General features: G+C 35.2%; 4 protein-coding genes, 1 long non-coding RNA gene, 1 other non-coding gene and 1 pseudogene across 12 annotated transcripts; 2 read left to right on the top strand and 5 right to left on the bottom strand.

Moving 5' to 3' along the window:
• Positions 1–16764: 16764 nt before the first annotated feature.
• On the bottom strand, positions 16765–16836 carry TRNAT-UGU (transfer RNA threonine (anticodon UGU)). Its single transcript has one exon. It is a non-coding gene; the product is annotated as a tRNA-Thr (tRNA).
• A 6631-nt stretch (positions 16837–23467) lies between these two features.
• Positions 23468–27945, bottom strand: LOC132624771 (uncharacterized). Its single transcript, XM_060339498.1, has 3 exons — positions 27512–27945; positions 27140–27389; positions 23468–23871 (listed from the first exon to the last, which is right to left on the bottom strand). Exons 1-3 carry the CDS (start codon positions 27943–27945, stop codon positions 23551–23553), a joined length of 1005 nt encoding a protein of 334 aa, XP_060195481.1. The 3' UTR covers positions 23468–23550.
• Positions 24591–25180, top strand: LOC132623482 (uncharacterized). The gene is made up of 2 exons (XM_060338239.1): positions 24591–24815; positions 24944–25180. Exons 1-2 carry the CDS (start codon positions 24681–24683, stop codon positions 25070–25072), a joined length of 264 nt encoding a protein of 87 aa, XP_060194222.1. The 5' UTR covers positions 24591–24680; the 3' UTR covers positions 25073–25180.
• A 16549-nt stretch (positions 27946–44494) lies between the features above and the next one.
• Positions 44495–47163, bottom strand: LOC132623405 (feruloyl CoA ortho-hydroxylase F6H1-3-like). 2 transcript variants are annotated; one of them, XM_060338154.1, is made up of 3 exons: positions 47015–47163; positions 45810–46284; positions 44499–45296 (listed from the first exon to the last, which is right to left on the bottom strand). In XM_060338154.1, the coding sequence occupies exons 2-3, from the start codon at positions 46220–46222 to the stop codon at positions 44723–44725; spliced, it is 987 nt and encodes a 328-aa protein (XP_060194137.1). In that variant the 5' UTR covers positions 46223–46284; positions 47015–47163; the 3' UTR covers positions 44499–44722. The 2 variants fall into 2 exon arrangements, with proteins under 2 accessions (XP_060194136.1, XP_060194137.1); XM_060338153.1 differs by lacking the exon at positions 47015–47163 and having other exon boundaries at positions 44495–45296; positions 45810–46432.
• LOC132624770 (transcription factor ORG2-like) lies at positions 46988–48825 on the bottom strand (annotated as a pseudogene).
• A 686-nt stretch (positions 48826–49511) lies between these two features.
• On the bottom strand, positions 49512–57602 carry LOC132623406 (uncharacterized). 6 transcript variants are annotated; one of them, XR_009576230.1, is made up of 5 exons: positions 57286–57480; positions 54421–54832; positions 53333–53418; positions 50364–50406; positions 49512–49829 (listed from the first exon to the last, which is right to left on the bottom strand). It is a non-coding gene; the product is annotated as an uncharacterized LOC132623406 (long non-coding RNA). The 6 variants fall into 6 exon arrangements; XR_009576229.1 differs by lacking the exons at positions 49512–49829; positions 50364–50406 and adding exons at positions 52198–53022; positions 57487–57551 and having other exon boundaries at positions 57286–57359; XR_009576227.1 differs by lacking the exon at positions 49512–49829 and having other exon boundaries at positions 49840–50406.
• Positions 57603–57807: 205 nt separating this feature from the next.
• LOC132622498 (uncharacterized) lies at positions 57808–60422 on the top strand. The gene is made up of 2 exons (XM_060337112.1): positions 57808–59950; positions 60054–60422. The coding sequence occupies exon 1, from the start codon at positions 57877–57879 to the stop codon at positions 59509–59511; it is 1635 nt and encodes a 544-aa protein (XP_060193095.1). The 5' UTR covers positions 57808–57876; the 3' UTR covers positions 59512–59950; positions 60054–60422.
• The last annotated feature ends 11070 nt before the right edge of the window (positions 60423–71492 follow it).

The raw sequence follows: 71492 nt of genomic DNA, 5'->3' as shown, positions 1-71492 counted from the left end.
ACCATGTACTTAGCTTAAGGCAGACCAACTTTTAGTTGAGCTTTGGGCAGATCAAGATATATTGGTCGAGTTGAACAATCATGCTTTTATGGGTTAATTTTATCATCCTTATTTATTATTGGGAAATTTATTGGGCAAACTACATAAATGACAAACATTTGGGCTTTAATCAAGCCACATAGAAAATGTTTCAATATTTACATTTTATAGCAACAACCCAGCTGCCAACGATTGTATACGTTTTTTGCACTGTATTCGTTTTTTATTTTCGTTGTATTCATAAATACAACAAAAAAAATCCTGTTTTTTCACTGTATTCATGAAAATGACTATCTGTATTCATAAATTGGCTTGTTGTATTCATAAATACAGCGAGTAAAAAAAGAATACATAAAAACATATATACACCAAAAATTAACAAACACCATATTATTCGGTATGTATACAACATAGATACACCAAAAAAATTAACAAAAACAGGCAAAAAACACTGTATACAACATATGTACACCAAAAAAATAACGAATGCACTCAAATATTGAATATAAAAAGTAAAATTGATTATATTCATTTCTCTACAGGCGTAAATTCACTCTATTCACTTGTATACAAAAAGATTTCTTCGAAAAACGTGAAAAATATTGTATACAATGTATGTATACACAGATTTGAAAAAAGAACTTCCGAAAAATATGCATACAGTGTACGTATACAATGTATGTATACACAGATCTGGAAAAAAACTTTCGATCAGATCTGTGTACACCTTCTTCTCCTTCACCTTCTTTTCTCCGTCATCATCACCGTCACCTTCAAATCTGAAAAATTCTGATCAGATCTGAAAATTTCGAAGAAATAATGTATTTTCCGGTTAAAGGTGAAGAAGACGCCGGAGAAGGGAAAATGAGAAGAAGGTTGCTCCGCCGTGCCGGAGAAGAGGACATCGGAGAGGAGAAAAGGAGAAGAAGCAGAAGACGTCGAAATCTGGTTTAGATCTGTTTCGCCGGAGCTCTGGCGGTTTCGTGGTGGCCGGCGGCGGAGTAATGGAAGTGAACAATGTGATGATAGGGTATTCCACTTTGTGTATATATATATAAGTTGTATTTAACATATTATTATTAGCTATAGGATATAATTATTTTTAATTATAGCTACTAAATATAAATATGTAGTAGAGTTAGTTATGTCACGTAGTTATCCCAAATTTATTTGGGGCAGAGAACTTATGTTATACCCCATTTTAACCGGGTTAATTTAGAGTATAACATATTGGAGATTCCTAAATTGCTTTATTTTAAGGAGTCGCCACGTAATTAATTTTATGGTGAATTAGGACACCTAGATATTAACTAAGGTAAAGTTAAAACTAAACCTCTGTTAATGGTCTGTTTAATCAGTGTGATTCTAGGTAAGGGTTCTATGTCATCCTAAAGGGAAGGGGTTAGGCATCCTTTAGAATCCGTTAAATACGGTTATCCGGCCAAACTTAGGTTAATTGATTAATGCTAAATAAGATGCCTAAAATTTAAGAAAAAAAGGACTAAGTAACGTTGCTAAGGTTTTTTTGAGAAAAATAAAGAATGTTGCCTAAGATAAGATTTAGAGAAATTATAATAATTTGCATAAAAGAGGATTTTAGATGCCACTCAAAATAAAACTTATATAAATTGATAAGACTAAAAATAAAATGCTATTCAAAAAAATGAGATTTGTAAAAAATATGATAATTCGTGTGAAAGGAACCTTCAAATGATATTTAAAACAAGCTTATAAATGTTGCTAAGGCTTTAAATAAGAAGGTTATTAAAATAAGACTAATACTTTATATAAAAGGAAATCTTAGAATGCTATTTGAAGTAAAATTTATAATAATTACTAATAACTTTAAAAGGAAGTAGCATAATAAAATGAGATTTATAAAAATAGGATAATTTAACGTACAAGTAAAGAAGATGCGAATTTATTGTAGTGTTTAATAAATATTTAAACGAACCAAGCAATGAAGTGTTTAATTGACTTTAAGTTTTAGGAGTGTGAGTAAAAATACAAAAAAAAACAAGCTAATAGATTCCTTTTTTTTATTTTTTATTTTTATCTTTATCAACTATGCTTAATTAAGAGTATACATGATTCATTAAAACTTGAAAAATTATTTAAAATATGTCCGAATTTGTTGGTATATTAATGATGTTTTGAAACTAAGACAACGCGAAGGCGAATACTTTAATTAAAAATATGAATTTTATACCATCAATTATTCTATAAATGACTATTATGGATATTGTAAATAACTTTTAATATAAAAAGGAGAAACATGGAATTTATGGAATTAGTTATTAGTCCCTTTTAAATTAACTACCCATTACTAACAATCAAATCTACTAATTCATTAGGATTTGTCTAAGTTAATAAGACAGGGTTAGTTGCACAAGACAAAAATAAAAATACACAACGATAAAATGAAGAAAAGGGAGAAGGAAAGATAGAATGGATCTGGCCCATTCAGGCCACAGCTGCGATCTGTTCCTGCTATATGGGTCTTGGCCCAGATTTTTTTTTTTTTTTACACGGCTGATGGGGATGACTCGAGAAGAATGTTTCGTTGGGCTTTAGCCCAATACTGGATGCAGCAGAAGACGAGTCCATTGGACTCGTATGCGAAGGTCATGCATAAAACGAAAGAAAAGGGATTAGTACGCGATTCAGCGAATAATGTTAAACGTATGAAATATAGACTCGAAACAAATCAGCGGATTATGCGTATTCTAAGTATAATTTTAAAGGCAAACTAAAAAAGAATAAATATTTTTAGGAGATCATTTGGATTGATTAGATAACTTCGCAACAGTACTTTAGCCAAAAAATGACACATAGTAGATGAGGTAGAAATATGCTAACGCTAATGTGCAAACTTAAGACATAGAAGGTTTGAATGCATAGAAAGAGTTTTAATTACTTATTTTGCAACAAACTGATATTTTCAGATTAAAACTACATTAATGCTCATTCTTGATTTTGGTTAAAACAGTGAGAAAAAGGGAGGCCAAACAAACAGCTCTTTCGATAACAGCCCAAATCACTTTCGACGAATCCTTTATCTATACCAGATTTTCTTGTCAAAAATACAAAGTAAGAAGAATTTAAAGGAAACAAAATGCGACATGCTTTAAACGAATAAAATTTATACTCCAACACGACGAATCACAACAACATAGGAAACATACAACATTCTTAACCCACTGAGTTTGATCACTTTACATCACCTTAAACATATTCTAAAATAATTTCAAACAAGGAGCAACCATAAATCTTCTATAAGGAAATTAATAGTCCAGAATCTTACATGAGCAACTTTAATCAAACTAGGCCATCTAAACAGATAAGAATGCATGAAAGAGACACTGCAAATACCTATACTTTTCTTCCCCACTAGACTCAGAGCACAACTTATAAAACCAAACTAGTTCATCCTAATTCTAGATAAAATAAAGCTAGGAAGAAAAATCCGAAGAGGACAAACACTAATAGCTGAACATATTAGATATATCGGCAAGTGCAGATTTAAACCAATCCCACAATTCAAACAGACTAAGAAAAGCATTTAAAAGCCTCTATCACTTATATTTCCACTTGGATTCGATCACACTGTAGTAAAGGGAAGGGCAACATACAAAGGCAAAAACCAAGCTGCATACATGATATACCAGATCTCTGTTTACATGTTAATACTCAAAGGAGGTTCTAGGCAATTCAGTACCTAATTTAAAGCTCGACAAGACAAACAAAAGGGCCTAGGTGAGCTAAATACTCAATGCTTAGGCTTTATAGACTGAATTTTAGACCGCATATATGACTCGATATTTATCCCAGTCTCAAACTTAACAGACACATAGAGAGGGCAGTAGCATGTGGTGTTACAACCAGTAGACACAGCATTACGAACATGAGAATAATATGCAGACATTAGACATGGTGTTTGATCAGGTGAACATGCATATTTGGGCATTCCCATTCTAACATGCTAACCAAATGCAGTAGCCCCACTATTCATACAAGTTCAAACAAATATTATATAGGGACATGTAATTATATGATCCATGCAATGCTCTTAAGTAAGTTTAAATAGACTCAAACTTAGCAAGGAGTGATCATGTAACATACAGTTAGCATGTTTTGTCACTAGGGAACCTCAAATCTCTTCAGAACTCAGCAGAGCACTAGCATATATCTAAAGATACTGAAGCTGAATCTAGAATGCTGTACAGCCTTATTAACCATATTCTACAATCTATGATACTGAGACTAACATCAAGTTAATTGCACAGGCTTCATAGTTTGAGCAGAGTCATCAGGTGAGAACACAGATGGTCTTGCTCACTTAATGAATCAGATAAACGTCATTCCAATTCCAGTGGATGCAGTTTCAGCTTAGACCAACCCAAATGACCTTAATGCAAGTATAGACAAAACTAAACCAACTTTATGCAATAAACATCATGTTTGACAATAGAGACATACAGACAACATTTAATCCATCTCAAGTTGACATCATTTTTTTGATAGTTGAATCTATTATCATGAAATCAGTACTAACACACGCTTAAACCTATCCATCAATCATCATCTGAGGGTTAAACATGCTAACAGATATCGACAAGGGGTCTCACCTCTCGCATAGACTAGTCAATCAACAATCAGACTATTTAAAGAAAACATTTCAGTAAGAAACCAACTAAATTAACATACCAAAGACTTTTGTCCATTTCTTGTAACATTAATCACAGACCATATTAGCATATTTTCAGTCCAACCGTATCCACACCATCTCAGAATAAACCTAACGTGCTAGATATCCATAACTCAGCCATGCTTACTACTGTTAACAAGTAATCAATCTACAAAGACCATTAAACCATAGCTCTATCAAGGAATGACCACAGTAAATGTACAAAGCTCGCTAAACTATATTCGAACTACTACTAACAGTAACCATATGCTAAACTAAACATAAGTAAGCAAAATAGCAACGAAGCAAACAAACATAGATCAAATAGAGCTATACAGGAAAGGGAGAGGTGTTTACCTTCTTCAAGTGTAGCGAAGTGGGTACGGGTTCTCAGATCTATCCGCGAACACTTCGAATCTACGTTGAAATAGACCCGAATCCTTGCTTGAATATTCTCGGATCCACGCGAAACCAAGAGCAAAATAAAATGAAAAAAGGTGACTCGAATTTTGACTCGATATCAAACACTGATTTACCGTTGGACCCTCCTGTTTTTTAGGGAATTTAGGCTACTAAAATTTGTATATATTTTTTTGTAGATGGGGATTCTTGCGATTCAGAAGATCTCGGTCCAAAAGATTTCGTTCTTAGGAGGGTTTTCCCGATCAAGGAAAAATATTGGTTCTGTGGGTGGTTTTTCCCGATTCCAGCAGTTGCTTTTTTCCCCCATCTCTCCCCTTCTTTATAGTTGTTTTGAAGGAAGCGAGAGAGGGACGGGCGTGGGGGACAATATGAAGTGGGGGACAGCAGGGGACAGGGCGTAGTGGGGAGAGGAGAGGTATGGGCAAAAAATGGAGGGAGAAGAGAGGGAAGGAGAGGAGAGAGAACAGGGGCGGGGAGGGGAAGCGGCGGAGGTGAAGAGGAAAATGAAAGGGGAAACCCTTTTAGGGTTTCCTTATTTTGAACGGAAATGGGCTGGACCCAGTCCATTTGTGGACTGGGTCAAATTTTTTGGGCTGAGTATTGAAAGAATGGGCTAGAATTAAAACATGGACCGGTCTAAAAATTGAGATAAAAGATAGGGGCTAGTCCAAAAATATTAGGAGTTAATCGGACCTTGATTTGGGGTCCGATAAGTCAAAATATGGACTGAATGTAAGGAACAGTTTGGCTTCCAAATTAAATAAAAGACCCATTTTGATTAACGATGTACTGAGTGTGACAGAATATCACCTAATACGAAAATGTGTAATTATTAGGACTCGGGTAATAAAATTATATGAGGTTGCAATAGCCGTGCAATAATATTTTAACCATAAATAAACGCTGTCATTAAAATGCGCGAAATAAAATGCGATGTGTATGCGGAAGTGGGTGAAACATTAAAATGCAAATTTTAATAATACTAAATAATAGTAGCGAATGAATAGCGGTAATAATACTGCTAATAATAATAATAGTACTATTTGTTGTGATGACAATAGTAATAATAATAATAATAATAATAATAATAATAATAATAATGATAATGATAAATATAATTATAATAATAATAATAATAATAATAATAATAATAATAATAAATTAATAATACTGATAATAACGATAATAATGGATAATGATAATAACGGTAGTAGTGACGGCAGTAAAGATAAATGTCGGGATAATGAAATGTCGGTATTAATAAGAGCTAATAATTACAGTAAGAAAAAATATAAACGTATTTTTTTAATTTTCCAAAAATATTAGGAGCGTAAAGGGGCATTTGGGAGGAGAGGCGGGACAAAATTGGGTGTCAACAACTTATAAGTGATATTTACATTTAGTAACTATACTTTACTTTAATTACATCTGATAGCTAAATGTTGTATTTCAATTACACAAGGTAACTAATGAAGTAACTCTCCTCTCTTCTCTACTCTCTAGTGTTCTCTACTCTTTCCCTCACTTTCTCTCTCCTCTTTCGCCCATCTTCTCTTTTCCACCATTCTGTCTTCCTCTCCATCTTCTCTGGCGAGTTCTAACGGCCGCTGCCACATACCAATCGGAAAAGAAGTAGGTCGGTAAGGCCCACATCTGACCGGAACATCGATTTCCAGTAACTTTCAGCGGACTACGGCAATCTCTAGTGACTTCCAGTGGACCCCACCGATATCTGACATATTTTATTTCTTGTATCACAAATCAGAGCGTATTTTATTTCTTGTATCTCATATCTGAGTGTATCATATTTCTTGTATCTCAGATCTAAATGAATTTGAGTGTATTGAATATTTTTTTAGTGTAAAATTCAGTGTTTCTTTATGTATTTTTCTCCTATATTTCGATGGAGATTTTTTTATATACAAACAAATACAGTGAATTTGACTACGGCTGAATATCCTTATATATTTTTTTGGCACTCATGTTGTTTGAATACAACTGAATTTAAATACAATAAGTTGAATGCAGTGTAAAAGTAGCTACGAATGAATACAACGAAATACAACCGAATTGGAATGCAAACTTATTTGAATACACGTTGTTGTAGCTACGAAATGTAATTAACAAAAGTGATGCTATGCCTAAAAAAAAAAAAAAAACTAAGTATAGTCATTTGTGAAAATTCCCCTTAATTATTACTCCCGCCACCCCAAAAATTAGATGACATAGTCAAATTTTGATAGTCAAACAAAAAAATTTTTGACCACAATTTATTCATATGCCTTTTATTTTAAATTGTTAATTATTGTGATTTATATAGGGATTTTTTTTATGTAATTTCTAAATATGTAAATTATTTTTCAAAAATCTTAAATGTAGTATAACCAAATACACGATCAAAATTAAAAAAAATTCGACTCTCGAAATCCGAACTAAGAGAAGTTAGATTCAACTCGTGTCCTTTTCTAGAGTCATATTTGTTCAGTACTTTGTTGCAAACAATAAGCATAAGATTTACATGGGTTGCTTGATGCATTTATATTGTTGAACATTCTTCCAAACAACTTTCACCGCGAATCAATAAAGAATTTTTGAACAAGTTACATTGCATGCTTTTGGAGAAAGAGGAAGATGACAATATTGTTGGCTTAAGTCATAGACAGACCCTCAAACTTGTCCATAAAATCCATTTGGACCTTTCTACTGAGACCCCTGCCCTCCAACACCACTTTTACTGTGTCGCTTAGATTCCCCTCGCTTAAAGAATCAACAAAGTGCTATGCATGTAGTACACACGCGCTGACATGGCAAAGAATCCAATAAATAAAAGACAAGTGGCCTTTTTAATTCCAAACAATTAATTAAATAAGCTTTTGTATAATTAAAAAAAAATTATCGGCTCTTCACTGTAGCATCGCCGTTTTCCGATTTCTTTTGCCAATTCTTCTCTTCTTAATGATTCAAATCTCTCTTTAATTACCCAAAATACAATTTTTGCATTTTTCCATTGTATCTTCGCCGGCTCCACCACATTTATCAATGCTACCATTTGAAGTTTCCTCCATGACCAAACCTCAATTAAATCATGGTATATCATTACTTATGTTCCCTCAAATATTGATTATTGCTTCTTTCTATGAGAATTATCTGGTCCATGGTTTGTTTTGTTCTGGAAAAAAACATTTGGGTCCTAAAAAAATCGGCTATCTCCATTTTTCCATTTCCATTTTTTTCGGCAACAAACTCCAGGGGTTACCGACCCTTTTGGCCATGGCAACAAGAAGATTTGTTAGCAGTGAAGCAAATGTAGTGATGGTGGCGCAAAGAGCAGAAAAAGAGAAAGAAATCCGAAATCGCTATTTTTCATAAACCACCAACCCAGCTGCCTTCAAAATCATAGACTCACCAATTAAACTCCACAAATATATCAGAATACACATGAAATCAAGAAAGCTAAAAAAAATAAAGAGAATTAAAAAAAATCGGCTGCCAAAAATATACCCAAAAAGCTCTTTGAACCATCATCGTTAATCGTCGGAGGCACCGTGACATTAACATTCCTTAAGTATTCTATTGGGTAATTAGAGACCATTGATTTGATAGATTTATTAAGGTGCGGATAGTGGATTAAATGAAGAAGGTGTTGTTTTTGGGGGAGAAGGTGGTCTACGGGTGAAGGAGATGAAGTTGAGTAAAAATTGCCCCCTTTATTGACACCTGTCCTTAGAATCAAAATGTCACGCTCCTTTAGAGTGTGTAAAACACGTGTAGTGAAATGTGTCCAAGTGGCACGATAAAAATGGTTTTGAAGGGTTCAGATGGTAGAGGTCACAGTAGGAGGGTCTAAGTGGAATTTCTGGACAAGGTCGAGGGTCTGTCTATGACTTAAGTCTAATATTGTTTGATGCAATGATCAAGGCAATTTGGGCAGTTCATTGCTGAGAGGGAATGCTTTCTTTGGCACACAGCACAGAATAACAAACCAAAGGACTAAAAGTCTACAACATCAGAACCAAGAAATAAAGCCAGACAAACAGAATGGTGCCATGAGGACACACCTGCCACATTATATATACCGAAAGGTGGAAAACAAAACTAAATGTACATCTAGTTTTCAATCAAATCACTAATTTATGCATAAAGTACATACAACCAGATACACTTGGATGTCCATTGCCACTCCAGTTGGGAGATGATGGTAAGATATGTTTAGGTCCAATACTAAAGAACCTAAAACATATTAAAATGAAAGGAAAAAAGAAAAATGAATGAACGCCAACAAGGTAGAAAAAAAAGAAGGAAAGAGAACATCTTTCCAGCTACTTACTTTGCAGTAGTTTCCCAACCAAATATGTAATAGATGTAAACACACGAGAAGTTCCAAACTAATTTTCACAAAATGCAGTAAGCAGAGAAGTGAGAGGACGAGCAAAGCTGTGACGACCATATATACAAAATTCAAATCATCACTGGCCAAGCTCATTCCCAGTTATATAACGGCTTCCGTTGATGAGCTTGATAGGATAAATGTTTCCAATAACATAATCACGTTCCCTGCCTTTTCTCTACTATATTAGAAATGGGAGTTGGAGGACCAACAAGGACGAACACTGCAATTTACAATTGTACTGGGAGCAGTGTCAGTTGTACCATAAACTTGGCCAAATTTTATTGGACATTGAATTTCTGACAAACACGTGTAGTGTTTCGCCAAAGCACCTCTGCAAACACAATTTCCAGTTTCCACGCTCACAAATTTCCTTCATTTGCCACGTAGAGTCGTCTTCTTCCCTTGATTTGTAGGGTTTTTCTTCCCCTTTCACTACGTGTGTCACTAACAGTGGTCGGGTTTTTCTGACCTCAAATTTCACCCGAAGACAATGAAAATTGAAACAGATTCATATGGTTGTTGTGGCATCTGGACAGAAGAATGCAACAGGTAGCTCTGAATTTCTACGGTATTGCTGAATACTATTGTAATTTTGATTTTATAGATGAATAGTTTTGGTAATATATTTTGAGGTTTTTACTGAGACATGCTCAAATGTGTTCCCTCTTCTGTTTAATTTCGCTGAGACAGCGTAATGAAGATAAAATTTCGGTGTTCAATCTATTTATGTTGCTCAATTGCTCCAACGAATCCAAGAAATTAAACGGCACTATGAGGCCCTTTTATTCCTTAATATAATTGTCTCTTATTTGTTTCTAATTTTGATTCTGAGCATAAGCATTCTCACTGATACATATATGGAATTGTAACTGGCTTTGGAAGAATTTGTGGACGCTATAGGGATACTATGCCACAATGGATACTGTTGCCCAAAAGGTGCAGATTTTATTGAATTATTTGTATCATACTTCGTCAGAATATGACTACGTTTTGCAAATTTGCTTTAAACAATTGCTATTGACTATAATAAAGATGAAGTGAATAAACTTATAACTCAACCCCGCTTTTGAAGTGGTTGTATGGTGTGAAATGGCTAGGTTTTGATATTCCGTATATAAATTTATACTAGTACATTTTGAAACACTTCATGATGAATGGATATGTGAATCTTGAAACTTTTTACGTTTCAATAAGCTTGGTGTGATTAAAAGAGAAGACAAAGTTATTTTATATTATCTGTTAGTTATTAACAATCAAAAAGAATATATGTTGGTTATTCCAAAAAGGCTTATAATTGTCCTGATTCAATTAGTGCTTTTTTCTTCTTGGAAGGATAATGCAAAACATTATTTTTCCTTTTAGATGACTTTTCGCTTTTAATAGCTTATGTATATACCAATGAGCCATTTCATATGTGATTTCTATGGCATTAATTCGTATAGTAGATATTGTCGACTAAAAGGTACAAAAGAAAAGAGGCATAAGAAGAATGATTAACCCAAAATAGAATTAGACTGACTCAAAATTCTATCAGCACTGTGAGATGAGTGCTGTTGGAAGGAGTAGGTGGTTTTGTGGTTTCAGGGATATTTGTGGCTAGCATCCCGCAGTGAGTTAAGGCTTGATTTTTCGAACTGAGTATTTCCATGTTCAACTTAAAGTTTATCTGGAAGATAAGGTTGTGATGCTCATTAATATTTACTTCTACGCTTGATTTTTCTTTTTCTCATGCGAAATATATTATGTTGAGAATATATGCATAATTAGAAACCTGAAGCTTTGGTGGAATGGAGAAATGCCCAACTTTGATGGGATGGAAAAGGAATAAGCGGAGTGGAATTTCTAGCTTTCTGGAATGAGGCTTGGACTGCTCAGTTGTCAATTAAATTCCATGCTCTTTGTTGGTAAAAAGGCACATACCATTCAAGATCAACTGTATGCCATGAGAGGGAAATGATGTTTGTCCTACTATTACTGCTCTTGCTGCTTTTGGGCTATATTTCACACTGCCAATATGATAAAAGCTCCAAAACCTACAGTCGAGGTGAAAGCAAAGCAGTTACAAAAACGAGATACAGGGACCGAGTGGAAGAGTTAAAATCTATAGGCCTGTCCGACAACATCTATGTAGTTGAAGTGCAGGTACCACCAAGCTTAATTTTAGTTTTTCTTCAATATAGCTTTAAGTAGCTATGTGACTAGGAGGTCACGCATTCGAGCCGTGGAAATAGCCTCTTGCAGAAATGCAGGGTAAGACTTCGTACAATAGACCCTTGTGATCTGGCCCTTTTCCGGACCTTGCGCATAGCGCGAGCTTATCGCACCGGGCTGCCCTCCTTTTCTTCTTTAATAGCTTTAAGTAGCCGACATTTACTGTGTTTTAGAATATTATTATCACTTAATTTTATGTTTCATTCTGCCAAACGAGTGAGCTCTACGTAAACAACGATCCATGTACATTCTTATGATAACGCTTTATATGACATCTAATTGCAATAGGAATATATATGATCTGGGAGGAAAATTATTTAGAATCTCCAGATCATTATTAGTAGATGAATAAGGATGAGTAAGATGGAATAAGATTCATCAAACATTTCAACTAGAAATATAACTGTCAAAAAGAAGGTAAATGCCAATCAACTTTACAATGATGGAACCATCTACTCACATAAATGTGTCCTATAAAATATGGTGTAGACTAAAGAGAGGATCACGACTAAAAGAATCTGATCTCATAATTGGTATATGCTTATTAATTTATCCATGAAAAGCCCTGTGAAATTGAAATGAGGAATACTCTTTTTTTGTAAATTGTGGTACACTGTAGCAAAATGGCTTTCTCCATCAAGGAGTTATATACATGAAGGTGTTCTCAGGAGCCTTTAGAAACTAATTGGTCCTGTATGATACCATTGACAGACAGAATTTAAGTAAAGAGGATTCTAAACACTCAAACCATTTAAATATGACTTGTGTGGACTGAGTCAACAGTGGTAAATAAGCCTGCAATATTGAAAGTTCATGAAAGCAAAAGAAAGACATAATTACTCTGAGCTGGAAATGATTTACTTTTGGAACGATTTTGCTCGACATTAATTGGCAGTTGAAGTTTATTGATGGAAGTCGGATGTGCCGAAGACATTAGCATGGAGGATAACGCAATATGCACTGGACAATTCCAAGAGCACAGAGCATTACACGCTTTCTAGAGTGTTCACAGTGGTGGATAGTATGATCATATTACTGTCAATTGTAGCCAATATATTTGGCCTTTATAGTGCTGTGTTTTTTTATGTCAGATAACTTACTGCGAGAAATTAGAATTTAACAATTCTTAGTAGTTGTAAACAATGATCTTCATAGGTTAGATATTAGTTGAGAAACAAGCAAGAAATATGTATGTAATTTGATTCTTTATGTTTGGTCCTGTTTGATCATTCATTCATTATGAAGCTATATTGTTTTCCCTTTCTGTTCTTTTATCTTCAGTCGCTTCTGCTTTCTTGATTTGGCCAGTGTTTGGCCTTTGTAATGCCCTGCTTTTATTGTCTTTTCTGAAATCCATGAAGAAATTGACATGTACCAATTGTTGATAGTTGTGAAAAATTAGTTCTTTGGTTATAAAGTTTCTATGGTTACTGAAGGTTGCTTATGAAGATTTTGGAATGTCTACAGAAGTATAGACAATTGACATTAACAGCAACATAAATATGATGTCTACACAGTGTAATCAACATAACTGTGGAATTACGCTAGATATGTTGTTGTAGTAGTAGTATCAACATAAGTATATCTAACAGTGTTGTATCAACTGTATTGCACCACCCTGGCGTCTCTCTGTCATTTCTTGCTCAAAGATAATCTCCAAATTGAAAATGGCTAACTCCCTTGTATTGTTTGAGCTACACTGTAATCTAATACTATAATTGTTAACAAATTCTTTACTAAGATACTTTAACTAAACTAGAAAACCACGTTGTTGGGCACGTGCATCGCACGGGCTTGCCTTGCTAGTCTCAAATATCGAACACTCCAAGTGCAAAGGTAAAAGATTTGGAACCAAAGCCAACATCTTGTTTGCAATGATCACGTTAAGTTAACTGAAGCACAGATCTTCAATTTAGGGATGACCATGCAAGCATACAGGAAATCAAAGACGACAGAAAAGCTTCAACACGGCATTTCAGGAATCTATCCAATCCGAGAATCTAATAAATTCAGAAATCTAAGCAAGGAGGTACTTGATTTGTTCGAACTATGTTTTGTTAGATATTACTCCATACGAATAATTTTTCAATTGGCTAGAACAGATTTCTCCATTACTTCATACTACAGTGATGTTGATGTCATCAACCAAACTTCCAATTTTGACTCACAAGAGAATCACTCTGGGCAGGAGAGGAGGGTAAGAAAGAGAGGCTCCATTAAGTATCACAACCAGAATGAGTGATGTGCTAGATCGCACGAAGAAAATCAGCAATGACAAAAGGCTCGTATAATTTGATACTGTCGCATTAAGGGAAAAAACATAAGCGAGAAGGGTTGCATAAAAGTCTATTCATCTAGGGCTGTGGAATAGTCAAGGTGCACGCAAGCTGGCCCAGACACCACCTTTATAAAAAAAAAAAAAAAAAACTATGCGTCTTGGACATTATGTAATTGAGTTAGTTGAAAATTACGAAACATATAGTTGCGCTACACATGGCATAAAATGTTACTAGCACCTGGAAATGTTAGATGGGTAGATCATAAAGGTGGAATCTCGAGTAATGTTGTATCCTACGTGACAAAGTCAGCCAAGGCCTATGGCCGAGAACAAGCATTACAAGACCTTCAAGGAGGTTGAGGTCGTGGAGGAAACTTTTCACTTTTACAGTAAAAGTTTTTACAAAGAAGGACAATATCTTCCCCAGCCTAGACTGAACATAACAATAATTTATGTCAGGAAGATGGGGCTCTAAGCATGCTGAACCAAGTGTCCCAGACACCTCCGGGACACAGGTTATAAGCATCTCAAGCCCCAATGTGGTCAATAATCTCAATGCCCTCGGTTCTGAACCAGCTCCATGAAATGCATTTTATAAGTTGACATATGAGCCAAGCAAACCAGGGATGGGTCAAAAGAAACTAATCAACTTAAGGAAAAGAGAAGCCCTCTCACAAGTCCATAATATGGGTGACAGCTCAATCTGCCTACCTCCTTTGTGCACAATGCTTACAACAGGACTAGCTCAAGCAACCTAGGTCCAGATTAAGGTGAATAAGCTCCCTACAAAGTTGGACCTTAAACCATGAGAGAATCTCAGGAAACTTGTGTGACGAAAATTATAGCTATGCAAGGGAAAGCAGCTCTTCTCTCAAAGGAAGATTTCCTAGGATACAAGGGAGTCATAGGTTGAGGGTACAAGGATCTTATCAAGCAAACAGAGGACACAAATAAAGCATCAAGATCAAATCAGATAGTATCAAGAGTTCAAATGCCTTAATCTAAGCCACTCTTCTTCCTTCTTTCTTTTTTTCCTTCTGTTTTAGCTATACCTTTGCCCACCACCCAGGCACAGTTGGTCCCCACCTTTCAAGATTTCAATCCAGTTTAACATAGCAAAACCCAAGTGGCCACCTATATCTTTTGATCAAAAAACCCCTTTCACATAAATGGCACAGGAAATAAGTTCAAATGTAGAGACAGATAGATACCACATACTCGCAAATGAAAAGAAAACTAAACACATTTTCAAGTTATTTATAAAGTTAGAATGACGTCACCTCCAGCCTCCAGGTATCGTTTTCAAGGATCAAAACTGAGAGTTAGACCACAGATGGTGCCCAACGGTAGAGCACTTGCAATGAAAACAAAATTTTATTCCATTTTCTATCCTCCAATAGTGTCTGGGGTAGTTTGTGCACACATCAACTATACTACCGAGTACATATATCCTCCCCACCATACGGGTACCGGTAAGTTGGTAACTCTATCCACCAAGACAGCAAGATTTTATTCTAACTTCATTGACCTTAGATCACACTCTTTGGTATGCAAATTATTCTTTACTGGGCTACAGAAAAGTATATAGACTACACAGACATGTTCTGGGAGATTCAATTTGTGAATATTATTGGAAGTTGCGAGATGGAGAGGTGCACACACATAACAAGGCAAAATCTTGACACATTAGCACAATGAAGAAGAATGGAACAGTGAGGCATATAAAAGAACAGAAATTATAAAGCTGTAATCAGCCAAACGCAATTTAATTCCTTCAAAGTGAATGATATGAAGCTCTTCAACTCACCAACGAAAGGGGTGAGATGTGGAGATAACAGCGAAGGTGTCAAAGCAAAATACAAGCACCGCAAAATAAATTATTAAGAAAATCAAATGTAGCTTCTTTTTTACCCGATTACGGTCAACAGTTCATCAGAGTTGAAACCATGTAAATAATAACAACAACAACAACTAGCTAACGATCCGGAACAACAGGACTCTCAATAGTTCTTCAATATTGCACTAAAAGCTTTCAATAGTATGGCTAGCCTGACCAATAAAAGGTTCATTATTCCTAAAACAAGATTTAGGAGTCTAAGTTGAGCAATATTTTCAACCCAAAATGGGAAAAGGCATATCTTTCTGTCAGAAACAATTAACACTATGCCTGAAAGTGATTTCAAGATTGCTAAACATAGCAAAAATTCAACCTTTTAAGTAAAAAAAGTCCTCACCCCTATGCCTTTGTTTTCCTTCTCAAACGCTTGCTTAACTTCTTCAACTTGTGTTTATTCATCTTCTTCTTCCTCTTTTTCTTCACACTATCCGCCCATATCTTCAGTCCTTCATCATTATTATCAGATTTAATCATCCCAATTTGAGAAATGGGGTTTAGGAAAAACCCAAAAGAGAAACTTGGGTAAGCAAAATTCAGATTTAAATCCTCTTTTTGGGGTTGGGGTAAAAAGGGTATTTGAGAAAGATGTGCCAAGATTGGTGGTTGTGGTGGTGTAGCACTGAGGATTGAAGTTAGTGGTTCGGATTTATTAAGGTTAGTGATGATTCTTGATGTGGCAGATTGAAGTTGGTTGTTTCTCAGAGATTTTCGAAGAATTGAAGCCATTTGGTAGAGCAAAGAAGCACCAAAAAGAGAAAAATTATTTAACAGAGAATTGCATCAGCTAGGGTTTTGCCAAGAGGGAAGAGGATTACGCTTCATAAAAAAAAAAGGTTTGGTGCCCCCATGCAGGATCGAACTACAGACCTTCAGTTTACAAGACTGACGCTCTACCACTGAGCTATAGGGGCTCTGCGCCTTGCATCGAAATTGCCGATTATTTAATTATTAATAGGATAAGTCACTAAGTTTTGTAGAAGGTGAATTTTTTTTAATTTTTATAAAGGACGCGATCATACTGACACTAACTACCGGATCCCATCAGATCTCCGAAGTTGAACGTGCTTGGGCCATAAAAGTCCTCGTATTGCATCCCTCCATTTTTTTTCCGAACCCCACTTGTGGAATTACACTGGTATGTTGTTGTTGTTCCTTTTAAAAAAAAAAAATGATAATAATAATAATTATAGTATCATTTGGTGTGTACCTATAAATTGAAACAGCAATTAGGCACTTAGTTATTAAAATCCTCTAGGTCTATTTTTACTCTTAATCACATAAATTTAATCATAAATGATGACGAATACGGATTGTGGGTATTGGAGGTTTGGACTTCCCTTTATTAATCACTACTCCCTCTGTCACACCCCATTTTAACCGGGTTAAATTAGAGTGTAACATATTAGAGATTCCTATATTGCTTTATTTTAAGGAGTCGCCACCTAATTGATTTTAAGGTGAATTAGGGCACTTAATTATTAACTAAGGTAAAACTAACTAAACCTCCGTTAATAGTCTGTTTAACCAATGTGATTCTAGGTAAGGGTTCTTTATTATCCTAAAGGGAAAGGGTTAGGCATCCTTTAGAATCCGTTAACTACGATTATCCGGCCAAACTTAGGTTAATTAATTAAGGCTAAATACGGTGCTTGAATTTTAGAAAATGACTTAAAAATATTGCTAAAGTTTTAAAAGGAAATAATGTTAGTTAAAATAAGATTTACAGAAAATGCAATAATTTGTATAAACGAAAACTTCAAATGCCATTTTTGAAATAAGATTTATGAAGGTTGATAAGACTTTAAATAAAAGTATAATAGTGCTATTTAAAATAATACTTGTAGCAAATACAATAATTTGCCTATAAATAATAATTTTTTAAGAGATTTAGTAAATGTGAGCTTTAGATAGAAATTATATTATATGAATTTTGCAATCTAGAAAAGCCTAGACTTATTTTAATATGATGCAACGGGCATGAGTTTTCCTTTTTATTGGCTCTATTTAACTATATTTGGCTAAATACATGTATAATCCAATCAATTTAAAATATTTCATAAAATGTACTTGGATTAATGTTTACATACTAGCGACGTTTCGAGATTTTTTTAGATAGTAAAATAAAGCACAATTCCTTTCGCTCAAAATATGCTGTTTTGAAAATCGATTATTCCAATGAAAGATGAATGTTGTAAATACTATAAATAATTTTAACGTAACATAAAAACAAGAGTGAAACCTATGGAATTAATTACGATTTTTAGATTAACTACCGTTACTAAAGCCAACCCCACTGATTCATTAGGAATCATCTAAACTAAAAATGAAAGTGTTAGTCATGCATAATGGAAATCAAATACATAACAAAACAAAAAAAATAGAATGAATGCATGCCAAATAAATGGATCTGGTTCGTTAGGACCACTGCTGTAGTCCTTTTCTGCCTCTGGGCTTTGGCCCAGAAACTTCTTCATACTGCCCCAAATGGACTGCAGTTTTGTTTTGCTATATGGGCCTCGACCCAGAATTTTATTTGCTGCGGATGGATTGAATGAGGAATGACTCGAGAAGATTATTTCGTTGGGCTTTAGCCCAACACCAAATGCGGAGGGAGACGAGTCCCTTGGACTCGTGTGCGATAGTCATGCCCAAAGACAAAAGAAAAGGATTAGTGTATAATCAATAAATAAAGCCATATATAATGCAAGATTCAAAACAAGCAAATCAGCAACTTGTATACATACTATGTATATCTAGGTATATTTCATGTATACACATTCATACACAGTACACTTGCAATGCACGGACACATGAAATGCTAGAAGCGGACACAGAATCACCAAACATTCATGCAATTTCTTGCTTTTAGGCCGGAGAAAAGATGTACTTCGATTCATGCTTTGAAATATGTATTTCGATTCATTATAGCACCAACAAAATGATCAAGAAGGACATAAATCACAAGAACATTCACACATCAGATGCTGGGAATAACAATTAGTCATTAGAAACATTTGGACAGAAATAGGAGGGGAAACATATGATTCAAACAGGACATTAATTATCTTAATAACATAGTTAAAGCAGCAGATAATTTTTTTGGGTGAATATGTTGATGGTTTTTTTTTTTTTTTGAACAAACAAATAAAAACAAAACTTAAACCGAGTGCAGCGGCCTAGCCTCATATATCCCTCTTCGAAGTAGTCCAAATCACGCAGAACAAGATAGATAATCAAACAGACAGGATAATAGATTACTGATACAAATTTTCAATCTTAGAAGTGTAGTAAGTTGAGGGCAGTAGCTGCACATTATTGTCAACAATAGACAGTAGCCTCTAAATCACATATGCAGCCCTTATGATCACCCAATGCCATCCCAAACTTCAATCCAAATCACAAAGAAATCAGACAAATGGACAGATATTGACTAATCATTTGAGTTTGAGGCAGTTTTATACTTAACTACAGATTGACATGAGAGAATAGATATGGAATGCTTTGTTAAGAGACTAAGGCGTATTATCCTAATGTAAAGCAGCTTAATACAATTTCCACATCAAATTGGGTGCATATAAGCTTGAATAGTCATGCTAGAGTTTTTAAATGCTACCTCAAATTCATTTTTTACATATAAGGACTTCATGCGAGTGATTTGAAACCTTTTCAGCCCCTTATATACTAAATATACCAACTAATATACATCTAAATGGGTATGAAATTGAATGTCTCAAGCCTACCCACCTTTAACATTCCTCAGAAGTCAGTCATACCAAATAGAAACAACAAAAGGGGAATCATGCTGAGGTATTGAAACTAAAGAAAATCATGAATACGGTTGCACACAGAATCAAAACAAGAGGGTAACTACAAAAAAAAGACTGAACCAAACAGGGGACTAACTACCCCAAATTGCGCCTAGTAGACTTAACAACAGAAACCAATCATTCTAACACATACACAGATATTTAGACTATATACGCAACTAATGGTATGGACATAATTATGCAAATTGTAAGCCTTAAACATGCAAGACTAAGCCATTCAAGCATGCCAACATGATCTTTGAAGTTGACACAAGCAGATAGCATATCATCTTCTAGGTTCAACTAATCACAGGGAGACCAAATCTGTAAGGAAATTTACCAAATAAGATAAGACTTAACATAGATAAAATGAGTTGTAGGTGACTTAAGATGAACATGCACAATTTGCATTAGGTGTGACTAAGATTAGGCGTATACACAATTAAACAACCAACAACTAACTGAACTTATCTAATAAATTACAAATTCAGTGCTAAAACAAACATGGTTAATGAGCTGAATCAAGTGAGATAGAGAAAAACTAATGCACAAACGCGATTGACAGATCATCTAATCTGAAACAACACCTGATTAGTCCAACGACATACCTCAACAATGTAAACTTGAAGCACCGGGTGAATCTAAACTTTCCTATAAAGCTAACATACACACGGAATTAAACTAAACAGGACTGATTATGCTTAATTCAACCAGAGTAACTCCGAACGAAACTAAAATACGACTAAGCGAACAAATCAACAAAAACAGTTTAAAGCATTCAAACGATTGCTAAAATAACTTAAAAGGAGGAAATTTACCTTCTTCGGGTGCAGCGAAGTGAGGCGAAGGTTTCGATGTCTATTCGAACACTACAAACTCCGAACTCGCATAGATTCGAACCAATATCCGGGGTAAAGGAAACAAAAAAAAAGTAAGGAATTTAGATTTTTTTGACTCGATATTAAAAAAAATACTGCAACTTCCAACGGAGCTAGTATTTTAGGGATTTTATGGAAAATGGAACACCTATTCTTTTCAAAGGATTTTGGTGACTGGAAAATTTCTCTCTTCGAACGATTTCGGGCTTCAAAACTTAATCCCTCCCCGATTTCTGCGATTTCAAGCCTTAATTTTCAGGGGATTTCTCCGTCTTCCACCTCTCCTCTTTGACCACTGGAAACTCTTTTTTTTTTTAGGGATTTCCCGGCACTGAAAAAGAACTCGTTCTTGGGGAATTTCCTGAATCTAAAAAAAAAATCCCCGGTTCTTGGGGGTTTCACCAATCAAAAAAAATCCTCCTTTAATCAATCCCCCTCCATCCCATTTATAGGGTTTTCATTTGTATATATAAAAAAAAAAAAAAAAAAAAAAGGGAGCGTGGGAGAGAGACGAAAGACAGGCGTGGGGGACAAGAGAGAGTGGAGATGACAGTGAGAGTGGGGAACAGGAGAAGGTGGAGGCGGCAGTGGCATGGGCGTGGGAGAGAAGGAGAGAGAAGGAGAGAGAAGGGAGGGGGAGGCAACGGCTGAAAGAGATGAGGGAAATGAGGGAACCTTAGGGTTTCCCTTATTAAATGAGAATTGGGCTTGGTCCAAGTGATTTAATGGACTGGGTCGGCTAAAATATGGACTGGGTATATAATGTGAGTTGATTTTATGAATTGATCTGAAAATAGTATGAGTTAATTGGGCTACTACATTTAAATAAAAGACCTATTTAAATAACTCGATACTAGAGTGTGTTAAAATATTACTTAATATAAAATATGAAATTATTAATGCTCAGATAATAATATGTCGTCGTAATAGCCGTGCAATAATATTTCGAAAGTCCACAGTAAATAAACACTATTATTTAATTATGCGAAGATAAATGCGGTGCGTGTGCGTAAGCTGGTAAAAATGCCGAAATGATAAAAATTGTGAATTATAATAATAATAATAATAATAATAATAATATTAGTAATAATAGAAATTACAATAGCTGGTGAATGCAATGGAATAATGAAACGCTGATTTTAATAAAGCTAATAATTATAGTAAAAAATATAAATATATATTTTTTAATTTTCCAAAATATTAGAAGCGCAAATAAGTATTTCGGAGGAGAGGCGGGACAAAATTGGGTGTCAACACCCTTCGGATAAAAAAAATGTTTATGTAGTTTTTTTTTCTTTCTTGGATCAAAAAAGTGTCCACTTATAAATCAAGAAAAATTAACTTTATTTTTCTAGATTTGTCCCTATTAAGTGCTATCTCAAATTTCAATACCTATTTAATTAGGGACTGTTTAGTCAAATTACCTATTTTGTCCAGGAGTTAATTTTTTTTAAGGGATGTGCAAATGGCTAAATGGACACCATTTTTTTTTACCCGAAGAGAGTAATAAAGATTAGTTCCTCTTATGTAAAAGGTTAAAAAAGAAGAAGGTAATTTACCCTCATATGGTATTTAGTTAAGGAAATAAGAATATAATTAAGTACTATCACAAGTACTTGATGTAGAGATTTGTTATGTACTCCCTCCTAGGGGTGTAAATGGAACGGTTCGGTTGGTTATTTTTAAAAAAATTACCATCTCAATTTTTCGGTTATTTTATTTTATATAACTAAAATTAGACTTTTTAAAACCGTCTCATTATCTCGATTTTTCTTCGATATCGGTACAGTTCGGTTAATTATCGGTTATTTTAATTTTACAGTGTCACCTAAAAATGCACTATTATTAAAATGTAACGACACAGACCTCCACAAACCTATTTGTAGCACACCATCAAATAAAGCTTCAATTTATTTCTTCTGAAATATTTAATTTAAAAGCTATTAAAAACTACACAAAGTAATTAAACTGAAATGTGTTATATCAAGTAGCAAGACAACAACGATAGCATCATCACGACGTGAATCCCTCACTGATTGACCAGGGAGAAGAGTAACTTGCCAAAGACAACAATGTTGATCAATTGAGCCAAAACAAACATCAGCTTATAAGCCATAGAAACCAGAAGTTGAATTTGATACATATATGTCCAGTGGCCAAAATTCTTTTTTATATTTGAAACATAACTTATAAAATATATTTTATATGTTCAATTTAACATATTTGTACTATATAAAATATATTTCATACATGTAAAGCTATTCGGTTCGGTTCGGGATTTTTTCGATTCTTTTAATAAATTAAAAAGACCACCCTCATTGTTCGGGACGGTTTTAAGCTTACATAAAAAACCACGGTTTTATTGAAAAAACACTATAAAACGGTTCGGTATGGTTAGGTTCGGTCGGTTTTTCATATTTTTTTGACACCCCTACCCCTCCATTCAGTTTTACTTGTCCATTTTGAACTTTTTGTTTAAGAAAATAATAAATGAAGCACATAATTTACCAATTTACCTATATTAATTGATGCATATTTTTATTGGATTTGAAAAAATAATTTAAAGTGAGAATTTAATACTATGAGTAAAACAGGGAAAAAAATGTTATCTTATCTTAATATGTCAAAAATGACAAGTAAAAATAAAAATTTATTTTTGAAATAGCGGATAAGTAAAACTGAACAAAGGGAGTATTCATTAACTTGATCGATGTAGACGTGGGACCGATAAGTTCTTTTTTCTTCTAGTATAAAAACAAATAAGGCGGTTGTTATGACTTGTAATTAATCCCAGCCATGGAATGAAGGTTACATAGTTAGCTCATGATTTGTGGTTACTAATTAAAGATTGTGTCATGTAGCAAATTAAACTGTTACACAATAATATACTCAGGTTTAAATTTTAATACAAGTTGAATTTAATTTATGTAGGGATACAAACTTATTCATACACTGGTTTGAAGTTTCTATAAGCTACAACTGCATAAAAGGGATCAGATGAAGCTGATAACAATCCTATCAACGACATTATCCAACTCACAGGCGATTTTTTTTCTTGATCATCATCAGTTGGTAATTTTCTAATTACCTCTGGCTGTGTAAATCCTTCAATACATTGGAAATATTGTACCACAAGTTGCACCCTGCCATACCCTGTACTGTCCCTCCATGCACTAATTGCTTTCTCATAGAACAGTCTATTACTGAAACTTACAATAAACACTCCTCCTGGTTTTAGGACTCGAAATACTTCCGCGAAAACCTGAAATTTACATATAACAGGCACAATTATGAGTCATTTGGTTTAAGAAGTTGATACGAACTTCTTAATTAATTCAGTGGCTTCTTTTTAGGGCTCTCTTATATAGAAAAGAAGTATTTAGTAATATCTTTAACGAATCTATTATGAATATGATTAAAAATGAAAACTCATCGACCAGAGTTTTAGTAGTTGCATGTGATTTTTTTCTTCCGAAGTATGATATCATTATAAAAGTTTAATTTATTTATTCATTGAGACCGGCTATTGTTTAAATTTCAACATTTCTTGTAAAAAATAAAATAAAATAAAAAATCGCATACGCCGCTGGAAGCCTGGAACCGTTTATTTGTGTAAAAATTCCTTCCCAAAATAAATAGTAGTTTCTCCGATCCATTTTATGTGTCATTCTTATTAAAAATAGATAATCCAAAAGTTATCATTTTAGAAAAGCATGATATAATTAACTATTCGCTTCTATTTTTATTCTTGCTTAATAAAAGTGGAGAGCGATTAATACGGTAGAAAAGGAGTAACATTCATTGAAATCAAAGATGAGGATAATTTAGCTAAATTAGCATTTTAATTAATATTTTCTTAAAAGGCATATGCAAAAATACGACAAGAAAAATGAACAGAATCCGAGTACGAGGCAGTGACAAAGAAGCTACACTTGGCAGGCTTTGGTCTATTGGTGCAACGTGGCAATTTTAGAAGCATGTAGAGCATGCCACCTGTTTGACTGAATGAATATTCAATTGAAAATTGACCCCTAGAAAAGGGAACGAAAGAAATATGAAAGATAATTAACCATGGAGGATATGCAGTCGGCAACCGCACAACCACAAGACACTCCAGCAAAGTCTAGTTTAACGAAAGGATGCCTCTATTTCACCACGTCCTTGCAAGAATGCTTTCGTTACATTAAGGCATTCTTTGTTGGTCAGGTAATTTAATTAGTTCGTTTCATAAATTAACTTTTTGTGCTTATAGTAAAAAGGTTGTGATGGTAACGTTAAGTTGTAAGCGATTAATGTAGCTTTACCTAAATAGTAGTCTATTAATGTTTGGACAGGGGAAGAAAATGACAGCAAGAAGTGAAGAGGAAGTGATACAAGCTGATATGGTGAAAGCAAAAATGGAAGTCGAGGCTACTGATGCTGCTGAGAAAACCAAGAAGCGACTTGATGATAAATCCAGCTGATTTTTCTGATATGTTTCTTTTTCATTTTCAATAGTATTTGATTAGGTAATCCACCCGTCCCATCCCACTCTATGTTATTTGGAGAGTCAAAGAAATTTTTTTAATCCGGTTTTGCATATATTTTTTTGGCAGAAGTCATAATAGCTGCCTAAACTTTATCATATTTTTCTCTGGGTTATCTAAATCGAGGGTTGTATCTATTGGGTACCTAAACCAATTCACATTGATTCCATTGGGTACCTTTTGCCTATGTGGCGTAATAATTGAGTCCACTTTTTGTTGGGCGCTTGAACATCTCTTTTTTTCTTAATTTTTTTTAATTAAAATTTTATTTTTTTTAAATAAAATTTAATAGATAAATAAATAAATAAAAAACTAACACACCTGCCCCGCTCGTCTTCCCCTGACCCCACCCCTTCCCTTTCGCCCACTCTACTATACGTTCTCCTCTTTTTTTTTTCTTCTCTCCTTCTTCTTATCCACCGTACGTTTTCCTCTTCTTTCTTTTTTTTCTTTTTTTCTTTTTCTCTTCTTCATCATCATCATAACACTTTATTTCTTTTAATTATTTATATAAAATTAATTTGTAAATTGAATGTTATTGCTTACCATCATTTTCTTTGTCCTTTTTAGATCTGAAAAGCAACATTACCATCTTATTTATCGAAAAAAATGGAATTCACCATTACTATGACTTTTTTTTTATCTCACCTTTCATTGGTTAACTTATATTTAGCAAGAACATTAAAGGTTGGTGGGTCTTGTAAAGACATTGATAGACCTAAATAAGAGAAAAGGAGAATAAATTATTGGTAGGGTGAGGGGGCGACGATTGGGGGTGGTGGTGCGGCGGCCAGTGGTGGGGAGCGACGGCCGATTTCTTTTGCAGTGGGGGGAGGGGTGGGGCGAAAGAGATGAAATTTTGTATGGGGCGTTATATAATTTATTTTTTTAATTATTATGATGGATCCCACCGTCACGTGTCACGTTTTTATTTAACAAAGTTGTCACGTCATGGAGAGTGTAATACACTCTCTTAATTTTGCTGATTATTGTGAAAAAGGTACCCAATGGGATCGAATTTGGACTGATTTAGGTACCCAATAGGTACAACCCTCGGTTTAGGTACCCTAGAGAAAAATGTGGCAAAGTTTAGGGGCTATATATGACTTTTACCTTTTAATACTAAGTGTCTCACTTTAAACACAAAATTTAAGAAATAAAAAGAGACTTTTGAATCTTATGACCTTAAGTAAAGATGGTGTAATGTATTGAAATATCTTTGAATCTTGTAGTTATAAACTTGTCATGTAGTTAGATAGAATGTTTGAATTGTCAACTTACTAAATATAGAAAAAATATTCTTTTTGGGACAGATAAAAAATAAAGCAAGACACTTAAATTGGACGGACGGAGGGAGTATTAGTTATTATACTTAAACTTTTTTTTTTTGCATTTCCTAACTATATAAATGTTATTTTAAAAAATTGAAATTTCTATATTCGAATTAAACTAGATAGTTTGACCCTTCTAACTTCTAAGACTAATTAAGGAGCTCACATACATATGTGTGAAATTAATAGATCAAAACTAGAGTAATTAATACCCACGGATGATCAACTAAATAAGTATAAAGAGATTTTTTTTGTCATTTATGTATATTGCTATTTCACATTGAATTCGAAATAAAATAAAACGCAAATATGCAAGATAATTGTTTAGGGATTATTAATGCAACGATCAAAATAGAAACTAATCGTTGTTGTTAATGCAAAGTTTAGTAGTACTAAGTAATACATCTAACAATCAATCCCTTAGTGGCCAACTTATGCTTCACCAAAGATTTTTACAATATATTTATAACCCCCTTCCTTCATCGCTATATGTTTGTATCTTGTGTGGCTTATAATCAACCACACGTTTTGCAACGTCTATGTGGTTGTGGTATCACTTGATTAGTTGATTCTATCCCTCTGTTCCAAAAATGGCAAAAACTTTTTGACAGTTTTGGATCATTATATCAATTTTATCATCAAATCAGGGATTATATAAGGTTAAGTTACTGACCTTCTCAGGCTGCTGAAGATACTGCACACTGACCGTACATAAAACAGCATCGAAGCTGCAATTTTCAAACTCAAGTTTCTGTTCTTTATTCAAATCCTTCACAAAGAAATAATCCAACCTTGGATTCTTTGCTAGCTCCTGGGCATTAAGTCCATGACCTACCATCCTTTTGTACTTAACTTCTTGTGGTAAATGACTCACCCATGAACTCATAAGATCAAGAATCTCAAATTCAGGCCTCAAACATTTCCTATTAACAACGGAGTTAAATAGGCGGGGTTAAAATTGACTGAATTAATGAATCGGCCAATCAAACTTGAAAGAGTTTGATAGGTTACATTTTTATGCGCTAAATTTGACACGAGTACCTACCTGTAAAGATTTGTTAAGTTGGAAATGAAGCGGTCATCGACGTGTGTGACAAATCTTGGGTAGGCATAAAATTCCCTGTCTGGTAAAATGTTAAGTTTGGTTCTTCCTTCTTGACTAAGAACCATGCGTTTGATTTTTCCTGCTGATGATTCTGTTGAATTGTCATCTCCATTATAGGCTTTTGGAATTATTATCGAGGGCTGTGTTTTAATCTTGGATGGAAGAGGAAAGAATTGTAAGTTTGAGGAATTGGTGGATTGCCATGTTTTGGGATGGGAATTTGGAGCTATTGTGAGCAACATGACTTGTTGGCTTCGATGAACATTGAGATCAATTGAACATTTTTTTTCTTTGGGCTTTTGATGTTCCTCAGTTGTCTTGTATCGGAAGTACTTGTTGGCCCATAGGGAGTTGGACTGGTGGATCCATGTCATTCTCGACTGGGCAATTCCCAGAATTGTCCTTTTGGGGTGGTCTTTAAATTTTGGCCCTCATATTTGTGATCTTTAAATTTTGTCCTTCGGCTAAAACCCATGGGTTCCGGGTTCAAACCCTCAGTCAAATTTTTTTTAAAAATTCGAAAGACAGAGTTTGAATTTTGTTATGCCCTGTCCGGCAGATTTTTAGTTATGTTTAACTAAAAGTCTACCGGAGGGGGCAGACTTTGCCTTGAGGCATATTTTTTTTAACTTTTCAAGAGTTTGAATTTCGCTATGCCCCCTCCGGCAGATTTTCAGTTATGTTTAACTAAAAGTCTGCCGGAGGGGGCAAGCTTTGCCTTGAGGCATATTTTTTTTTTTTACTTTTCAAGAGTTTAAATTTCGCTATGCCCCCTCCGGCAGACTTTTAGTTATGCTTAACTAAAAGTCTGCTAGAGAGGGCAGACTTTGCCTTGAGGTATATATATATATATATATATATATATATATATATATATATATATTTACTTTTCAAGGTAAACTTTTAGTTATGCCTTAACTAAAAGTATGCCCATAAGACATAACTAAAAGTATGCTCCATAAGACGAAACTTTTTCTTAAAGCATAACTAAAGGTTTGCCTTATAAGACAAAATATATGCCTTAAGGAAAAGTTCTTGCCTTATGGGTAGGGGTGTCAGTGGGACGGTTCGGTCGGTTATTTAAAAAATTTTTATATCATCCCAATTCTTCGGTTATTTTATTTTGTATAATCAAAATTATACTTTTTGAGACCGTCCCATCATCTCGATTTTTCTTCGGTATCGGTACGGTTCGGTTATTTTAGTTTTAAAGTGTCGCCTAAGAATACACCACCATTGATTGACCATGGAGAAGAATAACTTGCCAAAGATAACAATGTTGAATTGAGCCAAAACAAACATTAGCTTATAGGCCACAAAAACCACATCTTGAATTTGATACATATACATCAAGCAACATAGTAGAGGAGACAAAGATGGATGTAAACTTCTGTTAATGCTAACTATAACAAAAAATGGCTACTTAAATCATCTAAATCTATGACGGTATGACTATTTATATGAGGTATCCTTTTGAAATTAAATCCAATCAACTAAAGGCCCAAAATTTGGTGGCCAAAATTCTTTTTTATATTTGAAACAAAACTTATAAAATATATTTTATATATTCAATTTAACATATTTGTAATATATAAAATATATTTCATACTTAGTGCTGGATTGTTTGACGCGGCAAATCCAAGGTGAGGTGCCATGGTGTATGTTATTCGCGGATGATATAGTCTTGATTGACGAGATAAGCAGCGGAGTGAACGCTAAGCTGGAGGTTTGAAGACAAACTCTGGAATCTAAAGGGTTCAAGTTGAGTAGGACTAAGACAGAGTACATGGAGTGTAAGTTCAGTGACGTGACTAATTAGGCCGGTGTGGAAGTAACGCTTGGTACCCAGGCCGTCCAAAAGAAAGGAAGCTTCAAATATCTTGAGTCTATTATACCAGGAAATGGGGATATTGACGGTGATGTCTCACATCGTATTGGTGCAGGGTGGATGAAATGGAGGCTCGCTTCAGGAGTGCTGTGTGACAAGAAGGTGCCACCAAAACTTAAAGGCAAGTTCTACAAAATGGTTATGAGACCGACTTTGTTGTACGGGGCAGAGTGTTGGGCAGTCAAGAACTCTCACGTCTAAAAGATGAAAGTTGCGGAAATGAGAATATTATGATGGATATGTGGGCACACTAGGCGAGATATGATTAGGAATGAAGATATCCGAGATAAGATGGGAGTGGCATCAGTGGAGGACAAGATGCGGAAAGCGAGACTGAGATGATTTGGGCATGTGAGGAGGAGATACACAGATGCCCCAGTGCGGAGGTGTGAGAGGTTAGCTATGGATGGTTTCAGAAGAGGTAGAGGTAGGCCGAAGAAGTATTAAAGAGAGGTGCTTAGACAGGACATGACGCAGTTCCAGCTTACCGAGGACATGACCTTAGATAGGAGGTTATGGAGGACTCAGATTAGGTAGAAGGCTAGTAGGTAGTCGCAGTTTTGATATATAGTCTATTGGCATTTGATGCTTGCTACTATGTGTTGTTTCTTGTACTTCAATTATCTTATTTATATGTGGTAGCTACTGCTTCCTTTTCTCAGACTGCTCTATCATGACTTGTTCGCTATTTTTAGTTTTATTTTCATTTTGCTTTGAACTGCTTATGCTTATTTGACCTTTTCTTATGTTTTCTCTTGAGCCGAGGGTCTTCCGGAAATAGCCTCCCTATCTTCCGAGATAGAAGATAGGGGTAAGGTCTGCGTATACTTTACCCTCCCCAAACTCCACATTGTGGGATTTCACTGGGTATGTTGTTGTTATTGTACATATAAGGCTATTCGGTTCGGTTCGGAAATTTTTCAGTTTTTTGTATAAATTAAAAAGACCACCCTAATTGTTCGGGATGGTTATAAGCTTATATAAAAATCCACGGTTTTATTAAAAAAACACTATAAATCGGTTCGATATGGTTAGGATCGGTTGGTTCGGTCGGTTTTTCATAATTTTTTGACACCCTTACTTATGGGGCATACTTTTGATTATTCCTTAACTAAAAGTTTGCCGCATAAGGCATAACTAAACTATGCCTTAAGGAAAAGTTCTGCCTTATGGGGCATAACTAAAAGTCTGCCTATAAGGCATAAGTATGTCGGGCCCAACATAACTTTAGTTATTCCTTAAGAAGTGTATGCCGGATCCGGCATACACTCCCCCCAGCCCTGCCTTGCGAAATTACTTTTTTATTTTATGTCTGAGCAGGGGTTCGAACCCAGAACCTCGGGTATTCGCCCACCTTTCCAAGCGAAGGGCAAAACTTAAAGACCACAAATATGAGGGGTAAAATTTAAAGACCACAAATATGAGGGGAAAAATTTAAAGACCACCCCAAAAGAAGGGCAATCCGCGCAAAAAAATGTCCTTGACTCATCCATTTGGGATTCGACCCACTTGATTTTCTCTATACGCTCAAACTTCCATCTTTGTTGGCCCATTGGGGGCCGAAGTGCATAGATACCAACCTGTTACATCCCGTACTTTTATCAAAGAGTATAAGTTCCATCGATGAAGTACCCCGCATTTTCGGGCTATGGTTTGAACCTCTCGATATATATAAGTAAACCCGAGACCCAAAGAATTTTGGTCATATTCAAATATGCGAATAAAGAGATCGGTGTATAAAAGGATGAGGTCCCAAAATAATTTGGGACTTAACAAGTGTGACGACGATGATTGGGAATAATCTTTGGTGTATGTATAAAGAGGCTGTGGACTAGAGTTCTACCACATGATTAATATAATGAGTATATGAAGTATGTTAAAAGTGATCAATATTGAGTGAACTGAGATCAAGAAATTAATTATGTGGGTAACTGGTTAAATGTTAATTATTGTGGGAGACAAGAGATTTAATTAGTTGATAATGAAAAAGAATTATTAAAGCATTGCCATGTGTGCTATGGAGAGATAATGTGTGATGACTATTTGAAAGTGTGAGGTGGCATCTTAATACTAATCAACTATTTAAAGCAATAGTTAAGTGGACCCCATTGTCCACTAAATGAAAGATTCTTGTCTTGCTTTGGGCTGAGGTATATGTCTCATGAGATGTAGGGGTGGCCATAAATATCGAAAACCGAAAAATTAGACCGAACCGAATTTTAAGAAACCGAACCAAACTGAATTAGTTTAGTGCCGTGTTCGGTGTCTACTTTCAAAAAATTGAAATTAAAAAAATCGAACCGAAAAATTGAAGAACCGAACGCCCACCCCTAAGTAAGACTATTGCTTCCTATTATACGAATATTTCATGTTTCATAAGTATTCATTATCATCAAACATTACTAACAGAATTGTAAGCATGATGTTCCAGAAATTTCATTTTAATCTTGATTGTGTGCAACTTCATTTTGTAAAATGATTTTCAAGAAGTTTATGAAACCGATGCATTAAATTTCCATGCCACAGCTGTATGGAATAGAAACTATTGTGCAATTCAGGGGCATCTTATTAAAGCAAAGTTACTATTTCTCATCTTATAAACTCATAATTCAATACTGATATATGACATGAAATTCATTCATTCTAAAATCTATGAACATATGTATATTTTTTTTATGCAGTGTCTTGTTGGTGCTTAAGCTAGAAAAACCGAACTAGAAAAACCGAAATCGAACCGAACCGAATTAGTTTGGTGCGGTGTTCGGTGTCCACTTTCAAAAAATCAAAATTAAAAAACCGAACCGAAGAACCGAACGCCCACCCCTAATGAGATGTACATATATACATATGTATACAGCTTCAACGTAATAGCTAGGTAGATAAAATGTAAATTTCTATCTTCTTAGCTTAAATTATGAGAAGTTTAGAGATGGACAACAACATTACTTTGTGTCGAACCAAGCTAGCAACATGAAATTCCTTTGTGAAGCAGCAACATTTTATTATGTTAATATTCGGCAAGGTGATGTTAAATTTTAAGGAAGAAACGTATGTTTCTTCTCAGGAATGATAGTCGGGTTTTATGTACGCTTCGATCTTGTTTTGTTTTTCTCGTTGTTGGAATCGGGGATTTCTTCGAAGTGAAGTAAGGTGGAAGAACAATAGTTCCTAACATATAAGGTAATAATTCTCCTCTCCTTGATATATTTAAAGTCATCCAGGTCATAGCTAAATTACAGGATGAAAAATATGGAATTAATAGCGGAAAATTGTATTTTGATGTTGTTGATGGTGTATCGACTGTTCGGTAATATACTAACTTGTGTTGTGGCTGGAAATAGTTGGAGTAACTTGAGTATATTGTTATTGTTGTCATTGACACGTGTTTTGAAGGAAAGAAAAGATTGGAGAAGTGTGTTTTATAGTTATAGCCGAGCTTGCCGCTCGTTGTATCGTTGTTTGGGTTGTAAAACTTGTTATTGAAGTAGTTGGTTGTTTTGAGTAATTGTTATACATATTGTGGACTTGACGAAAGTGAAAGAAACAGGGAAAATGCTGCCTGTTTACTTATAGAATAAGTTTAACTTTCGATATACGAAAATGGACTCGTTCGTAGTTTAACGATAGCGTTGTTATTATTGTTGTAGATTAAAGTGCTGCTTGTGTTGAGCTCCTTGAGTTGGCGAGCAAGTGACAGGTATGTTAAGGCTATTCCTTCTTTTCATTGGCATGATTTCTACTATTGAGCCACCTTTGACTATTCACACAAGGATGTGCTATGCACGAAGATTGTACTTGGGTTACCATGACCTTATTGTAATACTCCTCTCTAGTTAATAACAAGTATAAGAATAGTCGAGCTATATAAGATGATAGAATGGCAGAAGGTATAACTAGTGTATATGTTGCTTATAGGCTATTATGTTGCCTTCGAGTTATTATTATATGTACGTATACGCCTTGCCTACTGGTCATAGAGTTGCGCATACCTAACCTACGGGTCATGGAGTTGGTTATACCTGGCCTATGAGTCATGAAGTAATCTATGCCTGACCCTCGGGTAACAGAGTTATATCTATAGAGTTATGTTACCTTGCCTCAGATGAGAGGAAACCCAGGTAGAGAACCTCCAGATCCTTTCTTGATATATCCAGAGTACAACTTGTTATTTCATTTCAGTTGTTATCTTGCCTTACATATTCAGTACATTATTCGTACTGACGTCCTTTTTTTTAGGGGGGGGGGGGGCGCTGTATTCATGCCTGCAGGTTCTGATAGACAGCCAGATAGACCTTCTCGGTAGATGAGACGAGAGATCAACTGACTGGTGAGCTCCATTCTTCTGGAGTTTCCAGGTCTACTCAGAGTCTTCTTTTGTTATGTATATATGTGATGGGTAGGCCGGGGCCCTGTCCTAACTAGGATACAGTTGTGTACTCAGTAGAGGCTTGTAGACGTGTCCTGCATAGTAGTAGAGTCTTAGCCTTGCCGACCCTTTAAGTACTTATTTTTGTACTGTTGGTCTTGTATAACCATAGCTGCCCCGTCGGCTTGTTCAGTTGTATATATATGTTTTGGGTGTGTGTGCCCAGTTTAGACAAGATATCAAGTGTTTATGTATATCCAGATTGTGGCCTTTTCGGCTTATTGGTATTGTCTGTGTGCAGGTAGGCCCTTTGAACCAAAGTTGAGGGTTACCCCTCCAGAGTTAAAGATTCAGAGTGGTTCACTCGGGCCGAGTGTGCCATCCGGTGCCAGCCACGCCTCTCCAGATTTGGGGTGTGACACGACCTGCCCATTTAAGCAATATTCGCAGTGTGTGAAAATTTGTAAGTCAATGCACTTAAGAACAATTTCAGACATTCGACATCAGGCTTGACAAAATCATTCTTCAGACAGACGTTTGGTTTTAGTTTCGATATGTAGTTCAACCATATATGGCTAGATTAAGTCATTTTGACTTGAAATGTCCGTATCCATATGGTTGAAGTTCAGTCATTTTGCCTCAATTTCAAGCAAAAATACTTAAACTTCAGCCATATGTAACTTCACATACAACATATTTGAAATTGTTCTGAAGTGGGTTGACTAAATAGCGGTGCCTAAAAAAGGTAACCGTGAAATTTCTACCCAATAGGGAATTAGACTTGTATAACCAAGTAAATAGGGACACCTGTCTTGCCTGGAAGTATATCATCAAGTCGGTGTGCATGATATATTTGTAAAGCTAAATAAATTATAGTAATGGTATCTAGCTAGGTCTACTTAATTGGAAGAACGTGATTTTATTATCATTGCAGAAGGTTATTTTTTTTTTCTCCTTTTTTTTTTCTCAAATTGATTAGACTTTAAACTTTTCGATACCCATAGTGATAGTAACCAATTTTGTTCCCCTTCCCCAAAAAATACCGTTGCAAAGAAAGACAAAGTGAATTGAATGATAATTGATAAAATATTGATGAGTTATAGCATTTCATAGTTTTGATGATTTGACAAACAAGGCAAGGACCAGGTCCTCCATCAAGTCCCATGGGAGTACTGTACGGTACTTAACAGCTGTAAAGCTGCTGCACTGTACTGACAGGGAGAATTGCAGTAGCACAGCTGTATGTATGCTAAAAGCTAAAAGTCCTTGAAAAGTCACCATCCATGGTCACATGTTTCTCATATGCTCTCTACTTGGTCTCATATATATATATATATAGACTATTAATAAGTGAAAGTTGAGGGTACGATGAAGGGTATTCCGATAATTTTATCTGGTCCAACTGTTTTTTCTCCTTCTACATATATCCTACACAGATCCTTTTCCTTCTACTACATCCTACACAGATCCTTTTCCTTCTACATACATCCTACACAGATTATCCCTTTAATTTTACTTTTATAGCTCCTGTACGTATTTTCTCACAGATTCTCCACGGACCAGATTGTTCTCCTTTCAGGTATGCTTCTTTCCATACTGTTTATCTCGCTCACTTGGTAGCTCTAGAAGAATCAGTTCTTTCCTCTTCTGTTCCAGATTTTCAAGGACGGATCTTTGCTTTCTCATCTGGGTGTTGCACTTTTGGTAAGTTTATCTTAATTTTTGCCCTAATTTTCTTCAAATTTACCAATTTTATGGCTTAAATTCATTGTTGTTATCAGTATTTTTCTGAACTCTCTCTTCAATGTTCGTCGGCTTCTTTTCCATTGTACTTCTGAGCTATTGTGTGCTGCTTCGTCTGATTTTCTGGTGGGTTCTTTTGCTTGCTTCCTTTGTGCTTCTTCTTTTTCTTTGTTTGCTTAGATTTCTGGTGGTGGGTTTACTCAGCAAGATCGAAACACTTGGATGATTCAAAAAATTAGAGGAATAAGGGAATTTATGAAAACAAAAATTATAAAATTTTGCTTATCAATATTTTTTTAACATAGTTGTGTTTGAACCTTTACTTTCGGATTTAATCTGTCTTAATTTTTTGTTGAGTTGCTCTACGTGTTTCATGTGATGGGTATGGCTAGAAATACGTGGTGGGACTAAATTTACCGCATTGGAAATTTGGTGATTTAGTAGCCTTGTTGCTAATTTTGGGTAAAAAGTAGAGTCTTAATCTTTCGGTTTTGATTTGGATTATTCATTTCCCAGGTGGGATTTTGTGTTTGTCGAAGTTATTGGCTTTGTTCCAGTTCATTTTATAATTCTATACAAGAATGCAGTAGATATAGTATAGCAAATGGTTGGCTGGCTAATCCTCATAATTCTGTTTCTATAAGTGGTTAGTTATTTCACTTATAATGTGGAATTTCAGTGGAAAGCAGATTCATTTGCCCCTTAATCATTTACCCCATCATGGGAACTCTGCTTTCTCAACCATGGATGTATTTTGGTGTTATTTAAAATAAAATTTTAGGGTCTGATTTTTCTAACTTGCATGTGTTAGCTAGGGTTTTAAATAAATAAATAGTACTAGAAGTTAAGACTTCCCCTCTAATTTTATGCTGTGGTTAGTAATTTGTTGTTGTGATACTGTGTTGGATTGAACATCGTGATGAGTCTTAATCTTTTATTTCCACAAAATTTTAGTTGGAAATCAGTTAGCTTTTCTCTTGATATCCTGAATAGATGGATACAGTAAAGCTGAAAGTTGTCGCAGATAGGTTCTTTGCTAAAAGAAGTTCATTTTTATTTTGGTCCATAGATTGCATAGGCATTAATTGATGGTGCAATCATAGTAATCCTTCACATATTCTCCATCCTTAACTGTACAAGATCTTGAACATATCCTATTAGCAACCAACAAATAGAGAGTTTATGAGAAAAGTACAATCCATAATTCTCAAGATTTAAAAAGAACAACATAGATTAAGAAAGCAAATATTGCATGAATACATTCTCTGTTTGGGGGATGTTCGATGGAAAGTAGGGAGAATACTTCGAACTTGGGAGAGCTTAAATCTGGAAGTACTCCTATGTTACCGAACAAGCTAACTGTGAACAATTTAGTAGTGGACATTCAAAGATAGTGTTCCCTGTTGGAGGTCTTTCATTAAATGGGAATATAATGTGCTTTGATTTCCAACGATTAGTAAGAAAATAGTTACTGAGCTTATTTAGACCTCCTAAACTTGGGCTAGAGTTTCATAGACGTTATCAAACCAGACCACAACTTTCCTTTTTAATTTTCTTTCAATTTTTTCCTGTAGCTTCTTCAGCAATATTAATTTAGTGCACAGTTAAGACTGAATTGATGACTGAAATGAATTTTGAGGATGTCGTGAAATTCTGTTTCTAAATCTGGTGTACCTAAGTTCGCAGACATACACACCTAATAACAATTTCTTGTCATAGAAAGAAATTGACTGGTGTTATGATTGGGATTATAACGTGTATTTCGTGAATTTGTATTTTATTTAATCCATTATATTATATAAAATCACCTACTTTTTCCATCCATTTAATTGGCATATAATGGTCCTACAATTTTGATTGCGCAGTGTTTGGAAAGTAAAGTTGCTTCAGCGGCACAGACGAACATTGTTACGACTTAAAGGTAATTTTGCCTTTGGTTTCACATTATTATTAAATTACTGAGTTAGTCTATATATCCAAATTTCATCAGTTTATTTATTTAACAAGATGTGAGGAGATTAAGAGTCTATTTGATTTAGATTTATTAGAGTAATTATTTAGTAACTTCCATGTCAAAAGCCATCTCAAGGGAGAGATACCATCAATGTGAGTATAATTTTTTGGGGAGAGATACCACCAATCTGATTTATGTAACTGTTTATCTTCATATTTTATTACTATTTTTTGTTTCTAATTATATGTGTGTGTGTGTGTTGTAAGAATATATTAAATTTTAACTATGACAAAAAAAAAAAAAACGGGTTCTAACTGAGTACTTTGAAATAAGATGTCTGACAAAAAACGAAAGACGAAGAACGTCCAAATGGAGAAAAATCTTAGACATCGTATTGCCTATAAAGAAATGCCGCCTGACCAAAAGGCAGCACTTCTAGAACGGCGTCGGGTAGAATATGCTGCGAGAAGACATACTCTCTTAGAAAATTCTACTCCTAACTGTTCTACTCAGAAAAACATGATTTCAGGAGAACCTGCTCTGGGACAACCTGCTCTGTTCATTCAAGAGACACCTTCTTCTTTTCGAATTGGTTGGTTAAATCAAACTTCATTTTTATTTCGCCGCTCTATTTATGTTAGATCTTACAAAATTAAAATATTTCAGGCCGCAAATCAACACATGTAGGTTGTTGGAATATCAATCCACTACCTTCCTATCCTACTATTTTAAAAAAAGTCCCAAATTGTAGATTCTGCAAAGCCAAAAGATTTCAATATGAAACCCCAAGCTTTTGCTGTAGTAATGGTTCAGTAAAATTAGTTTCACACCAACTACCTCCTGAATTAAAAAGTTTCTACTATGGCAACTCCGATGAATCCAATCATTTCCGTACTTATATTAGAACATACAATAATATGTTTGCATTCACTTCACTTGGAGTAAAGTACGATAAGGAATTGGCACAAAGAACTCAAGGAATCTACACATTTAAAGTTCAAGGACAAATGTATCATTTTCTTAATAGCCTCACTACTACAGATAACAATGCAAGAAATTTACAACTTTATTTTTACGATAATGAGAATGATATAGTTAATAGAATGGCCTTTTCAGAAAACCTCAATAGATCTGTTATTGCGAAATTAGTCGATATTCTAAAAATTAATCCATACTCTGTTTTTCTAAAATCTCTAACACATATTCCAGATTTATCCAACTTCTACATCGCACTTAAATGTGATTCTGCTTTGGACCAACGAACATACAACTTACCTAATGTTTCAGAAGTTGCAGCTATATGGACTGATGAAGAATTAGACAGTCCTACTTCTACACCACATATTCGTGTTTACACACATAGCAACACTAACCAACTGGTTCACTATTACTATGGTTGTTACGATGCATTACAGTATCCTTTGTTGTTTCCCTATGGTGAAAATGGTTGGCAATGTGGTATTCAAAGAGTTATACAAAAATCAAACTTCCCTAGAAATTCTTCTTCTTGCAAACATCAGAACATTCCAAGTGTATCCAACATGTCTTCAGTTGATGGATTTCTTGATATTGAACAAGAAATTTTGCAGAAAGAAAGACATAAAAGTGGATCAATACATAAAAGTGGAAACACAAAGATTAGACTTCTTGTTATTCAATCAAGATTTATTTCGAATTGAAGTATTAGCAGGACTTTTTGATCTTTTAAGACTAGAAGAAAGAGAGGCTTCGAATATTGGCAGAAAAACATTCCTTCCTGCTAGCTTTACTTTGGTCCTAGAGATATGCGACGTCGATACATGGATGCCATTGCATTAGTACAACACTTTGGAAAACCCGATATCTTTCTGACCATGACATGTAATCCTTCATGGCCAGAAATAGAAGATTTCTTACTACTAACTGATGAAATACAAAATAGACCCGATTTAATAAGCCGAGTATTTAAAGCAAAACTAGAAGAACTAAAATCTGATATAGTTAAAAAAAGTATATTCGGAAAAGTTGCTGCTTTTATGTACTCTATAGAATTTCAAAATAGAGGTCTTCCTCATGCACATTTCCTTATTATACTTGAAGATGAGTATAAATTATTGACACCTGAGGCTTATGATAGAATTGTTTGTGCCGAACTACCAAATTCTGATACAAATCAATATTTACATTCTTTAGTTATTAAGCATATGATGCATAGACCTTGTGGAACTTTAAGTCCTACAAATTCGTGCATGAAGAAAAAGGGATATTGTAAATTTAAACACCCCAAAAGTTATGCCAATGAAACATCTAAAGGTTAGAATTCATATCCAATATATAGGAGACGAGATACTGGAAAATTTGTAGAAATTAGAGCCCAATATTTTGACAATTCATGGGTAGTTCCTTACAATCCATATCTACTAAGCAAGTTTAATTGTCAAGTAAATGTTGAAGTTTGTGCAGATATTAAAGTTGTTAAATATCTCTATAAATACATTTGTAAAGGGCATGATAAAATTGCTTTCAATCTACAAAGTAATGACACTAATAATACAGACGTAAATGAAATAAAGGAATATAGATCAGGCAGATGGGTATCACCTCCAGAAGCTATGTGGCGTTTGTTTGCGTTTCATATCAATGAGATGAATCCCAATTAGGGGTGTACATGGACCGGGTTGGTTCGGATTTTTTAAACACCAAACCAAACCAATTGCGTCGGGTTTTAAAATTTATATACCAAACCAAACCAATAAAATTCGGGTTTTTCAACCTCGGGTTTTCTCGGGTTGTTCGGTTTTCTCGGATTTTTTGGGTTTTTTTTCGGAATAATCTTGATACAAAACATATAACTTTTACTTTAAATATTTCTCTAGTCCTAGTAAGATACAATTATATAATTAAGGTGTTTCTTAAGAAAATAACACAAAATATGAGAAGAGTGATGACATTGTATTAAAATATTCAACAAAAGCTAATATAATCGGTTAAAATAAATATTGCTAATTAATAGGCCATAAAAGAAAATGACCATAATCTAAAAATACTAAGTCATGCTAAAATAAGTATTAATTATATGACAAAGAAAAAAAAAACTTAAGTTATGTATTTTTACTCTCTAAATCAATTATGCAAAACTAAAGAATAGATATCCAACATTATTGTCATTTCTAGTGATAAATTGAATTTCTTTTGTTAGGATTAGTGTTGAGTTGGTTTTGGTTTGGACTTTATTTGAGTTACTAACATCCATAAGATATAAAACTTATTGACATTCAAAATTCTAAGTTCAAGCTTGAATAATATGATAATAGATAAAAAATTACAAAAAAATTTAAGAAATATTTATAAATTACTTTACAAATAAATATTTTTATGTATAAAATATTTTAAAAATTGAATACATGTAATGTCGGGTTGGTTTGGTTCGGTTTGACTTTTTTTAGTTAAAACCAAACCAAACCAATTATGGTCGGGTTTTTTTGTCCAACACCAAACCAAGTCAAACCAAACCACTAGTCGGGTTTTTTTTCTCGGTTTGACTCGATTTATCGGTTTTGTCACGACCCAACTCCGTAGGCCGCGACTAGTGTCCGTGCTGGACACCCAAACGTACCCAATAACCCAAACTAGCATATCAGCAGAATATTTTTAAATGTAAAAGTCAATCGACGTTAGTAATTATCATAAATGAACCGACATAGTACATGGAAGCCGATAAGGCTGTCACAGATCATATCATCCCAAACCATATACAGAACCCACACAAGTATGTCTACAGACCTCTACAGAACATAACAGAATCATAAGACGGGACAGGGCCCCGTCATACCCTTGAATAACATACATACATACAATAGCAGCGGACTGTACCAAGGTATAGGCTCTGGACAAAAGAGCGCTCCAGAATAGCAGAATGATGTCCTATGCAGGCGGGTCAGCAAAAGCAAATCTGTAGTCTGTACCTGCGCGGCATGAAAACGCAGCCCCCGAAGAAAGGGGGTCAGTACGAAATATGTACTGAGTATGTAAAGCACGGAACGTAGTAAACAAAGTCATAATCAAAGAAGAAAGTACAGAAAATGAACTGAATATCCAGATTAGCAAATTGCTGATCATATAGCATAAATAGTATTCGCTGAAAACATATGTCGTACCTGGTCCCATTACGGAACAAGATCATAACCGAAACAGAACTTACAGAGGAGTGCGTGTAACATCCGAAGTATCAAATGCATATTTTCAAAACATGAGGAGTGTGTACAGAAACATATACCATATCATATCCGACCCCTGCCAAGAGACTCGGCAAACAGAACGTGGTCACCCCCGACGCTGGTGCCACAACACATAAGGAGCAGAATAGGGGATAACCCCGTAACATATCATATCATATCAGATGGCCATATCAGATCATATCATATCAGAATGTGTGTACATGGCACAACATACTCCACAACCCATGTACATATATACCTGCCCCCTCACATCGAGGCACGGCGAACAATGCAGTGGAAGTCGCTTGAGAACATATCCTGGCCCGGGCTCAGTGTGGGAAACATTGGGGCATCCACGAGTGGAGTAGTGAGAGACTAAATGCAATTAAATTATCATAAGTATTTTCAGAGACTCGATGAGGCATACCAATGACAAACCAATCCAATGAAGTCAGACGGGATCATAATAAGTGAGTTTCGGATGTCATAATGAATTACAGAAGCATAATATTTCTGAAATCGTTCCGAGTGCCAAAACAATTTATAAGACTTGATGAAATATTTAAAACAGTTTTTGTTTAGTAGTTAAAAGAGTAGTCAGAACATTTCTTTCAAAAACTGCTCGAAAACAAGCCTTAAGTACAATAAGGGTAAAACCGGGAATAGTGGGCCCACCTCGGGACAAGCAAGGCGGTGGGCTCAAATTACGCATTTTAAGCTTATGGGGTCACCTACGAAGGTTCTACAGACATTCTATAACCTTTCAAATAGTTTGGGGAAGGTTTGCATAATTTTCAAGAAAGCATACAAAAAGGGTTCAATTCTATTGAACGAAAATGTGACAATTTCAGACGCGGATTCCGATGAGCAGAATATTCTCCGATGCGTGAATCCGATCCTAGTACTTCTAGGACATGCCAAAAGAAGAATCGAGATAGCTTTACATACCTGTATGCTCTTTACGCCTTTCCAAATTCAATTCCCGTTTCCTTCAAAATCTACAATTGGTCACAATTACCAAATATCAACTTCAAGCCTTTAAGAATTCAATCTTAATTCATACTTGTCTACGGAAATTTGGGCAGCATCTCCCCTATACATATAGCATCCCCGAGAATTTAACTCGGCCAAAATAATTCAACAACAACCCAACAACAACACCAACAACAATCACTACACAACACAATATAGCATAACTAGTCCTCTTTCCAACATAGTGCAATAACTTTCATTCCAACTTCACATTTCCAAACCAATCTCAATGTTTTTACATTCATTACTAATCAAGATCATTACAATATAATTCGGAAGCATTTCATATCATTTCTTCAAAATATTCACAAGATATACAAAATATACAAACTTTCCACCAAAACCATAATCCATCCAAAACTTCTAATCTTCAATCTACATATTCATAACATATTTCCATCTTCCAATTTCATCAACCATAATCATAATTTACATCTTAACAACTTCATTTTCACAATTACATGAATCTACCATAAAATCACAAAACTTCCCATAACAACTTAACAACCAATCTTTCATGCTATTATGGACTTACGTCCCTCCAAATCCACCAACTAACATAATAATTCACATTTAGAACTTCACTTCCATAATTTCATAAAAACTACATTAAAATCACATAATTTCCTATAACCATTTTCAACAATTTTCCATACCAACTTGAACCATTTCCTTCCATTTCCATTACAAGGCTTCAACAACACAATTAACATAACAAATAAAATTGGTTCATCCTTCTACACGCATACATACCCACTTTGCAAACTTCCATATTTCCATAATTTCCACTCATTTCTACATACTACAACATAAACAAACCTTCATAACATAAGAAAAAGGAATTGATTCTTACCTTTTTCTACAAATTTCTTCACTTGAACAAGTTGTCAACTTGAAGAAATAAGTGCTCCTTCTTCCAAAACAACTACACCAAGTTGTAAAGGACACTTAATTTAGTAGGAATTCAACAAGAAAAAAATTTTAGAGGCAAGATTTTGAGGGGTGATTTTCCTATGGCCAAACCCGAAATGGCCTTATTTTTGCTCTTCTTGGTGTTTTGTTCTTGGTTCTTGAAGTTTCTAATGAATAAATAATGCATATATGGCCCCTTATATTAATTTGGCACATGGAAATTAATCAATTTGGTGGGCTTGGACCAGGTATGGCCGGCCACCCTCTCACCTTGGGCCTAAAGTTTTCTTTTCGTTTTTTTTGGGCCAACTCGGTTGGTCCCGAGTTGGGCCTAGCCCACTGACCTTTCGACCTTAAAACGTCCATATCTCCTTGTACCGACGTCACCTTGGAACCCACGACCTATGGATGGAAAGCTAATTCAATTATCTACAACTTATATTTCATGGTATTTTTCCAAATTCCAAACTTATAATACAGTTTTTGCCCCCCAAAGTCAGGTCACCCGAAAACGTTTTCTTAAAAATATTCGTTTGGAGGACTTCCACTTTGATTTGGCCCAAGGGTCCTTCTTGAGTTGTGTTTAACTTCACATATGTGATTCATATAATTTGTCACATGTCCCAAAAAAAATCTTGACGTGTGGGCCCCACCTCAACTTACAGTTAATCTGACGTTCAAAAATACGGGATGTAACAGGTTTGGTGCGGTTTGTCGGTTTACTTTGTACACCCCTAATCCCAATGTATACCAACTTCAGCTACATCTTAAAAATCAACAATTTGTCTCCTTTAAAACGACTACAAATCTAAATTCAATACTTAAAAATCCTACAAATCGACTCAAATAGTATTCATTGGATAGTTTTTGGAATGTGAAAGACTGACGTAGGATGATGTCAAATTATTCTGAAATATATCTCTAAAATTAAGTACAATATTCATAGTATATTTGTGTTTAGCATATAATCTAATAACAAGAATGTTGTAACAATCTTATGGAGAAATGCATGTACTCTATATATAACAATATAATTAGATATTGTGACCACAAAATGCGTCTATATCTTTGCAAATTCTATTATGTCCTTCCCGTCATGACCTTTGCTGAAGAAGATGTTGGTGTAATCAAAATAAAGAATTTGCTTGTAAATTGGTTTTTCCCCATTCTTTAGCGTTTCTTGCAAAGGACCAATAACACTTGTAGGCTTTGGATGCAAGAAAATGGGCACAGAAACCCTATTCTTGCTCCCATTAGCAATCACGCGATGTTCAACACTCTTGTATTTGTCATTGCTCATTATTTGAAGTGCATCGCCAATATTGATTACCAGAGCCCCGTTGACCGGAGGGACATGAATCCAATCATTAGTTTCAAGTTTTTTCACGTAGAGCCCGCCAATATCATCTTGAAGGAGAACAGTAATTGTTGAGATATCTGAGTGACGTCCTACTCCAACCGAAAGCTCAGGGTTGGGACATTTTGGATAGTAGTTAAAGTTTATTCTCTTTGAACCCATTAAAAGTTGCTCTTTCTCTTCATCAATTGCTTTTACATTCAATCCTCCCATTAGCGATTTCAAAATCTTCCTTATAACAGTATCACACCTCTTCAAGTATTCAAGTGCTTCTTCCCTGAAAGAACATTCACAATAACTACTAATTAGTACTCAAAGGATATTTTACCTCCTACTCCCTCCGTTTCAATTTATGTGAACCTTTTCGGAGTCCGAGGGTCAAACTTTATAACTTTGACCGTAAATTTTGACATAGGTTTTTCAAATTTATAAAAATAAAATTTATATATTTAGAAACTACATAAAAAGTACTATAAGTCATGATAATTCATAATTCAAATAACTTAGAAAAAATGTAAGGAAAACATGGTCAAAGAAGCACCTCGTAGACTCCCCAAATAGTAATAGGTTCACATAAATTAAAACAGAGAGAGTATTTCATAAAAGATAAACTTATACACTGACAGTATGGAGATCCTTTTTACATTACAATGTATTATAAGTTATTCATGTATACAACTTTATTTTTCAGGATACTAATCTCACTTATCATGACTGGTAATCTATAATCACTTTTTAAATGACTTGATAGAATAAATTTCTTTTTTACGTGGTGAAAAAGAAGGCGAACCTGCAAGAAGTAGGCCAAAATAAAGAAGCTTCATCATGAGAAACATGAACAAGCGAAAGGTAATCTCTCCAACCCAATGTTTTCTCAGCTTCAGGCGTAAAACTTGTTCCATACCTCACATTACTCGAAACTGAATTCTCTTTCGTGTACTTCTTCTTTTCCTCAGCTGGTAAACTGAAGAAACGATGACTCGTCTCCTTTATATTATCAAGAACTTGAATAGGAACTCCATGATTGATAACTTGAAAGAAACCCCAGTTTTGTGCTGCTTTGCAAATCTGATCAGCCACCTTTGGATCATCCCAATTGGACGCGTCGATTATTGGGATTGAATCATCGGTTATCACAGTGCTCGTAGTGATTCGTTCTTCCAGTGGTTGAATATATTGCTTAGGAAGTTCTTGAATTCCCATATCACAAAGGCCCTTAACTCCATGCCCTTCGTTGACAACAAAATCAAAGACTTTTTCGGAGTCTGAAAGAATTTTGGACAAGTGTGCAACCATTGTTACAAGTTATATATAAAGGAAAATTAATGAAAGAACTTAAAAATTGATGTATGGGAAGAAAATGAGATGATATATGATCTAAAAGCTTCTTGTCCTGACTGAAATTTGTAATTAAGTCACTCAATTTATAGGGTTTGTGGGAAAGATTTAGTCAACTATTGAGATGTGAAAGTCAAATTTGAACTGTAAAATTTTGCTTTCTGGCCTAATTAATCACATTGCAGTCCTGGAATGGCGCCTTTTTGTTGGAATTCCAAGTCCTAATTAAACTTTCTAAAGTCTATTAACAATGAGAATTACTGTTTAAATTTCAATGATAATAATGATGGTTTCTGCCTTTTTGACAAATTGGCAATCTTGGTCTTGCAATGGGTTGTTGGAGAACATACCTCCATTTTATTTATTTGTGTTTGTTTCTATAAACTCTTTATAAAATGACTAGACTAGCCTTAATTAAATTACTGTTTTCTACCTAATTACTCCAAATTGAGTAATATAGTTTCTTGATTACATAAAAACCCAACATATCTAAATAGGGGTAAATTTGGAAGAAAACAATTAATTCCTTCTTGATTATGTAAGTGGACACTTATTGTTAACCAAAATAAAAAGGCTAAATGTACACTTATTATGAACCGGAGGGAGTAAAAAATATTCAATTTAATACTGTTAACCATGAAACATAAATATATGTACCTGAAAATGCAAGCTATGAAAAATCTTGTCTCCAAAAGATAAAAGATTTAAAGGATGAGGCATTTAGCAAAATTAATCCATCTTCCTCTAAATTCTGGAATGCTTCTGAAATTGGAAAATCATTTGCTTGAGTTGTGGAGATTTGTACTAAAACCTGTCCATGACACAGTGGACTTGCAGAAATTGATGTTGTTGAAGATTCACAAGAAGTTCCACTCATACTTAATTTTCTCTGATTATCAATTTGGACTAATGAATCTGCTTTCTTTGACATAGTTGATAATAACAAATCCTTTGTTTTGCTTAGCCTCTCTATTTCTTTCTTCAGCTCTGGTATGTATTCTTGCACATAAGATACTGTTGCCGGAAAGCTTAGCTTTTTCTGCAATTAAAAAAGGCATATATAGGTTAAACAAGTTATGGACAAGAAAGATTTATTCACATTGGAAGTGAATATTATTAAACTAAACTTGAGTAATTTTGTTAACCCTTGTTGTGTTCTATTTCGACACGGAGGCAAATTCAGAATTTAGCAGAATCAACAGATTAAAATGAGTGTGATATTAGTTTTTTTTCCATATGTATATATAGTTAATTACTGAAAATATTGGATTTAGTTGAACTTGCAAAATATCTGTCCTACATATATCCGTTTAATGTTTGGAAGTTAAGAACACCCCACAACCACCCCCATCCCCAGCTTTATCTACAATTCTATCCTAGGCTAGAATCAATAGGGTTATCATTTCAAAAATTATCTTACTTGATGGAGTAAAATTATTTTCCTTAGAAAAACGAAAGCAATTAGTATGTAAACTAAAATTTTAATTTCTCTCATACAACTAATAAGAAAGAAATTTACAATTTTGATGAATTGATGAGGGGCTATTGGGACACTTTCGGGCATCAGTCCTAATGTCTCAGGGTCGAGTTTTAGGAATGGAAACCCCCTAGAAGGGAGTGCTGAAGCGAAGTGATGAATAGCCACTTTTAGGACCACTATTTAAAACGTAACCAAAATTAACAAAATATTTTAAATTTAGCCGCCTCAGAGATCAAACTTCTAACCTCGGGTTTGGTGTTTCAAACTCTAAACTCAAAGGTCTGAAGTTTCAAACATCGGACTTGAAAGTCTGAAGTTTGAAATGCCAAAATCAAACTCCAGCTTTGACAGTTCAAAACTCCAGGCTTGAATATGTCTCAATTAGAAGAAAGAGCTAGGAGGAAGAAGAAGAAGAAGAAAAGAAAACGGTATGAAATTTGCCAGCTCTAGCTAAACTTTAAATAGCCCATATCTTAAAGTGGCTACCTGGGGCTACTTCTATGGAGGGCTTTCCAAGATAGGCACATCTAAATTAGTCGAACCACTAATTTCCGGATATCATATGGTTATTATTAAACAAAAAGGACTTTGTATTTCATGACAAGTAATTCTGGTAGGGTATACATACCTTTCGATGATGATTAGCAGCAGAAGGAAGCAAAGAACGAAGAGTGGAATAAAGAAAATTCATCTTCTTTCTTCGATTACGCTCACTTGCATTATGGCTTAGTTTCTTCGCCATTAATGACCTCTCTTCTCCTAACTGAACATCAAACTCACTTTCTTTGTGATATTGTTCTTGATGAGATGAAGGAAAATTCATATTATTATCAATATGTAAACCTTCAAACAAGTTGTTAGTCTCAATTTGGAACGGAGGCGAAGTTATTGTCTTCGTTGTTTTCTGATCATAGCTAATTAGTGGTTCTTCAAAGGACCATCCAGTACTCATATTTGGATAATTAGTAGAAGAGCAAAAGGCTACCATTTTTTGTATAAGGTTTCTTAATCAGAAATGATTTTATTAAATTTCCTAGATAAGAGAAATTGGGAGATGGCTATCTGAGTATTTATACAGACTGTTGTAACCGTACATATACTTTTTGTTGAATTCAATACATTGGTTTTATTTTAATCTGAGAATTACAATTTGACATTAATTAGATTAAAAAAACGTACTTAGTATTAGTTTAATGGGATGATTGCACTTTTGGTTTCTCAATTATTAGTAAACTCTTAGTTTGATCTTTGTAATATTTGGCTAAGCATATCTACCTTAAAAAGCTAATTAAAATGTGTATTTTGGTCCCTTTATCAAGCAAATATTTGATATATTTAGAACTATACCTTGAAATATGGAGTTACGTAAAACGTCGACATAACACATCAATAATTGAATGGTTTAACACCTAATAAATCATTAAATTTGTGAAGAATTACAGTCAACGGGATCAAAGGTGTGCATATCAATAATTTGAAGGTTAGATATGTTTAGCCAAAAATTATAAGGATCAAAAATCAAATTTTATCAATATTTGAGGGATCAAAAGTGCTAATTTCCCTAGTTTAATCATGGCTAGAAACAATTAGTTAAATTGTACACAATGCTTGGAATGAGCTAATTAAACATTAGCCTTCAACTAATGTTTCCTCTCAAGTATATTATTGAAACCTTATTTGTAATTTACAGAAACAAGAAGTATATTATACATATATGTAGAAACCCTATCTGGCACTGTGTTGGAGCTCACTCTATTGGTATTAAATTTCTACCACTGATTTGTTTTTGTTGAGTGTCAATCTTTTATTTTCCATCACATTGATTTTAATCTACTAAACGCATTTAGAGCAAAACTAAAGAGGAAAAGAAGGAGAGCCTTGTACCCATTGTAACCACTTGGCAAATTATATTATACTATTTTGCCTTCTTCACTAAATGAATCCCTCCAACATTGCACTTCCTCCTGATCATCTGTCAAAATTTCCTCGTCTCTGGCAACAGATTTAAGCAACCCTAGTTCAATGAATAATACAAGCTAAAACTACCTTACTAATGTCTAGAATAATACAAATTAATAAAAGGGTGTAAGACTGCTTATAGTAATTAATTTAAGAAATATAAAGCTAGTGAAATTTTAAATAAGAAGAGTTTCATCGAAAGCTGGTCAGGCAGCTCAGAATCATGGAAACGAAATATCAATTAATGAGCAACTGAAGTTTTCACTGCATAAATTTGCCCGCTCCTCTTCTTTGTGCTCTTGCGAGAAGCAAAAGAAGATGAGCAGGAATAATTAGACAACAATTTAACCCACTCTTTGAAAATAAACAACTGAGGTGCTACAATAATCACACAAAAATTTGCACACAGAAGATCCAAATCCGTTATATTCTACGACTATACTTCACTGTTAGTCTATCATGTTGACCAATAATACAGTTAGCCATCTTCTTTTTGAGCTTCATATCTCCTCAGAATTTCTACAGTAGAAACTACCCTACACAGTGTTAAACAGTAACTGAACTTACGAACAGTGTTAAGTGCTCGACGGACCAAATATAAAATGCACACCTGCAAAGTTCAATAAAATTCAACCTTCAAAACATGAGCTATGGGAACACACGAATGCAGAAAATATAGACAAATTAACAAAATAAATCTAGTTGAGTACAATTCCAATCAATTCACAGAAAAAGAAATTATCTAATCAACTTTATTCCAAAATAACCGCAGGAAAAAAAAATCCAAATTCGCATGCATAACATTAGACAACTGTTGTACAGTTCAGTTAGAAAATCGTCTTTGACACCTTTTTGAGCATTTAAAAAGTAAGATATGTTTTCGTGTACGACAAGTGTAATGACCCAAAATAAATGAGTCATGTGAGAGGCACGTGCAAGAGTCACAAGACGATCTCCACCTCATATAAATACAACAAATATCACTTGGAGCGGTTATGAATATTCGAATCCGCGACTTAAATAGCACCAAAAAAAAAAATTGAACCAAACTAGTACAAAAAAAAAAAAAAAACATAAGTAGTATTCACGCACGAAATTCATGCGTGAAAGGACCAAACTGCAAAAACATAGTTTTTGGCCTTTCACGCACGAATTTTGTGCGTGAATGGGGTCATCCAATTTTCTCCCTGGATGAGGTCATCAAAAAGAATTTTGAAAAAGAACAGTAGTATGTATGGACCACTTTCACGCACACATTTTGTGCGTTAATGGTGTGGCTTTTTTTTTTTTTTTTTTTTTTTTTTGCGTTACCTTTCCAATCACTTTTTTTCCATACTTTGGGCAAAGATTAGTCATGTTTTAAAATCCCAAAATATCAATATTTTATATAAAACTTAATATCTTTTTTTGCGTACAATAATGTCGGCTCATTACATCAAGTCCACCTAAACGTTTGGATCGTCGTTTTAGGGGTTCTAAAGTGCCCCGAAGCAAGTTTTGAAACTTGTAATATTTATAAGGTTTTGATTTAAGTGTTTTATTATATTTGAATGTACAAATTTAAATATTTGATTTAATAATAATTCATCCAATACGAGAGGTCTATACTAATTAAAAAATAATTCATTCCATTTAATTACAATACTAATTCAAAGCAATACAATAATAAATTACAATAACAATACAATCTTCAAGTGAAAAAATATATTTTACCCTTTCACGCATATATTTTGTGCGTACCTAATCTGTTCCTGAAAGTGAAAAAATTATATTTTACCGTGAAAGGGTAAAATCTATGCGTGAAAGGGTAAAATATAATTTTTTCACTTTCAGGAACAGATTAGGTACGCACAAAATATATGCATGAAAGGGTAAAATATATTTTTTCACTTGAAGATTGTATTGTTATTGTAATTTATTATTGTATTGCTTTGAATTAGTATTGTAATTAAATGGAATGAATTATTTTTTAATTAGTATAGACCTCTCGTATTGGATGAATTATTATTAAATCAAATATTTAAATTTGTACATTCAAATATAATAAAACACTTAAATCAAAACCTTATAAATATTATAAGTTTCAAAACTTGCTTCGGGGCACTTTAGAACCCCTAAAACGACGATCCAAACGTTTAGGTGGACTTGATGTAATGAGCCGACATTATTGTACGCAAAAAAAGATATTAAGTTTTATATAAAATATTGATATTTTGAGATTTTAAAACATGACTAATCTTTGCCCAAAGTATGAAAAAAAAGTGATTGGAAAGGTAACGCAAAAAAAAAAAAAAAAAAAAAAGCCAACCATTAACCCACAAAATGTGTGCGTGAAAGTGGTCCATACATACTACTGTTCTTTTTCAAAATTCTTTTTGATGACCTCATCGAGGGAGAAAATTGGATGACCCCATTCACGCACAAAATTCGTGCGTGAAAGGCCAAAAACTATGTTTTTGCAGTTTGGTCCTTTCACGCATGAATTTCGTGCGTGAATACTACTTATGTTTTTTTTTTTTTTTTTGTACTAGTTTGGTTCAACTTTTTTTTTTTGTGCTATTTAAGTCGCGGATTCGAATATGGATGGTATGTTTACCCCTTTCCTTCTCTCTCTTATCTTCCCTAAATCTGAATTCCTTTACTCTTCTCTTCTCTAATCTCTTCTAAATCTTTCTTCCATCTTCAATTCTTCTTCCTCTCGTAATTCTGGATAAGTAATTAGCTTCAGTTCAACTTTCATTTCAGGTATTGACTGTTTCGGATGTGAATTTGCTAGCTGAAGTATTGGACTGATTCATGTGATAGATTTAGCAAGTATTTTTCTTATATTTCCTTTCATTCTCATTATTAGCTGTTATATTTCCCATTTCCAGTTGTAATCGGTAGTCGGTTATGATTAATTCGAAAGACAGTTTTGTCTTATATTGTTAATTGTGGAATTGAATTGCGAATTGGTTTGTTAATTCGGGTGTCAAGTTAAGGGACATTACAACAAGCGATATCGCAGAACACATAGAACGCAGATCAAAATACCAATATGGATTTAAAGACTTAAGTTGAAATCTCAAATACACCCAAACATCAATCCAATAAAGTTATATAGAGGATTAGGGATCAAATTTTTACTGATTTAAGGAATACAATCACACTATTACAGACGGAAACCTTGAAATCTACGTAGTTATGCCAAATTCTCTGCATATGGTCTTAGAGGAAAAAGGCGAGCCTGAAAGGGATAGAAAGCGAAAAAATCAAAGAAGAAAGAAAGAACCGAAGCATGACTATAGACTTCTGGTACTCATGAATCCAGTCCAGAACTATAAGTTCACCATCGTGTGTATGTTGTTTTGCAGAAGTAGCATCACCAAAGTTAATTTAGGGGATCACAGTGAATAGACAAAACACACTTATGAAGGAAATGAACTTTCACACTACATAGGCAAAAGAAATTACTAAATGATTCAAGTTGTAAAGATTGACATCCAAAAAAGCAGAGTACAATATATGTAGAACCATAAAAAGATAATACCACAAACCTTATACAGTAAAAGAACCATATCTGCGAGCAGTTTTCTTCCAAATGCTTCTCCCTTGTACCTTGTGGCTCTCCGTCGTCCCAAAGCTGCAATCAAAATTAACCACAATAATACAGGAGCACCATCATTATTCCCTTCATCTAAAATAACCTAAATACTCAGTGAACAGAGAAAACTAACAAACAACACACTACACATCCATAGACAACTGGCAACTCACGACAGACAAAATTGGGACTGATATTTTTGTTTTGCCCTTTTTATCTTTGGTCAAGTATTATATGGTACAGTTGCTACAAGTGAAAACTTGCAATTTTCATGAGGAAATCTTTTAGTAGGAATAACATCAAAAACGAATAATATCCGCCATTTCATAAATAACAGGAATTTTGCAATCCATGAAACAAACCTGAACAACAACAAAAAATTCTAAGACTTTTAAGGCTTGTCCCAATTCGTTTACGCTGTCCCATCTCTATTTGCGTCCTTGGAGGTGCTAGCACCATGTTTGTGTTCAAAGAGATTGGCTAAAATTCACAATCAAATTTAGCTTAAGCAAATAGTTACTTGAGTGCAAAAGTGAAGTTTAACTTGAGCAGCTATTAGCAAACCCATTAAATAGGGGTCAGCAGATGATTCCCAACTCATACCTTAAGACATATCAGCCTTCTTGGCTAGCTATTCATCATAATACCATAATTTTGGAGTGTTTCCTTCTGTATACTCTCTCCCCCACTAAGCCTAATTAGTCATGTCGTCTCTAATTCTTTTTCGGGTCAGGCATATCACCGAACATATTGTCACATCAGCAATGTATATCTTCAATATTCGTGAGGATAAAAGATTTTTAGCCAACAATTAAAAATTATCCAAAATGTCTCCAAACATGCATGAGCAAATCAAATAAAATTCCTAACATGCAATAGGGAAAAAAAAAAGAATTTACCCAAAAGAATAGGAAAAGTTAACGATAATCACCAAAAAGAATATTACACTAATATACACCCAGCAAAATATAGAACTCATTCTTTGAAAAAGTGAATAGCACAGGAAAAAACAGAAGAAATTAGAAGAACATGCCTGCGCACCTTGCCGAATCACACAACCCGCCCTCACTGCGCTATGGAGGCAATTGATTAGAAATGCTTAGCACAAAGATTATTGTACCCTCGAAGCCCTTGTGCCAGATCAGAAAAATAAGAATCGAGCAAGAGAATATAAGTGATAGATAGGGCAAATATTCATCAGCAACAATTAGCATAAAAAACCTGTAACAAAATTAAACCAAAAACTCAAATTACATCAAGCAATATAAGAAAATAACATGAAATCGAAAAAAAAAAAGGAGCACTTAGGATAAACACGGTGTAAACCCAGAGAATGAGAGAAGAAGGCAGAGCAAAGACACCAAAAAGCTCATCCATGTAACAGTCATCGTCACATTAGCTCAAGATCCAGACAATCACTCTCATCCTTTATCCTTTCCAACATAGCAATTACCTGAAAGATTTCATTCACCTGTTAAGCATGACCTGTAAGTGCTTAAAGATCATTTCTTCTGTAAATAAAGCCTAGATGATCATAAAGTCGTGATCTACCATAAAAGGCATAAAGTGATAGTATCCTTTCTATCCCAAAACATAAAGGAAACATAAATATAAACCAATTGATATCACGCTTATTAGCGTTATTTCCTTTTTGAAATTTTCTAATAATCAGTTCAGAACAGCTCCTTCACCAAGTTCCAATGAAAATAAAAGCTGAAAATGATGGATGTAAAGGGCAAAGATGTCACTTGTTCTGCCCTTGGTGACTCTTCCTACTCCAAATGGACATCTCAAATTTACATGCTATTCGTCAAGCATTAAAAAATAATTTATGGGTTCATAATTCCACCCCCGAAGCACAAAGCAAGTGGTACCACTTGTTTCGTTACTCTGTGTGCTTTCCAGTGTCTGATATACAGGAATTGCCGAATTGAATTCTTTGAAAGTCCCCAATTTCAATTTTACACCTAACACTAAAGGAGTATACTGTGTATCGGGGAAGGGAAGGGAGAAAGAGCTCCACAATTTGATTCAAGAAATGAAGCTTGAATTAAAATTAGACCATTGAATCTCAGTATTTCAATTCAAGTATTCATAATTATTCTCTCTTTTTGCTTGAGAAATGGTCGAATAAAATCTCGTCCATCTTTGTAGTTGTCATGTACAGCCTAAAATTTTAGCGCAACTGAATTCATCAATCCAGCAAATGAATCTCAGAATTTAAATTTTTTATTTATTGAATAACATTCCATGCATACACAAGATAATCTGAGCCCCATTTTTTTTAACCAAAACCCAGATCCCGATGACTACATCAATGTAAAAGCTATCCAACCTTTATGAGTAACTTATCTTACAAAATTGAAAACTGAAAAAGAAACCTTTGTACCAACTGTTTCACTTCACTACTCCCCACCCCACGAAGAAAAATTTTAGCTTCAAATAAAACTGAATCTATATGCTTCCTTGAAAAGAGAAATTAGAAAAAGCAAGGAATTACTAATTACTTATAAATATTGACTTCCGTCCATAACAAGCTTCAAATCTTCAGGTGTATGGAAGGTAATAATGTAATATACAAACTGAATTAAATCAAGGCCATCTTATACTAAACTGTTGAAGCTAGTAAACTGGAGAAGATAAATTAAGACACCAAAACCATACCTGTGCTAAGAGCATATTGAGAAAAAGAATACACGGCAATATCCATTTTAAAAAGTTTCAAATATTACCCTATTACTACTACTCCAAATAGTTAAGTGCATGTGGAACTATCATATATCACAATTATCGTTCTGTTAGAACAGCAGACACTATAGAAGCAAAGCTCGTCATGAAGTATCAATTTAAGTAATTACGCGCTTAAAAATAAACTTATAAGTTCATCTCCACTGATTTGATGAATTCAGGAAGAAGGGAGGATACAGTAAAAAAAGAAATGAAAGTAAGAAAGAAGAAGAAAATAGAGTAGTATATTTGGTTGTTTGCGGTGGAATAAATTCTAAGCGTCCATAACATCTTATCTTCCACAATCTTATGTTGCTCAACAAATCAAATCCAAGCACCTATATCAATGTAAAATTTCATGCTCCTAGAATCACTTTATTTGAATAGTATCATTTTCTGCTTATCAGTGCAATATTTTTGTCCTTCCCCTGAGAGTTATCTTAAAGCGAATTGTTGGTTATCTTAACTTAGAAGCTACCTGGTCTCTAAAGTAGAGCTTTTGTTAATAATTTTTTTCCTAATCATTTACTTTTAATTAAATTTCATCCATTTGCACTTCTGCAGCAGGTGCATCGCCTTCTTATCATTAATGTTGGATCTGAATTTAAGGTCCTTTTTTTTTTATCAAGACTGAATTTAAGGTCCTTTAGAGAGAAATTAGGACTTTTTTTTTTTTTAATCGATGCACCCTATCAAAGATTAAAGCACGGAAAATTAGTCCGAAGTGTTCTGTCTTCGTTTTCCTTTCCTTACGGCTTACCCCATCACCCTCCCTCTATATATGGATTAATCTATGCCAACGAAGAAACTAATAAGACCTTAATCTTGATGCAATGTTTAGCTTTTGAGGCAGAGCTACTAATATTCAAAATAGAAACACTGCTACAATCTCTTTATTCCTCTGTATAAAATATTACACCTTAGTTTCGGGTCAGACATCTCAATCAAACATTTTGTCACAAATGCAATGCACCTTACTATCAAAGAAGGAAAAAGAAATTAAGTTTCAAAAGGCAAAAAGAAAAGGTAGATCCGTACCTAACAATTAAAAATCATGCACTTAGATGTCTAGCCCCAAACATGCATGAGCAAATCAGGAAAAATATATTTGTCTATGTATGGAAATAATAAACAAGAATCAAGCCAAAAGAAAAAGTACAACAATGAAGAAGGCTTCACAAAAACCAAAAGCTGGTAGTCTGAAAGAGCGAGCACCACATAGAGAATCAGAAGAAAATTGAAAAATTCTGCACCTAGCAGAATCACGCAAACCGAACTCAGTGAGTTATGGACGCCATAGAAATGTTTAGCATAGGGATTATTCAAATACTCATTACCAATCTGACCAAAAAAGAAACCTGCAGCGATAATTCAACTTACATATCAAATGAACAAGAAAAACATGATTTTGAAAAGACAAAAGTGTCGTTAGGAGCGAGAAACAATCAAGGGAGTGTAGGGTTAGTAGAGACTGAAGAGGTAATACAGGTGTCGTACGTTTTGGTGTTATTTCATGATTTTGGTGTACACGTGTTTATTTGAAGCACAACAGATGGACAGTCAAATTACAAAAACACCCTTCGTCTAACACATTTAGAGAATCCGCAGAAAAAAAGTGGATTGTTAGCTTCTGATAATAACTTAATTGAATGTATGTTAGAAGCTGCAAATTACCGAATGCCTTATTGTCTACGACGTTTATTTGCTACACTATTAGTATATTGTAGTCCTGCTAATTCAAAAGAATTATGGAAAAGATTTGAAAGCTCCATGTCTGAAGACTTTACAGCTATGCCAAACATACAAACAAAAAACATTCGTTATTTAGTTCTAAGCCACATAAATGATATATTGCATTCAATGGGACGGAATATCAATGAATTTAAACTCACATCAGAAAATATTACATCTTTTACATCTTCTAGAATAATGCAAGAGGCTAGAGACACCCATTTAGAAAGAAACATAATTGTAACTGAAGAAGATTTATTACTATATAAAAAACTAAATAAAGAACAAGAACAAGCGTACATCACCATACTTAATAAAATATTCACAAATGAACCAGGAGCATTCTTTATTGATGGGCCTGGAGGAACAGGAAAAATATTTTTATACCGCGCTTTATTAGCTACTGTACGATCAAAAGGATTTATAGCTTTAGCCACAGCAACTTTTGGTGTTGCAGCTTCAGTGCTCCCTGGAGGACGAACTGCCCACTCACGTTTTAAACTTCCTATTGATGTAGGTGAAAATTACTGTTGCAATATAAGTAAACAGAGTTCACTTGCATTTTTAATTCAAGATGCAAAACTAATAGTATGGGATGAAGTATCAATGGCTAGGAAAAAACTTGTTGAGACTTTTGATTCACTCTTGAGAGATCTTATGGGTATAAATACACTATTTGGTGGAAAAGTTGTAGTTTTTGGAGGCGATTTTAGACAGACTTTACCTGTTGTGAAAAGCGGAACAAAAAAGGATTTCATACGTGAATGTTTATTGTATTCAAATATCTGGGACCATCTTCAAAAATTCCATTTGACACAAAATATGCGTGCATGCAAAGATCCTACATTTTGTGAGTATTTACTAAGAATTGGAGATGGAAGAGAAGAAGTTAATGAACATGATAAAATCGAGGTTCCAAAATCATTTCTTATTCCTTTTACGAATGAGAAAGATTCATTAAATATTTTATTCAAAACTGTTTATCCCAATCTAGAGATGCTCATGTCTGATACATCCTCCGTAACATCACGTGTTATCTTAACGATCAAAAATGATTTCGTAAACGAAATTAATCAGATGTTCATAGATGAATTTCCCACAACTGCTGTGACATTCATTGGAATTGATGAAACTATAGAGCCAAAAGATCAAAGCCAATTTGAAGACTTCCTCCATACTTTGAATCCTACTGGTTTGCCTCCTTATAAGTTAGTTCTAAAGCAAAATTGTCCAATTATACTACTACGCAATTTAAATCCTTCTGAAGGTTTATGCAATGGTACACGCTTAATTTGTTTTGATTTCAAAACTCATATTATTAGTGCTAAAATTGCAAGTGGTGACTTTAAAGGCAAACATGTTTTTATTCCTCGAATACCATTGTTATGTTCACAAGACGAAAAATTGCCTATTCAATTTAAAAGAACACAATTTCCTATTCGACTATGTTTTGCTATGACTATAAATAAAGCTCAAGGTCAAACACTAGATTCCGTAGGAATTTATTTACGTGAACCTGTCTTTTCACACGGTCAACTTTATGTTGCTTTATCAAGAGCAAGAAGTTCAGACTGTGTAAAAATATTAATCCGACCCGCAACAGTAGACGATCCCGATGATCATTCTACCTACAATATAGTATATAATGAAATTATCCATAAAGCATTCTCTTAGGACTTTCAAAAAGCTACTAACTATTCATATAACATATGTAAGTTATTACTTCCATTTACATTTTTCATCAACCTTACTTCCTTTATCATACTATTCCATTGTTTAACCCACTTTAATTATTTTTCAAGGAGAAGTTAATTACCAGATTTTTTGTAGCTATTCTTGAAATTCCTGTGGCATTTGTTCTTTTAACCAATTCTGTACAAGCATTGATTGAAGAAAAAGGGCTATAGAGAAAGTAAGTCTTCCATCTTCAACATATACTTTGTTCTTTGCTTGCTCCATCAATTAAGAATTCTTTACTGAAAGTACCAATGAACAAATGTTTTTTATTGTTACTTGGCTGCTGATCATAGTTATCGTAGTTCAGGAGGAGCATCTACATCTGGTGAATTTACTTATGACACCTCTTTGGCTGCCTTACATTCTTACCTTAGTGGTAGGTGTATTTTGCTTTTCCGTTTTCATTTTTCAATTACTCTTTGGGGATGATGTGACTTTCATCTTGTTTAACTTATTTTTTGAACATTTTCATGTGTCAGATCTTGAAGGTAAGTGCATTACTCGGTTTCCCTGTGATTGTCTTTTCTTCAATTACTGAAGCACGGGCCCAACAAGAACTGGAGTTGAATGATAGAGTGCTTCCAGAGTAACTTTGCTTCTTTTCCTTAGTCGTATGATAACATTGCAATGAAGAACCTGACGGCATATATGTGAGAGAAACCAAAAGCATGTGCTTTGCATATTCTACAAATTTCAACAATACACTTAAGTGGCAATTTTTTTTGCACCTAATTCTCCCAAAAAAAGGTTGTTCATTGCCTCAAAGTAGGATTGGCTCTTTCCCTTGTGTCTGTGTTTTATTACATGAGGCCTCTGTGTGAAGTTGTTGGATGGAATGCTATGTGGGTTGTTATGGTAGTTGTAGTATTTGAGTACACTCTAGGTGAGTATTCATATGTCACACCTATGTTTCTTTCTTTTATTTAATTCATTGTGCATAAGACTTTTGAAAATGTTATTCACTTGGAGTCAAAATTCCATTACCATATGCAGGTTCTACACTTTATAAGTGTGTAAATACAGCTATGGTAGCATGTCTCGCTAAATCTCTAGGGATTGATGTTCACGGGTTGCAAGTCAATCTGAAGAAAGATTTGAACTTGTTATTCTCCAAAAAGTAGTTGCATGTGGTTTGCTCCAAATTGATTTGGGCGTGTGAATCGAACTTCAGGTATGTCTTCGATGTCTGCAAAATATTTGTTCATCTCTCTTATATTTTGTTTATTGCTCTTCTCTGTGCCTTTGATTTTCTCCAACAGTTAACAGTGTGATTAATGAAAGCTAGATGAGGGATTGTGTATGTAATACATCTTTCCTTTCTTGTGTCTGTTTGGGAATTACAATTGATATGCCCTATACCCACCCCCACTCCTCTTCTTCTCCTATCTTCTTTTTCTTCTTTTCTCTTCTTTCCTCTCTTTCTCTCTGGTCCGACAGATTCAAGCTTCCCGTCGTGAACAGTGTTTCCGACGTGAACAGTGTTTCCAGCGTGAACATTGATTCTGGCTTGAACAGTGAACAGTGATTCTGGCGTCAGCAGGTTCTATCTAATTGGAGTTGGTGCCTCTAGTTTTTTAATTTTATTTGTTAATTCTCTGTACTTTATCCTTGCTGCTAATTTGCATTCTTGCATTACTTGTTTCGTTCTTGTCGTAGTAGTTACACTTTCATCTAGATTAGTACTAACTTGTGTTTTAGTATTGATTACTGCCTGGTCGAGTAGTTTATATTTGCTTTACTGGCTTTGGTAGACGATGGTGGACTAGGGTCATGTTCTCGGATAGGGGTGAGGGTTAGAGGGGGTAGGTGGGTTAAGAGAGTCTCTAGTCTACGAGTAGGGTCTTGGAATATTGAGACTCTAACGGGGAAGTCCATCGAACTGGTTAAAATTCTTAAGAAGAGGAGGATTAATATAGCTTGTGTCCGGGAGACTAAATGGGTAGGATCCAGGGATGAAGATGTGGATGAGTATAAGTTATGGTTCTCAGATAGGTCGAGGGATAGGAATGGGGTAGGCATTTTAGTAGATAACGACTTACGAGAACATGTGGTAGGGGTTAAGAGAGTCAGCGATAGGTTGATGACGATTAAGCTGGTTGTTGGAGGGTTTATTTTGCACATTATTAGTGCTTACGCGCCGCAAGCGGGCTTGGGCGAGGAGGAGAAAAGACATTTTTGGGAGGATTTGGACGAGATGATGGGAAGTATACCGTCCTCTGAGAAGCTATTCATCGGAGGAGATTTCAATAGGCACATATGGTCAATTTCAAGGGGATATGATGATGTGCATGGAGGTTGGGGTTTCGAGGACAGGAACGGAGGAGGAGTTGCACTGTTGGATTTTGCAAAAGCCTTTGGGCTGATGGTGGCCAATTCGAGTTTCTCGAAGAAGGAGGAGTGTTGACACCCAATTTTGTCCCGCCTCTCCCCCGAAATACCTATTTATCCTTCTAATATTTTGGAAAATTAAAAAATATATATGTTATATTTTTACTATAATTATTAGTCTCTTATCAATACCGGCGTTTCACTATTCTATTACCGCACTGATTATTATTATTATTATTATTATTATTATTATTATTATTATTATTATTATTATTATCATTTTCGGCATACCCGGTCCAGCCCACACCAATACCCGGTCTAGCCCAATACACTACCCGACCCGACTGGCCCAAACTCATTACCCACGTTACCCGACCCGGTCCAACCCCATTCCTTATATTTTTTTCTTAACCCTAATCTCTTTTCCCTTCCCATTTTTTTCTCCGCCGCCTCCCCTTTTCTGTCTCCCTCTCATCTCTCCTTCCCTCCTCTTCTTTCCTCCACCATGTCTTGTCCCCCACCACATCACACCCCCACGCGTCTGCCTCGCCACCACACGCTGTCCCCCACTCCACTCTCGCTCCACCTTCCTCTGACACCCACTTCCCCTGTTCCCCACGCTCACTGCCACCCCATTCATCTTGTCCCCCGCTCCTCTCTCTCTTCTTCGCAACAAACCCTAGAATCGCCCTATAAATAATCATTTCCAAATCAGTTGAAAGGGGTTTTTTTTTGGATTCAGAGAATTCCCCATACCAGAGGATTTTTTGGATCGCAGAAAACCCTCTACAAAAATACAAGTTTAGTAGCCTAAATTCCGAAAATTTGTGTGAAGCAGTAGCGTCAGTGCTTGATATCGAGTCAAAGTCCAAATTGCTTTTTTTTCCATTTATTTTTCCCCCTGTATCTATTCGAACTCGGGAATATACAAATTAGGGATTCGGGTTTATTTCGAAGTAGATCCGAAGTGTTCGAGTGTAGATCGAAGCTCCGCACCCACTTCGCTGCACCCGAAGAAGGTCAGTAAACCTATTTGCTTAGATATTTCTGCTTGTTTAAATTGATGTTTGTACTATTTATGTTATGTGTTCAATCCTGTATTAGTAGTAAGCCTGATTAAGATAGTTATGTGGGTTGTTAGTTTAAACCAGGATTGCACACGTTAAAATCAGTTGGGTCTTTAGTCGTATTGGTATCATTTGCAAAGTTTTAATCATGTTTGAGAGTATTCAGTTTTGGCTTATTTGTTAGCTGGGATCCTATTGGCAGAGATTCAGTATGTTGAGTAGCCCATTCGATCGCTGTTATGCCTATTCCGGCTGCTGTTTAGCTGGTTCTTAGTTTGAATCATGTTTAGCTATACCCCTCCATCAGGTGCTTAATGATTCAATCCCTATTATGTTAAGAATATGGTGTTAATAGTAATACATCCCCTGTTGGATTCCATTTGGGTTTTAATCCATTAGTGATGATTGTTGCTGCATGTTTGAGGTTTAATACCAAGTATGCATATGATTGATAACTCACATAGTTGGATTTTATACAGCTAAAGGAAATGGAGACAGCTCCATAATAGTTTAGGTAAAAGAGAATAGATTATTATCGGTGTAACCTTGTGTTTGTATACAACTGTATGTTTCCAGAATTACTTTGTTGGCCTGAACTAAATCTGATTAAATTGTGTCAAGATGATTATGTGTCGTCTTAAGCTTCAATAATTCTTAAACATCCTGGAAGCCGGATAATCTGCAGCTATAGCTATATATGTCTATGATCTAAATTGATGAAACAAAACTCTTTGGTTTGAATTTGGTGCACTGCCTGAGGAAGATGATTGTCCTAGTTAGCTCCTTTATTGCTTTCTCTCCCATATTGAGTCTTCTCTCTAACATAAGCAGTTCAGTTTTCTGTCTAGGCTCGAATGTGGACAAATTGGTTTTTCTTTTATTCTCTTAAGACTTTTCTGTTGAAATCTGAGTTCTGAAATAGTTGATAGCTATTCTTAAGAGAATCTGACCATATGTGTACATTTGTTTCCTTCCATTCTTTAAATTAATCCCAATTGTTTTCTTTCTTCGCGAATAATGTCCTTGAGATTCAAACTTTGTTTCGTTAGAGTCTTTAAAACTGTTTTACTGTCTTAACGTAGACATACCAATATCCCAATTAAATGGCTTCCGTATCCCGGTGGTATTTGAACCCATATGTATCAATTAACCACTTCAATTCCTAAAGAAGGTTGCTGCTTGTAGTTTTTTTTTATGCTAACAGGTGGTTTAAACATAGATTCTGCCCATATCTTGCTAACTTGAACTTCTTTGGTTAAATAAGAGCTGATGCTACACCTATAAGTTTCGATTCTGTGGAATAAGGTTATGTTAGCTTTGCCTATTATCTAAATATGAGTCAGTGTACTACCATGCTATTTGATAAATCTTAAATGTGTTTGATGTGGGAGCCTGCCAAGCATATGGATGTAGTGAAGTTCCATGTATTTGTTTATCTTGTTGACTGTTGGTTCGTGTATATTAGAATTCATTGCATTCTAATCTAAAAATACTAAGCATATCCAATAGTGATAGAATTACCTCAAATACCTCGGTTTATGTTCTATGTTGTTTTGTGTTTCTGTTGAAGTATCCCCATGACATATTCGTTGCTATATTCTTGAATGAAGCACTCTATCGTTTGAATTAGGACTGAACATAACTGGGCCTGAAATCTGTCTCTTAAAATTGAAAAGGACAGTTTTTCCCTTTTCGTTTCCAAAGTTAAATCGAGTGCAGTCTAGTTTAAGTATGAGGTTTGTTGTTCGACACTACACTGGAGCTTAAAAATCAGTCAGAGGACTTTTGAAATGAGATACCATATCGTCATTAAACAGTGTTTCTTTAATGCACAGTTGAATTCATGCGGTTAAATGTCATAGTTTCCTTTTTCTTTCATTCGTTAATGATTGATAAGTATCCTATCAAGTGTTTCTGAGAGGCTCGTTTGAGTTTATATGTTACATGTCTAATTTCATTCATTGAATAGATACTAATCCTTTTCTTTTTCTATGCATGACCATCGCACACGAGTCTGAGGGACTCGTTCTTCTTCCACATTCGGTGTTGGGCTAAAAGCCCAACGAAATATTTTCCGCGTCCAGCCAGTCCGCAGCAAAACAAAAGAAACGGAAATTCTGGGCTAAGCCCAATCACTTGAACAGTTCTCGGCAGTCAAAAAAAATGGGCTGGCCCATTCAATATTTATTTACCTCTTTTATTTTATTTTGTGCATATTAATTTGTATTATGCAACTAACTCTTTGCTTGTGTTGTTTCCTTAATTTAAATAAATCCTAATGAATTAATAGGTTTAGTTTTAGTAATGGGTAGTTTAGTTTAAGGAAGACTAACAATTAATTCCATAAGTTATTCTCTTCTTTTTCATGTTTTATTTTATTTGGAATAATTGATTTGCAAAATAGCATGATAATATATTCTAAGTAAAGGGAATCATATTTTATTCTTATTATCATATACATTTTTTAAAACGTCACTAATACGCAAGTATAAACTCAAGTATATTTTATAAATAACTCTTCAAGTTTGAATCAATCACGTCTATTTTTAGCTGAGCATAATTAAATAAATCAGTAAAAAAAGAGAAAGAAATTCATCATCTTCGCATTCTATTTTTAAAACAAGTCTAGATTTCTTACACTATTATACTGATATAATGTCATATTGGCTAGGTTTTCTTTTAAAAGCTTCTATTTATATACAAATCATTATATTTTGCCAGTCTCATTTTTACAATAAAAATTATTATTTTAAGCTTAATAACATTTATAAGTTTTATTTTTAAGTGGACTACTATGCATTTCTTCAAGTCAGTTTAAATAGCATCAATATGTTTTTTCCTTTAAAACCTCAATAACATTTACAACCTACTTTCTTAAGATTTAAACATTATATTTAATCTGAAATTAATTAACCTAAGTTTGGTCGGATAACCGTAAGTTAACGGATTCTAAAGGATGCCTAACCCCTTCCCTTTAGGATAATATAGAGCCCTTACCTAGAATCATACTGGTTAAGCAGACTATTAATTGAGGTTTAGTTTTAACTTTGCCTTAGTTAACCTCTAGGTGTCCTAATTCACCGTTAAATTAATTAGGTGGCGACTCCTTAAAACAACAAAAATAGGAATCACCAATACGTCATACTCCCTTAAATTAACCCGGTTAAAATGGGGTGTGACAAGGAGCACTTGGTAACCTTTCGTAGTTCGGTGGCTAAGACGCAAATAGACTTTTTACTCCTTAGGAAGGATGATAAAGGTCTTTGTAAAGACTGCAAAGTGATCCCGAGTAAGAATCTAACGACCCAGCATAAGCTCTTGGTGATGGATTTGGAAATCAAGATGAGGAAGAGAAAGAGGGTCGTGGACGACAGGCCTAGGATCAAATGGGGGAGTTTGACCATGACGGGTGCCGTGGAGATGGGCGAGAAGCTGAGATCTATGGGAGCCAGGGAGAGTAGTGGGGAGGCGACCAATATGTGGGATAGGACGGCCAGTTGCATTAGGGAAGTAGCTAGAGAGGTGCTGGGGGTCTCGAAGGGTAGCCGTGGTCGGCACCGAGGGGACTGGTGGTGGAATGGAGGAGTTCAAGAGAAGGTGGAAGCAAAAAAGGTGGCGTATGCGAAGTTGGTAGACAGAAAGGATGATGAAGAGAGGCGAACGAATAGGGAATTGTACAAGATGGCGAGGAGGGAGGCAAAGTTAGCGGTTACGGCGGCAAAGACAGCAGCTTTTGAACGCCTGTATGCAGAACTAGAAGACAAAGGCGGGGATAAGAAGTTGTATAGACTAGCCAAGGCGAGGGAGAGGAAGGCGCGTGACTTGGATCAAGTGAAGTGCATCAAGGACGAGGATGTTTAGGGTACTAGTGGAGGACGCCCTCATTAGACGGAGATGGCAGTCATACTTCCACAAACTCTTGAACGATGAAGGGAACAAAGATATTGTGTTGGGAGATTTGGAGTACTCCGAAAGGTGTCGTGATTTTGGATATTGTAGGAATATAAAGGTTGAAGAAGTTAAGGGTGTTGTTCGTAGGATGAGTAGGGGAAGAGCGACCAGGCCCGATGAGATTCCGGGGGAATTTTGGAAGACTGCAGGCAGGGCAGGTTTAGAATGGTTGATGCGACTCTTTAATGTCATCTTTAAGACGACTAAAATGCCCGAAGAATGGCGATGCAGTACAATGATTCCATTGTACAAGAACAAGGGCGACATTCAAAGTTGCAACAACTACAGAGGGATCAAGCTGCTAAGCGACACTATGAAAGTGTGGGAAAGGGTGGTGGAGATGAGGGTGAGGAGAGGCGTGTCTATCTCAGAGAACCAGTTCGGATTCATGCCGGGGCGCTCAACTATAGAAGTTATTCATCTTGTACGGAGACTGGTGGAGCAATATAGGGAGAGGAAGAGGGACTTGCACATGGTATTCATCGACCTAGAAAAGGCATACGACAAAGTGCCGAGAGAGGTTCTATGGAGATGCTTGGAGGCTAGAGGTGTGCCTGTGGCGTACATTAGGGCGATCAAGGACATGTATGATGGGGCCAAGACCAGGGTAAGGACTTTGGGAGGAGACTCAGAGCACTTCCCAGTGGTGATGGGGCTGCATCAGGGATCAGCTCTTAGCCCATTTTTATTCTCCTTGGTGATCGATGGATTGACGCGGCAAATTCAAGGTGAGGTGCCATGGTGTATGTTATTTGCGGACGACATAGTCCTGATTGACGAGTCTCGCAGCGGGGTTAACGCTAAGCTGGAGGTTTGGAGACAAACTCTGGAGTCTAAAGGGTTTAAGTTAAGTAGGACAAAGAGAGTACTTGGAGTGCAAGTTCAGTGATATAGTACATGAGGCTGACGTGGAAGTGAAGCTTGGCACCCAGGTCATACAGAAGAAAGATAGTTTCAAGTATCTTGGGTCTATTATACAAGGAAATGGGGAGATTGATAATGACGTCACACATCGTATTGGTGCAGGATGGATGAAATGGAGGCTTGCCTCCGGAGTGTTGTGTGACAAAAAGGTGTCACCGAAACTTAAAGGCAAGTTCTACAAAGTGGTGGTTAGACCAGCTATGTTGTATGGGGCGGAGTGTTGGCCAGTCAAGAAATCTCATGTTCAGAAGATGAAAGTGGCAGAAATGAGAATGTTGCGATGGATGTGTGGGCACACTAGGAGTGATAGGATTAGGAATGAAGTCATCTGAGACAAGGTTGGAATAGCCTCAGTGGAAGACAAGATGCGGGAAGCAAGGCTGAGATGGTTTGGGCATGTGATGCGGAGAGATGAAAATTCCCCGTGCGGAGGTGCGAGAGGTTGGCCAGCGACGGTTTCAGAAGAGATAGAGGTAGGCCGAAGAAGTATTGGGGGGAAGTGATTAGACAGGACATGGCATATTTCCTGCTTACGGAGGACATGACCTTAGATAGGAGGGTATGGAGGACTCATATTAGGGTAGAAGGATAGTAGGTAGTCGCGTCTATCCTCCCTTAAGAGTAGTTATGTTGTTCTATAGTTTCTTGTCTCTTGATTTCTGCGAGTATCTGTTGGTTTATAATGACTTATTTACTTTCATTGTTTTCATTTTCATAGTTATCTATAGCAGTTAATTCTCCTTTTACTATGACTTTCTTGCTTTGTTATTCCCTGCTTTCATATTGTTTTCGATACGCTTGATCATATCTAACCTTTTTTCTTTTCCTCTCTTTGTCTCCTCTCTTGAGTCGAGGGTCTTTCGGAAACAGCCGCCCTACCTTTCAAGGTGGGGTTAGGTCTGCGTACACTCTACCCTCCCCAGACCCCACATAGTGGGATTATACTGGGCTTGTTGTTGTTGTATCCATCATGGAGATAGATTGAAAACTATTCTAGCAAAAAAAATTGGCAGAAAGGTGCTTAACTTGAAGGAAGTGAATGTAATGAGAGCCTATGGAACTGCTAAAGACAAGTTTCAGCATCTTTAAGATCGTCATCAAATGAGGGTGAAGAAATTTGTAAAGCGGTAAACTGATACCTCCTACTTGGCTATCTTGCGTGAGATCTATATATACCAAAAATAATAACAAATACCAAGTTATGTACTGACCAACTTTCATCTATAAATTGGGCAGGCTATCTTCCTCTTCCTTTTAAAAAAAAAATACAGTTGCTAGCATTTGAACATGGCATCAAGTGACATCACTGCATAGAGGTCGATTGTTTGGAACTTAGTAATTCTTTAGTAATGTTGGTTAAACACACAGAATAGTTTGATCCAAATTTAGCAAACCTTCATTGCTTCACTCTAACTTTTTTAAAAAATGAGCAGCTTAATTATTATGTTTATAAGAGCCCTTCCACTGTACATTTCGAAATATTTAAAACCAACAACTACTTTTAATATCATTTGGAATGGTGAAAAGGTGTACAGTTTAATACCATCCTCTGTCTGGTGAGGTTTTTGAAATTTGACTTGAGCTAGGTTGATTGCAATGTAAGTTGAGTTGCTTTCTCTGCTCTTTTTGTTAGTACCATTTTGCTTTCCATGTAAGAAAAAACTATCCTTTGTTGCAATGTTAAATATCTAATGTTTATGCTGGATGTTTCTCCTTCCAATCTTATGAAAAATCACACTTCCAAGATACCACATCTGTGGTGTAATGAAATACCACTCTTGCATGGAACTAAAGAAACACAATTGATCAAGGTCTTTGATGAGTTATTGATGACGGTTCTGGTGTTGATCGGATTACTCTAATTATCATAATGAAAGTAGGATGATCATTGTAGCAAATTAGTATCAACTGAAGGCTTAGGGATAAGGAGGAAAAAAATGGTGTTTTGAATGGGACAAATATGCTTTACATACACTAATTTTGCAGCTGAAATACTAGATTTGGAGATTATTTATGTGGGGTGTTTAAAGGCATCAGATTTAGAATTCAATAAACAAGAGGAAGTAGCAAAATTCTTATGAAAGAAATTTAGGTATGTACCAACTATCATGTCATTGATAAACAAGTATTATCATGACTTTTGCAAGCATTTCTTATGGCCTTTGTTTCATTACATGCTGCTTGTGACACCAACTCACAATTTCTGGTCTGATAAGTCTTTGTGGGTGGCTTATGTATCAACACAAGATCCTTGCGAATAAGGTTTGTGATGTGATCAATCTGGGTGAAAACTATGTTTGGATTCAAAATTATCATCTCATGATTTTTGCCTACTATGTTGAGCAGAATACAATAGAATAAAAGTTGAGTTTTTCCTTTATAGTCCTTTGTCATCATCTGAATATACTTGCAAAGCAAAATCTCACAAATGATGTGAAGTTGTTTTCTTACTTAGGCCTCATTTGTTTGCACTTAATGGAGGTCTGAATCTGAATGCTTCAGACCTTAGGCCATTAAGTGCATTTGTTTAAATTAAGATCTAAGCACTTATTAGGTCTGAATAAGTCTTAATTATTAAGATCTTAAACCAAGTCTTAATATCATTAAGAGGTATTTTTGTATGCATAATTTTTACCACCAGCCCCACCCCCACTCTCCACCCAACCATCCATCCCCACCCCCACCACCCTACCCCCACTCCCCAACACCCCACCTTCACCCCCACCACCAACCCCAACCCCAACCCACCCCCACCCCCACCCCCACTCCACCCCACCTCTAACCCCACCCACCACCTATCCATCCCCACCCCATCCCCAACCTACCCCACACCCCAAGCCTCTACCACATCCTCCACCCCCACCCCAAAACTACTCACCTAGCCCTACCCACCACCACTACAAAGCATCTCCACCATTGCTAGCGCAAATAAATTTTTCATTTTTTATCAAATAATATTTTATTTTATTAAATTTGTATTTATTTTATAATATTTAGTTACTTTTTTATTTGGATTATAGATTTAATGTGTTTAAATAAATACATTATGCACATTCAGATGTTGAAAAAACAAACAGTCTTAATCATTCGGTGTTCAGAACTAGAGACAACATCTTAACCATTCAGATGTGCATTTAGATTCAGACGTCTTAATCTTAATGAAAACAAATGAGGCCTTAGTTTTTTTACTAAAGTGCTAGCTAGCCTTAGAAGGGCTTTCAAGTAACAAATTGTCATTCCTCACTCAATATAGCTTGTTGTTTCATTGATTGCTGCTTGATGCATAGGTAACACAAAAGACTCAAAGTTATGCCAACTTGCACCCATGGGTTCCTTCTACCAACTTATAGTTCCAAGAGCTATTTATTTTATAGTAGCATCGTAGTATTTCTCTTTACCTTAATAGGACACTAACATTTTACTTGCATCCTGCTTCACATTGTGTCCACCTCATTTCTTACGCTTACCAAATTCTTTCTTTTATTTTGGTAGACAAGTACTCATCCCTATGGTTTCTAATGGCAGGTTCTAATATCTTTGACAACTTGGGAAAAAAGGCTTATGAGTTATGACAACAAAGCTTTATGGAGTGGTCAAATTTCAAAAGGCATGGTGCTTCTTTTTTCCATTATGTAAACAGATTTCCTC

The sequence above is a fragment of the Lycium barbarum genome, chromosome 12, assembly GCF_019175385.1.
Source record: "Lycium barbarum isolate Lr01 chromosome 12, ASM1917538v2, whole genome shotgun sequence".
Lineage (NCBI taxonomy): Eukaryota > Viridiplantae > Streptophyta > Magnoliopsida > Solanales > Solanaceae > Lycium > Lycium barbarum.
This window is presented reverse-complemented; position numbering and strand designations above follow the sequence as displayed.

What these genes read in the sequence shown, in the direction of transcription:
- LOC132623482 (XM_060338239.1), top strand. Translation starts at nt 24,681, where the DNA reads ATGGAGGATATGCAGTCGGCAACCGCACAACCACAAGACACTCCAGCA. An exon ending in AGGCATTCTTTGTTGGTCAG is followed by an intron (nt 24,816 to 24,943) that starts GTAATTTAATTA and finishes ATGTTTGGACAG; the next exon opens with GGGAAGAAAATGACAGCAAG.
- LOC132624771 (XM_060339498.1), bottom strand. Translation starts at nt 27,945, where the DNA reads ATGACATGGATCCACCAGTCCAACTCCCTATGGGCCAACAAGTACTTC. An exon ending in AACTTAACAAATCTTTACAG is followed by an intron (nt 27,390 to 27,511) that starts GTAGGTACTCGT and finishes CGTTGTTAATAG; the next exon opens with GAAATGTTTGAGGCCTGAAT. An exon ending in ATCTTCAGCAGCCTGAGAAG is followed by an intron (nt 23,872 to 27,139) that starts GTCAGTAACTTA and finishes TGTAAATTTCAG; the next exon opens with GTTTTCGCGGAAGTATTTCG.
- LOC132623405 (XM_060338153.1), bottom strand. Translation starts at nt 46,315, where the DNA reads ATGGTTGCACACTTGTCCAAAATTCTTTCAGACTCCGAAAAAGTCTTT. An exon ending in TTTTGGCCTACTTCTTGCAG is followed by an intron (nt 45,297 to 45,809) that starts GTTCGCCTTCTT and finishes ATGTTCTTTCAG; the next exon opens with GGAAGAAGCACTTGAATACT.
- LOC132622498 (XM_060337112.1), top strand. Translation starts at nt 57,877, where the DNA reads ATGTCTGAAGACTTTACAGCTATGCCAAACATACAAACAAAAAACATT.